This window comes from Primulina eburnea, chromosome 11 (assembly GCF_022965805.1).
Source record: "Primulina eburnea isolate SZY01 chromosome 11, ASM2296580v1, whole genome shotgun sequence".
Taxonomy (NCBI): domain Eukaryota; kingdom Viridiplantae; phylum Streptophyta; class Magnoliopsida; order Lamiales; family Gesneriaceae; genus Primulina; species Primulina eburnea.
The window spans coordinates 34,679,914-34,752,002 of record NC_133111.1 but is presented as its reverse complement, the minus strand read 5'-3'; the positions used below and the strand labels follow the sequence as shown (position 1 = coordinate 34,752,002).

At 38.0% G+C, this 72,089-nt stretch overlaps 3 protein-coding genes and 1 long non-coding RNA gene across 6 annotated transcripts; 2 read left to right on the top strand and 2 right to left on the bottom strand.

The window, feature by feature from the left end:
• Positions 1–4,091: 4,091 nt before the first annotated feature.
• LOC140805248 (centromere protein C-like) lies at positions 4,092–11,077 on the top strand. 2 transcript variants are annotated; one of them, XM_073161498.1, is made up of 13 exons: positions 4,092–4,365; positions 4,742–4,953; positions 5,052–5,137; positions 5,224–5,326; positions 5,448–5,626; positions 5,773–6,489; positions 7,202–7,287; positions 7,932–8,013; positions 8,094–8,201; positions 9,593–9,678; positions 10,051–10,138; positions 10,219–10,326; positions 10,817–11,077. In XM_073161498.1, exons 1-13 carry the CDS (start codon positions 4,210–4,212, stop codon positions 10,942–10,944), a joined length of 2,139 nt encoding a protein of 712 aa, XP_073017599.1. In that variant the 5' UTR covers positions 4,092–4,209; the 3' UTR covers positions 10,945–11,077. The 2 variants fall into 2 exon arrangements, with proteins under 2 accessions (XP_073017599.1, XP_073017598.1); XM_073161497.1 differs by having other exon boundaries at positions 7,202–7,299.
• Positions 11,078–40,948: 29,871 nt separating this feature from the next.
• LOC140805246 (uncharacterized) lies at positions 40,949–43,470 on the bottom strand. The gene is made up of 4 exons (XM_073161493.1): positions 43,034–43,470; positions 42,357–42,552; positions 41,647–41,740; positions 40,949–41,519 (listed from the first exon to the last, which is right to left on the bottom strand). Exons 1-4 carry the CDS (start codon positions 43,297–43,299, stop codon positions 41,200–41,202), a joined length of 876 nt encoding a protein of 291 aa, XP_073017594.1. The 5' UTR covers positions 43,300–43,470; the 3' UTR covers positions 40,949–41,199.
• Positions 43,471–46,867: 3,397 nt separating this feature from the next.
• LOC140805249 (centromere protein C-like) lies at positions 46,868–67,221 on the top strand. 2 transcript variants are annotated; one of them, XM_073161499.1, is made up of 8 exons: positions 46,868–47,152; positions 47,657–47,868; positions 47,967–48,052; positions 48,139–48,241; positions 48,362–48,540; positions 48,689–49,413; positions 50,128–50,190; positions 63,911–63,978. In XM_073161499.1, exons 1-6 carry the CDS (start codon positions 46,997–46,999, stop codon positions 49,363–49,365), a joined length of 1,413 nt encoding a protein of 470 aa, XP_073017600.1. In that variant the 5' UTR covers positions 46,868–46,996; the 3' UTR covers positions 49,366–49,413; positions 50,128–50,190; positions 63,911–63,978. The 2 variants fall into 2 exon arrangements, with proteins under 2 accessions (XP_073017600.1, XP_073017601.1); XM_073161500.1 differs by lacking the exons at positions 46,868–47,152; positions 47,657–47,868; positions 47,967–48,052; positions 48,139–48,241; positions 48,362–48,540 and adding exons at positions 64,067–64,180; positions 65,424–65,509; positions 65,850–65,937; positions 66,017–66,136; positions 66,959–67,221 and having other exon boundaries at positions 49,277–49,413; positions 63,911–63,992.
• On the bottom strand, positions 51,462–52,613 carry LOC140805250 (uncharacterized). The gene is made up of 3 exons (XR_012112298.1): positions 52,420–52,613; positions 52,214–52,283; positions 51,462–51,685 (listed from the first exon to the last, which is right to left on the bottom strand). It is a non-coding gene; the product is annotated as an uncharacterized lncRNA (long non-coding RNA).
• Positions 67,222–72,089: the final 4,868 nt, after the last annotated feature.

Genomic DNA, 72,089 nt, shown 5'->3' with positions numbered 1-72,089 from the left:
TCAAAACCGAGGCCTTCCCTTACTAGAATTCTTGTGTGTGCGTGTGTTGTTGCTTCTAGGAGAGTTCTTGTGTGTGTTGTGTGTGGTGTGCGTGAGTTTAAGAGTTTTGGGGTAGGGTTTATTGCTTTTATTTTGATTAAAAACTCAAGTGCAAGCATAGACCCATTAACTATGGTAAAGTAGGCCCATTATTCCCATTAGTAAATATTTAAAATATTTTGTTTAGGAAAATTTGTGAAATTAATAGCCGAGTTCTCAAAAAATCCCTATTTTTATTGAAAATTGATTGTCTTTTTAAAATATAATTCGGCGGATAAAAACACCTCAAACACCCAAAATTCGACATTTTCATTTAAATACACCACATATTAAACAATTTAAAATAAATATTTAATAAAAATATTTTTCCTTATATGGTCCTCGATCTCCGTTTCTCGATCACGTCTCGATTAACTTTTAAAACATATGCGCATCTTGATTAATTCATGCCACTAAAACCATTTAATTAGTAATTTTTCATTTTCCCTAGATTTGCATGTGGTTGAATTACATTATCGTATTTTGGATCTTACAATAGACCAGTCAATGATAAAAGTGCGGAATTAGACTGAAATATAGATTGAATACTTATGGTAAATATAGTGTAAAACTAAAATGATAATTGAACTGAACACACAGATTTTTATAGATGTTCAGATACTTCAAATGCTCATATGTCATATCTTCTATCTAAGATATGATTTTACTAGAAGACTTTGATATTACAACAAATTGTAATAATCTACTTCAACTGGTCTTACACACTGCCAAACTGAAATTCTTAGATTAACAACTCGTTTTCAATTAGTAACTGAAACGATCTAAGTTGATAGCCTAAATGCTACTGATAAATACAATAGGTGTAGAGCTTAAATGTGCGATCTGTAAACTTGAGAATATACTCGTAAAATGTATCACAAATGATTGAAAGTTGTAGTTTTGATTGCTTTGTGTGTTTCGCTTGGTTTTCAGTCACCAACCTTCTTCAGCTGATTCGATCATCTATATATAGTTTTCGATTTCAACAGTCGTATTGAATGCATTTAATGAACATTTACTGACAAATATCCGTTGAATCGTCGTGTAGTTACTTTATCTGACGGTGGTACGATGTATTCAGACTGTTTTGTTCTGATACAATTGTTCTGCTTTGGTATGACCTATCAGTCTGTCTGCTGATTTTCAACTGATGACGTGGCCAATTGATTAGAAGTCAACTGATCAGCCGATCAATTTAGCTGAGCATGATCAGTTGTAACTAATGTCCTATCAATTATGAATACTTCAATTTGAAAAGGTTTTTTCAGTTCAGTTCAACCGAAGTCTTCAGTTACGTTTATTTGACTGTTCGATCAGTTATATTCTTTAGTTCTTGTTTCGAATAAACTTATCAAACTCTGAAATTTATAATATTCTAACATAATGTAAGTTTGTAAAATATAACCACCTAATTCGATAATTATTTCAAAATTTTGTTTCTTGCAGGCTACAAACTATCACGGTCAACTTGTGGGACAATCAAGCATTGAATGAAGGAAATATTCAAAACTCAATAGTGGCCTTCTGCAATCTTAAAATGTATATATATCATGATATTATCGTAATATATATATATATATATATATATATATATATATATATATATATATATATATATTTTGTTACGTTCGTGAAAAATCTGGGTCTTCTCTACTTAACAATCCAAAATTTCCTCACTTGCAGTCAAAATTTACATTTGATGCTACAAAATCCAAAATGCAGCGAATCAGCAAAAAAAATAAACTTACGGTACATACAAAATCATCGTTCTTTGTTGGCTCTAGAAAGTTATTTTCTGCTGTTAATCAAAATATTTTTTGGCATATGTTGGAAAATATTGCGGGGAAAACATAGTTTGAATACACTGTAGGCGAAAAAAACAATTACGGAATGCGAGGAAATAAAACTAGAGCAATTGTTGGATAAGAATAATTCTTTGAAGCATGTACAAACAATATTAAAATCCGGTATTTGGTTTCGAAAATCAATTTAAATAAGATAATGCTAACACACATATAAATATATTAAATATGCTCACGCAAACGATTCATGACATCCATATAAATATTAAAAGTTTAATTTTTTTTACATGACAATTATAAATAAATTAAATATGTTCACGTAAACGAATTTTTGACATCCACAAAAACATTAAAAGTTTTTTTTTTTTACAAGACATTATTATTACTTTAAAGCAACTATATGTGAGAATGAAAGTAAATCAAAACCATAGTACGAAACATGTAAACAATTATCTCAAAGCAATCATTAAAACAACGGATGAAATCAAGTGAGCAATTGCGCAAAGCAACTTGTTCAAATAATACAAAGGTAAAATCATATTATCAATTGTTGTATTTATGTTAAAATATATACTTATACTCAAGTGAATATCTATAGATATCGGTTAACAACACATCAATAAAACTTACACTATTTAAAGATGTGACTTCGAATTTTATTGTTTACTCGGTGAAGGAATAGATAGCATTGTTCGATAAAATATTCATAATATTAATCTCAAGCTTCCAAATTTACTGATCATTAAATTGTTAGATGAAAATAAATGATAAAATGAATACGATGAAAACAATCTTTCTCATTGCTCTTGACAACCCAATCAAAGATTGGAGATGTCAATGGGGCGGGTATGGAGCACGGTAGACCCGTGAGACCCGTGAGAGTGATGAGACCTGAATTTTTTTAAAATAAAAAAGTAATATTTTTTCTCACATGACTGAATTATGAAACTGACAAGCATCTAAATACAACATTGTGAAAAATTAATTCATGTCTTCGACCACACTTAATAATAACAAAACAAAATATTTTCATGAAATAAAAAATTACATAAAAATAAAGAGTTACTAGCTCTCCAAAAAATCTTTACATCCCCAAAAATAAGTCATAACATAATTTAAACAATCGATATAAAATCAGCGAGTATGCAATATTTCAGACATATTCTTCGGGATCATTTTTCTCTTCATCGAGAATGGTGGGACAAGTTAGTAAACTACTTGAAGAATTAACTACAAAATAAAATAGAGAAAGTACATTGAAAAAATAAAACTGTAATTCCAAATTGTAAAAAAATGTAATTTAAAGAGAGAAAGTATAGTAAAAAAAAATTAAAATGAAAGTACAATAACAAAATAAAACTATGATTTATTTACCTTTCACCTCACCCCACGGCCACAACCATCTTCGCGAGCACATCAATGTCTCCAAAGTCGTTGGATTAAGTCTACTAAAATGAGGACCATCTATTCTTCCACTATTGCTAAAAGCAGATTCAAATACAACAGTTGACATATGAATAGCTAAGATCGTCACGGTTGAGACGAGCTAATAAAAAAATGAAAATTAATAAAATAAAATCCTAGAATATTTATATCCACATAAATGGGGTGTGTATGGGCGAGTATTATAGGACCCATGACCCGCCCATATCCGGACAGTCTGAAAAATAGGACCCAAGACCGCTGCATGACCTATTTAGTATGCCCAAACCCACCCCATACACACGAGTCCATTGCGAATCTGAGTAAAACCCGGACTCATTAACATCTCCATCAAAGATCATACATTTCTTTTCAAGCTCAGTTGCTAGGATCCAAAAATGCAAAAAAAAAAAAAAAAAAAAAATTCACCGAAAACTACAAATAAGCAAGATGCTGTGTACGTACCAAAACAAACCATATATGAAATCATTTACTCAAAGTAAAAGATGAATATTGAATCAAATGAAATTAAGATTCAAGAGTTAAATCGATTATGGTGAAAAAACAAAAGCATTGCTTAGTTAATTTTTTTTTTGCGATTTGTAATATTATATGAATGATTATTTCCAAAATCCTGATTTTTTCGTTGGTTTTGTTTTATACATTTCTCACGTGCAAAACACATATATTTTCTTAGTACCAATAAAAAATACATAAAACTAAATATATTTTAAAATTCTTGATATATCTTTTTTTTAATTGTTATTTTTGACGAACACTTACATTATCCTATCAATTCATAGAGCAACAAATTTTATGTTAATTTAAACATCAAATACACGGTCTATTTGAAATTCGAAACAGCATCAAGCCATCTTCTTCTTCCCGCTCAGATAATCCAGCGTTAATGGCCGGCGGGCCTCCGATCTCCGGTTTGGTTGACCCGCTGAGTGAACTCAACGGACCGTTGCTTTTCCCCCGCGCGATTAGGGCATCACTCGGCGATTCAGTGCCTATCGTCTTAGAGGACTTGGATTCTATCAATGAGTTTATGAAATCTCGGGTACTGTTAATTTTTTGTATGATTTAGTTTATGCATTCTTTTGACTAGCTTTATTGGGAGAGAAAAATGTCAATGTTATTCGGTTATTTGAAGTCAGCAAAAAATGCTTGCTTAATTTTTTTTGTTCGGTGTGAGAAGTTTATGCTTTTGAATATGATACAAGCTTACGCAGATTGATTGTTTTGACTAATTTTCTGTGTAAACTGCTTTGCATTTTCTGTCTGTATTGATAAGATGTGAAATGCAGAAACCATTTACTTGCATTTTGTGACTTCCACCTTGCTTAAAGTTGGTTTAGTCAGCTCATGATTTTTTCAAGTGTTTTATTCGCAAAAAGGTAATAAAATATTGGTGCCCTGCTCTATATTTATATTAGGGCTTAAGGAGTCCTGAAAAGCTCATGATTGAGGCGAAGAGCATTGTGGACGGCAGAACAGCGAATTTGGGCTCCAATATAGTGAGCTTTACTAAAAACGTAAACCTAAGTGATGCTGTTTTTAAAAAGGGTAAGGACATACCTCGAGAGAGAAGGCAAGGTCTCGGCCTTGCTCGAAAACGAGCACCATTTACTTTGAGGACAAGTCTCAGGTGAAGATTGCAATTTATAAGTTTTAATAACATAAGTTCTAAGAGTCTCATTTGATTGGTATGTGATTAACTAAATGGTAATTTCTCTACATTAACAGTCAGCCTGTGAGCCTGGAACCATCTTTGGACATTGATAAGCTCCAAGACCCAGATGAATTTTTTGATGCATACGAGAGGCTTGAAAGTAATTTTTAAAATGCTATTTCTATAATTATTGCCATGTGTCAAGCATTTGTTTGGAAATCATGACATCATTATAAATCATTTCAGAGGCGAAAAAAGAAATACAAAAACAGTTGGGTAACAGTATGGACAATGTAAATGAGTTCAAGCCATCAACGAAGCCACGCCTTCGTCGACAAGGAATCTTGGGGTATGCGTGATTTTGGTGCTCATCTTGATTGGGATGTGTTTCATAATTGATTGAATATCTTAAGGAGATTTTTGACTTCAATGTTTACAATTGCATGATCTGGAAAATGATTCCGCGACAGGAAGTCATATCACTACAGACATCGCTACCCATCAGTGTCTTTTGAAAATGATATGTTAATGTCCTCCGAAGAAGTAGTCGAGCAGCATGTGTCAAGTGTACCTAGAGACGAACCAGCAGAAAAGTTAATCACCCTCGATTCTAAACCAAATATCGATTCGGAGGAAATTGAATCAGTTGGTGAGCAGATTTTATTGTAAACTCTTTCTTAATGTGAAAACTTGATTGTTTTCAGTTGCCACTGAAATGTTGCATCATTTAGTGATTTTGTGTATCCCACATGCTTATTATTCACATATGATTGCATGCTCAATTTGGTTTAACAGCATCAATGAAGAAGAAAGAGATTAAAGAGAACAGTTTGCTGGATGATTTGTTGTCATGTGATCTTGAAGATTTAGACGGGGGTGGGGCCTTGAATCTCTTGCAGGAGCGATTGAATATCAAACCTCTGGATCTAGAGAGCCTTTCGATACCTGAACTTCCTGATTTTCAAAGGACCGATAAATTTTCTTCCAGAGAAAGTGTGCAGAAGCCTCACAAGACTTCATTCGTCATAGACAACGTGCTGAAAAATATCAGTGGGAAACAATCAATAGATCATGAACACACAGCAGCAGATCTAGTCAATCAAGTAGCTTCACCTACTCCTCCGAGAAGTCCATTTGCATCTCTGTCTTTTCTGAAGAGAATGTTACAATCTAATCCCCTGAGAGATGCATTTTCTCCTATAAATCTGAATCTTTCTGCACGCCGAACAGCTCATCCCGTCGAGTCTATCAGCGTTCTAGGTGAGCAGGTCAATGCTATGACTGTTTCAAGGATTTCCAGTGAGTTGGAGTCACATGTAGGGGTTGAAGTTACAGAACCCCCAGATTCTAATATGGATCCACGGAAAGTGCTAGGATGCTCCGATAATCTTCCACACCACTTCATAGACGAGAATTCAATCATGGAAAGTGAAAAAGCTGGAAGTGGACCAGTTGAAGTACCAGAGTACAACAACGTTGAGGAAACCATTAACGTAGAGCAATTGAATGATAGTAAGAATTCCTTCAGCATTGTTATTTTCCCTTATTTCATTATCTCTTTGTGGATACAAGTTAACTAAGTGGAGATGTCAATGTGCATAGTACATGATGTTGTCAGTTGAACTAGGCATATGCAAATTATTCTGAATCAGACCAGTCTTCAAATGAACTGCTTGCAATTCAATGAATTCTTTCAAACTCGACGCTGAAGTGTTCTAGCACTCAGCCGTTCATTTTTGTGGGCTTTCTTGGTGCTTATTTTCTAGTTTTTCTGTATACTGAAGATTTTTTTTTTATGACTTATTTTTACCGAACATTTCCATGTATTTAAGCACAAGATGGCGAAAAAGCCTCTCTAGAACACAGTGAGGCAACAATGACTTTGAATATTCAAATAACCTTCTCCAGGCTTGTGTTTATTGAGAAAACCTGGTTTAACGTATCCCTTTTGATTTCTTTTCCCTTTTTTCATGTTGAAATTTCTGCATTTAGTTGCAGATTTTAAAAGAAGAATGAAGGGACTGGTTAATAATGATGAAACATTTTGTTTGCGAAACTGTGACATGTGGCGTAATATATGTTGGCTGCACAAACCTTAAATGGAGGGGAAATACTCTTTTTATAGTTATGAGTAGAGATAATTTATATTTAGAAAACTATTAACCTTTCTGGGAAAAAGTTATTTTTAGCTTTTTTTTTTTTTTAATCTTCTGTTTTCTGACAGCCCAATCAAATCCTTCTGTACTGGAAGATGAAGGCACAGATGCTTCAGCCAAGAAACACTACTTTGATATAGAACAACAGCCCAAGGTCATCCACTCGGTTTGTTATTTTATTCTTACTACTTGTTTGTGCTTTTAGGTAGATTCAACTGAATTGTTAATACAAATATTTTTATTTCTTCAAATCTTTTTAATTTTTATTTTATTTTTGTTTTAATGCTTGTTCCAACTTTCTCTCATATGAATAAATACTGCATCGATGCTGTGATATGTGTGGATCAAAGGTGGAATTTCTATTCTTTATTAATCATATGAACCGTATCTGCTGAGGGGGTATACTTTTTCTTAATTTTACGAGAAGCATAATACCAAGTTTTTTCTATGCATTGATTACTGAAGGTTGATGTTTGAACTAAAAATTCTATATTTATTTTGTTCAATATCATGGAGCATATCCACTTTGAAGTCTAAATGACATCCACTTTGAAGTTTAATAAACTATGTGAGGACATTATCGAAGTGACTAATTCGTGATAGAGTTCTCATTCTTTCCTTTTTCATTTTGCTATGTCATATAGAGCATTTGCATGTCAGGGTTCTCTTATGTGTTGGGTTCATATTGGATGTATCATGCTATAGTTTCAGGATTTTTTTGCTTATGAACTCTTGACATGATTAAACATCTTTTTGAAACTCTACTACTTGGTGTTATATGTGCTATTAAAATTACAGGTACGTCAAACGAAATTTCTAAAGAGAAAAAGTGAAGCAGATGATGAACTTATTCGAAAGAAAGTGAGAAAAAGTCTGGCAGGTGTTTATACATTCAGATATTAGAAAACATACTTGTAAGCTCGTTATTGTTTGCTTCTTATATTGTATATGTTGATGCAGAGTCTGGTACACCACTTGAAACTGAAATACAGAGTAAAAAAAGAACTAAGGTGAGACCATTGGAGTATGGGAAAGGTGAAAAAAACCTATCTGGACATTTGAATGATGGTGAGTATCAAGTGCTTTTTCAGATGCCTACTTATACACACAATATGCTTTGTTTTGACTCGTGACTTTAGTTCGGTCGCATGATCACACACATTCGTTTAAATAAAATTTGTCAAAATCACATCTAGTTTAAACTTAAATAACTATAAATATTGACAGTTTGTTAACTTTGCACAATATAAATTTTCTTTTCTATTAAGAAATGTAATGTAGTTAGTAGTAGACATGCTTGAATATTTAGGTTTATATTTTTTCGAATATTGAACAAGGTATCACAGTTAATAATTTGAGGTGGTGAATAAAATAATTAATAATATAAGACTAATTAGGCAGTGTGAATGGTAAGAGGGGCGAAGAATGCAATAAAGAATTTGATGGTTTAAGTGGAATCTATTACTGTTAGAGAATCAAAGTGGAAACAACCCATCGTTGCTATTTTACTAAATAATCCCATAATTGCAGGAAAAGATGGCACCAAATGTCTCATAACCATTCTAACAGTGTATGCTTTTGGAATACCGTCGAGCAACAGGGGCTTTGAAACATTCATAAATTTGAGTCTTTGACTTTTGCGCACTCCAAAGTTAATGGTTCATTTTATTCATCCATTCGTGACGGTGATCTATGGCTGTTTGTTGTATGAATATATGGTTTTGAACTTCGTTTTAGATCTAAAGTTATGTTATATGGCAAGTGATGTGTTTATGGCTGTTCATCACGTATTGTTAGAAATATCTAAAGGGGCATAAAAGAGTTTATGACATTAGCATCTTTAATGCACTCTATTGCCTGTATCACCAATTCATTTTTCTACTTTATTATGCTCTCTTTTGAAGCTTTAGGAGCCTCTTCATTTTGCATGCGTAATCTTTAATTTGACCTCCTATAGGTTTGTGTCTGCTGAAGACAGCCTATGCTAAGAGTGTTTGTTTTTTCTATTTCCATTTCTAATGTCAAATTCTGCGTCTATTTGGATGTTAAATAAAATGAAGAGCCTTGCTAAAAATGATGGCAACAGACACTGAACTAATTATCTATCTATCTATCTATCTAAACTGTTTAAGGTGTGGGTATTTTTTGAGTGCTTTGTGCCAGAAATGGAAGACAGTAGTTTGTTTTTAAAAAGTTTATTGTAATGGACTGAATAATTATTTATTATTATGAGGAGGTATAAAAACATGTATTTGGTACAAATCTTTCCTAAAAGACTCCTAAAAATCAGAAACAATCAAAGATCAAATCTTCCTAATTTACATCAATATTTTACAAATCATATCCCACTAATCTCTGATTTTACGTGATTTTCCTACTGTTTTTATGCATAGAACTTCACTTTTTTTTGGCGGTGGACAAAGGTTATATTATCTTCTTTATATTTCCTTTTCTGGCAGATCAATCAAATCTTTCTGCATGTGAAGATGATGCAACCCGTGCTCCATCTAGGGACCAACAATTTGATGCTGAAGAACAGCTCAAGGTCATCCATGTTTGTCATATTTCTAATTGTTTCTGGTTTGTGCTTTTATACTGATTCAAAAGACCATCTGTTTGTAGTACTGAATTCAGTTTGCATATTTGCATCTACATCGTTTACAAGTTAGCCGCCTCAAAACATATAAACGTTATTATTTTTCATCTTTTTTTTTATTTCTCTTTTTATTTGTTTTATAATCCGTTATATATTTTGTTACAGTGGCAGTGGCAGTGGCAACACTCTATTATAGGCCTTTTTGTATTAGAACTTTAATTATCATTGCATAATGCTAGTTGTTATTTTTGGTACCAACCATTGACACTAAAGACCTTTAAACTCTATTTACTTGGTTTTATATGTATATTAAAATTCTAGGTACACCAAACCAAGTTACGGAGGCGAAAAGGAGAAACTGATGATGAACGACCTAGAAAGTTACATCCACTGAGAAAAAGTCTTGCAGGTGTTTAAGGTTTCATCTATTGGAGTATGCTTGTGTGGTCATTATTTTTGCCTCTAATATTGTTTATGCTGATGCTACAGAGTCCGGTACATCATTTGAAAATGGAGTTCGAAGAAGCAAAAGATATAAGATGAGACCTCTGGAGTACTGGAAAGGAGAAAGATTTTTATATGGATGGATGAATGGGAGTGAGCACTACATACACTTTAAAATGCTTACGCATGCAAATAATTATTCCTTATTTGTATTTGTAACCATCAATTTTCACAAAAATAGTATAGTGAAAATTCGCTTTGGATATAAATTTTTTTCAATCACTGCCATTGATTTTGGTTTAATTTATACTGGAATCTTGCCTTTTTATTTCATCAAGGGACCGAGGAGCTTGAGAATGAATCTAGTATTCAGTAGAGTACCAAAATGCTTCACGAAATTGTTAGTAGGCGTGGTCTGAAGCAGAGAAACCTCTCATTATCTTCCCACTTTAATTGGATAAATATGTTCTTCTACACATATAGCGTATACAGATGCATGCTTTGAGCCCATGTTTATGTAAATTGTTTGTTTCAAAACCATTGCCAGGAACTGACATAATCTTTGAACTTTGTTATCAAAATACGGTGCTGTTCTGACCTATCAGGTGACATTTTCTGATGCGACTTATTTCCCCTGTCACAGGCAAGAAGTTATTAGGAGTGAAGTATATTTCTCCAGGAAAAAACGACAGAAACTTGAAGGTGAAGCCACTTATCTTGTCTAATTCTTCAGAGTATGAGGACCTTCTTGAGTTAGCTGCCCGACATTGAATCTACTTACCATCTAAGTTGGTTTCATGCTTCACATCTTGTCTCCCAGGATGTCTTGTCTTACTTTTTTATGAAAAAAATATGAATCAAAAGAATCGATTACCTAAATTTATGAAATTGCAGTTTGTTAGCGTGCCCTTTTCTTGGAGAAAATGCACAATGTCAACCATAATGTTACCAGCTTTAAGATTGAACAAGTACTTGGGCTATATATACTTGGATTCTTAATCAAGTTTATTGCGAATGTTGAATTTAAAGTGGTTCTCATCCGGGGTGCATATCAGTTCGATTTGAATGGTTTCGGTTTCTTGGTTATAAAAGGCATCTTATCTATTATTTCACTAGAGAAGTGTATGAGCGTAGCAAGTGAAAACGATTTTATTTAGATTCAAATTATTAATATAATAAAAAAAAATGAAAATTATATTTTTCATAAATTCATATTAATCATATATATGGAGTTTGCTGTTTTCATATATTTATTTTTCATTATGTCATTTTTTTGTTATTTGTCTTCTATTAAGTTAGTTAATACAAACATTTTCGTTATATTTTATATCAATTGTGTACTTTTTTTTTGTCGTAAATAAAATGTTGATACATTTTTTGTATCTCTTGAACTTGTAGTAGATTATATATGAAAATAACGATTTTCTGTATAATATAGCTGATCGAGTTTTTTTAGCACAATAATTTATAATAATTGAATATCTATAAACAAAATGTTATTGTAAGTGTATATATCAAGTTTTAATAATAAGTACAGATATCGCACAAAAGTTGATGTATTACAAATTTACCTCAAGAACAATTTTTTAGTTAACTTTTATAAAAAAAAAATTGAATAAATTAATAAACTAAATTGAAATTATAATAAAAAGATGAAATAAACACAATATAAATAATTTAATATAAAATAATAAATATACAACGGTTAGAATCTCGATTAATGTACATATCCTTTAAACTTTTATAATGACTGAATTTCAATTCTTAAGCAATACTTTTGAAGGAATTAGTTATTTTATTAATACTATATCGAATTATATTGAACTAATTCCACAACACGCAACAACCAAGTGTCGTTTTATTATTTAATAATTTCAATTGCAGCAATGTACAATAGAATTCTCAAGCTTTCGTTTTCAGTATATTATTATCAACATGTACTCAATCTCATATGTTGTTAGGATCGGCTAGTTGTTTAGAAAGGATGAATGAACACCTAGTAAACTTTTTAGCATTGATTGGTTTGGGCTACAAAAACAATCAGTTTATCTCAACTCGGTTGAGATGCAAGTCAGTAAGATAAAATATATGTACGAAAAAAGACTTGTGTTCAAAGTTGAACCAAATAGATATTAACACGAGAATCGGCAGAGTCATTTATTCCAATGTCAAAAATATTCATGATGTTCACTAGCTTTTCGACGATGAAAATAATGTTACATAGCAAATTCAAGCTGATTTTGATGGAAAAATGGAGAAGAAATGCAAAATCCTTTGGAGAATGCTCAATACGCAGAGAACGAGTAAGAATCAACAATCAATTGACATTCTAGTTTATGAGACATAAAATGAACAAAGATATGAACAAGTTAGAAGAAAACTAGCATGGATAACATGTTATGACGTAATTTGTATTAACCAAATTGAAGATCTATTTGTTCATTTTACTTTGTTTTCATATTTTGACACAATAGCTTATAAAGATGCCGTCAAAGAATCAAAATAATGAAAGGCAATGGATGTTGAAATCACATCCATCAAGAAAAACAAACCTTGGGAACTGACCGAACTTCCAAAAGGTCAAAAAACAATAGTGTGAAGTTTATTTACAAGAGTAAATTGAAGGAAAAGGAAAATTCGACAAATTCAAGGCATGATTGGTAGCAAAATGTTACAAACAAGATTTTGGAGTCGACTATAAAAAATGTTTGCTCAAATTGCAAGGCATGATACGATCAGATTAGAAATTGCATATAATATATATGTGTGTGTGTGTGTGTGTCGATCAACCTTCTGGTTATATTAAACTTTAAATTGAGCATAAACTGTATAAATTGAAGAAAGTTTTGTATGAACTAAAACAAATCCCTCGAGCATGGTATCGTTGAATTGATACATTTTTTTAAGGAGGGTTTCAAAAATTTCCATACGAGTATATACATTGTACAAAATTTGAAGATAAAAGACAAATTTTCTTGTTTGGTTATATGTTGATGATTTTATATTCAGGGATAATGATAGTGTATGTTTGAAAATTTTAAAGAGTCCTTGGTGGTTGAGTTTGATGTGTCGGATGTTGGTTAGATGCTTTATTTTCTTGGTATTAAAGTAGTTCAATCTACTTATGGGATTTTTAATTTTCAAAGGAAATATGTTGAAAAAGTTTTGTGCAAGATGCAACAAAGCAGGATATCATGTATTCTTTCAGTGTCATAAGCCGATACGTGGAGAATCATAAAAATTCATCTTTTAGCTGCCAAGAGGATTTTACGATAATGCAACTAACATCAGGCCTTGGTATCTACTATACGAAAGGAGACATCAGGTTTTGATGGCTTTTGTGATAATGATTATGCCAGACGATCGGGATTATAAGAAAAAGGAATTTCAGGATATGCTTTCTCTTATATTTAGCGGCCCGTTCCATGGAGTTCGAGACGCACTCACTTATTGTTTTATCACTATTGAGGCTGAATAGTTGCAGCAACTTCGTGTGTATGTCAGAATATTTGCTGGAAATTTTTTTGAAGACTTAAATTCAAGAATCATGATTCATTGCAATTTATTGTGATAATATTTCAGCCATTAAAACTCAAAGTAGATGATTATTTTTTTTTTTTTTTTTTTTTTTTTTTTTTTTTTTTTTTTTTTTCACCCAATCCCTCAAACAACTTGCATTTCATAAACTAATGGAGCTATTTGGTATTAGCACACTACACAACAAGTTTTAGGGAGGGTGTTCATATTAACGACATTGACTATCGTTTAATGAAGAGATTGTTGAACTTGTTAAAGATTTGTCCAAGTCTTTAGTTATCTGTCTTGTAAAATGAAATCTGTTTGCTATGGTTTATTAGTAGCAAACTATTACAGAAAATAATTATCTTTGCATATTTTTTATTTAATTATTTTAGTGGTAAAATATTGTTGTTTTTATGGTCCTTTTTGTTGATGTATTTTCTTATAAAAGGCTCATTGCTCAACAAAGAAGATATATAGCAGAAAAAAATTCTCTCTTTGTTTGATTTATATTTTATTCCTTCACTTTCTTACTTATTCTATCAGTGCAAAGTTTGAACAACTAATCACAGATTTATATGTTCATTTAATTTGAAGTTTAAAAAATAAAGTTTGAACCATTTTTTGTTATAAAACACAAATGTTTATTTAACTTGAAGTTTAAAAAATTAAGGTTGAACCATTTTTTTTATAAAGCTTAAGCGATTTTTCAAACACGAAAAGCAAACGCGATATAAAAACAGAGTCACACTCTCAATTCGATGAAATAAAGAATGTTGGATTGTCCCGATCTTTTGAAACAAGAAACAGTTTGTGATATTCACCTGTAAGCTACGAAAAATTAGCAACAAATATTCACGAATATAACAACTGGTCTCAAACGAATCTTAAAATGGACTTGTCTTTGATCATCTGTGTAAGGCACGAGAAATTTATCCCGTTAATCTGAAATGAGTTAGTGATTAATTGATGTGATTATAAACGAAATGAACCAGACCGGGAAAGATGAGAAAAGACGCGAAATATGTGCGAAGGAGACTCCATCCACGCACATGCGCGATCTGGTGCGCACACATGAGCGGGTTTGGCAGAAGACCCCGCGCATATGCGCGAGGTGCGAGAGCCGAAAGTCTCGCGCATATGCGCGAAGAGTAGGCTCGCATATGCGCGAGTAGTGCGGAAGCCTATGATGTGGACAGAGCATTGGGCGCACATGAGTGATATGTATACGCGCACATGCGCGAGAGGTCCAGAGAGGTTGGCGCACATGCGCCACTTAGATTCGCGCATATGCGTGAGGGTACCCGGGACTTGGCAAATTTGAGCAATGGCCTCGCGCATATGCGCTGAGTAAGAGCGCGCATATGCGCGAGTCTCCGTGAAGCTACGCGCCGAGACAGAATGTCTCGCGCATATGCGCGGAAGGTGGTCGCGCATATGCGCGAGACGTGCAGTAGGCACACGGAGCCACATGGCTTATTGCATGTGCGTGTATGTATATATATATATATATACAGCTGGACCAGAGCTTGTTCAAGTAAGCGTCGACAAAGTCACCATAATCAGAGAAAGACTCAAGGCAGCTCAAGATAGACAAAAGAGTTTGGCAGATTTGAGGAGAAGACCGTTGGAATTAGAGATCGGTGAAAAGGCATATATCAAAGTCTCTTCTATGAAGGGAGTGGTTCGGTTCAGTAAATCTGAAAAGTTAAATCCAAGGTATGTAGGACCATTCGAGATATTGGAAAAAATGGGAACTCTAGCCTATCGACTGGCTTTGCCACCAGATATGTCCAGAATTCATAACGTTTTCCACATCTCACAACTGAGAAAATATGTCCCAGACCCGAGTCATGTTCTCAAAGTTGCACCGCTGATGATTGAAGGACATCCGAATGAAGAACTTAAAGATCAAGTGTTGAGACACCGGATAATCCCATATGTCAAAGTACAGTGGTCAAGTCATACTAAATGGGAAGCAACCTGGGAACTAGAAGAGAAGATGCACACACAATACCTTCATCTATTCAAAAGATCGAGCTGATCCAAGTTTCGATAAGAAACTCTCAATAAGGAGGGTGGGATGTGAGAACTCGGAATTTCCGAAGCAAATCATGTAAAAAATAAAAACTCGAAACTAAGCTCAAAAATTTCATTCTAACTATAAAACTCAAAATATGAACTTAAATTTTCAGCTAACTGGACTCAGGAAGTAGCTCCGAAGCTAGGAGATTAGCTCAACGGGAAGCTATGCTATAGGAAATCACATCAACCAAAAAATCATCATCGGAGAAGTAAACCCTCAGCTCAAGGACTCAATCTTTCAGCTCAATGAAGCTCAACCATAATTGTCCTAAAAGGACTAAAAGGGAGCTAAAGGAGGAGCTAAGGGTTTGGACAAATTAATTATGCAAAAATTGACCCTTTAGAAATTCTATGTGACCTTTGGTGCTTGAGATAACTTTGACCAACATTGATGAAAATTCTTGGCCATCAAAGGACCGGCCATGAGGAAGAAGAAGGACCACCATTCACCTATAAATAGGACATACAAGGCTAAAGGAATGCACAACCAAAAGCACTAAAAATTTCGGTCCCCTCCCTCAAAATAAATTCTCGACCGCCGCTAGGAAAGAAGGAGGAAGAAGGTTTGTGCCGGAGTCTAGTGCTGGAAAATATTGCCAACACTGTAGGAAAACTCTGCCAAAAATTTGGTCATCACCTGGCTCGAATCCAGCAAGTTCGTTCGACCAAGTTCTGCACATTCGAATCGTAATTTCAAGGACGCTGTAAGTGGGTTTTTGGTACGTAGTTTATTGTATTTTAAACCTTGCATAAAAATAACATGACATGCTTATTTGTGTGTTATGATTTTCGAAATTTGGTGATTACATAATTTAAAATTTCGATCGATGACAGTTAAGTTTATTCTGAAATTAGATATTCATTGGCTCTACCGATTTCTATCAAAAATTTTAAAAGTTCTGTCCGATAGATCTGAGTTTGTGTTACACTGTTACAATTCTAGTTAGATATGGAACAATAATTGTAATTTTGTTCTGACCCCCATCGGTGGGTGTAAAACTGTGTTCTGTCTGGCCCCATCGGTGGATATAAAACTGTGTTCTGGCCTCATCCCTTAGAGGACTAACATATTGGAGACAATTTGACCATAAAAATGAGATGAGTAACAGTGTTGTCTTTGTTCTGATTCATTCTGATTATCTTCTGATTTGCTCTGAATTGTCTGATAATCTTTGTCTCATATCTGATTCGGTTCCGTTATGATAAGTCAAAAGTAATAAGTTTTGAAAGTTTGTTAAAGAAATGCTTTAAAGATTAAGTTTTATATTTATCATTGGAAATCGATCGACCCCCACTTGCAGAGTGTTTTCCAAAACACTCACCCCTTAAAAATTTCAGATAAGAATGAAGAGAAACTGAATGAGGAGGAACAAGAAGCTTTCTGGGGATGGTGATCGATTGACAAGATCAAGAATCAAGATTTTTACCTTCCTTTTGTTTAAATTTCTGCAAACTCTGATGTAATTTTTGTTCTATTGTCATTGTAAAGACAATATTTTATTTATGAAAAATACCGATTTATTTGGTTTTTCGATACGAGGCTTATTGTTTTCAAGTAATTGTTAAACAATGTCGGATGTCACTGACGCCTTGGTTTTGGTGCTTGACATGTAGTTTCGAAAGACTTAGGAGAAAATGCATTGTAGTTGGGGATTCACCATTTTCCTACGGGTAAAGATATCATATGTGATCTGATGAGTTAATAGTACAAAGAATATCTGACCAGAGTAAGACATGTGGATTTTGGAAAAATGTTTCCTCAGTTGCGCATATCATGTCACTGTTATTACTCAAAGATACATCACATCATTATCGAATTCATATATATCTCTCAATATACAAATGGTTGCAAGTTCTATCAAAATATATATATGTGTTCAAAGGACCATAATGTACGCTAATAATGACATAAGGTCCTTGAAGGCACTATCAGTAATACATAGAGGATCATATGGTGATGCTACTAGACTCTCTTATCATGATCCAATAGACGTAATCAGAAATGAGTTCTAACATTCTTGATCAAATTGTTGATGAAAATATTGAGGCTAATTAAGTTAAACCGGAATAAGAATAAATGTTATTTTGAATCACATGGAGATGTGAACTCACAAATAGTTGTGTCGCTGGACCATTTAGAGTCACAAAAGTATCGGATTTTGTGTTCCAGTTGAGAAAGTCAAAGTTTAAGAAGTTGAATTTGGCGACTGTAGTTTGATAGAGATCAAATAGAATGCTTATAAAAGAGTTTATAAGTTGGTTCTATAAGATGGAATAAATGGAAGTTATCTTAATTGGTAATTGAGGAATGTGAGTGGAATTGCATGTTGTGGTGAAGAAGTTCACAAAACCGAGAGCTGACAAATATGGACAGTGAAAATTTTGATTTTCGAAATTTTTCAATTTTCATTATATGAACAACACTTGTATCATTGATACATCGATACTATCATATCGTTGATCGAGATTATAATGAGTTCAAAATTACATATTTAGTGAAGTTGAAATTTACTGATTAAATAATAGTACTAATACTGGTGACTACTAATATGTAAAAATTCTCATAAAATATTCTAGAGAAGTCTAGAATTAATTAACTAATAAGTTAATTAGATAAATTAAATAATGATTATTTAATTTAATTAATATTTTTATGCGTATATAAAAGGTGCATGTGTAAATATATTAATGTTTATAAATATACATTTTATATGGTGATATAAAGATATGTATATATATTATTAATATTACATCATATATTATCAAAAGTTGATCAATATATTATATAATAATAATATGAAAATTTTATTTAATTAAAATAACGAATAATCAACCTCCATAAATATTTATTCATGGAGTGTCAACCAAAAATTTCATCCTCTATCCTCCACATCAAAGTCACGGTCACAAAGCAAATCTTGGCAAAAAAGTTTTTGATTTAAAAATAAATAAGATTCGCTTGATTATTGATTAAGAATCAATAAGTACACAAAAATCATGATTGAGAATCAACATGTTTGGCCACTTCTTGAGAAAAGCAAGTCATGGTCGTGACTCGTCTTCCACCGTCCTACCGCCGCACCGACTCCTGATTTTGGAAATTCAAACGTTCAAATTGTTTGTGATTACTATTGCAATAAAAACAAGGAACACAGTCTCTGATCATGGATCCAATTGACGATCAAAAGGCGAAAATACGTTCGAAAGAGAAATACAAAAAGTGTAATCTCCACTAATCTCATATTGGTTTGGAATCCAATGCAATTTTCTCAATGGTAATGATTCTAAACACCCTATGGATGTTTAATTCGGGCGTCGAAACTAAAAATTTTAAACTTCTTTTGTGCCTTGAGTGCGAGAAATCGATACAACAACAAAAAATTCAATGCATTGATATAGTTAAATGATGAATATCTATCATGCGCACTTACCTTCAAGTGTGACATTCTTGATTGATGATTTAATACATTTGAAGTGAGCATGGTGGCCACAGGATCAGCAACTATAAAAGATATTAGAACTTATTCTCTCTCCAAAGATTTCACAAAATGTTGACCTAATCCAAAGTCCAAACTGGCCTTAGCTTACAACATCATAAACATGAAATAGAATGAGAATGAGATGCATTCATTGTGACTGGTGGGAGTAGAGCACAATCTCGAGAAATCCAGCAACCACATGACTTGTGGTCATACCTCTGCCACTGCTTGTGGCTGACAAGAAGACTCCCCTTTATTCTTCCGACAGGCATCACAAACCCCACATATTTCCATACGTCTAGGTGCCAATGGGTGTCTATGCCTTCTACGTTTGGTTACTATTTCCAATGGCTCACCGCGATATGCCACGCGTTGTCGTATTCAACTGTGTGTAATTCTTGCATATTTGAGCATCTTAAGCATTTTTTATGCTCATTATTCAGGTCGTTAGGACGACTGAGAACAAACCATACGAGATACTGAAAATGATTAGTATCAGCCAGCTTCACAAATAATTTATCGGGTAATTGGTCAGCACAATGTTGGTTCATGGCAAAATGGCAACCCTTCTCGATGCGGTTGCAGCTGTGGTACGAGTTGATGAAAATAAGCACCTCACATATATATACTTCAGAATTCAGGTTTCACATCGTGCAATATTTGAAAATCAATCAATGTTCAATAATGTGCCTCGTTGTAGTGTTCATCGTGTGTGTAAGGGACTGTATTGTTTTGGATATTTTGATAGAATATTGAGATCAAGTAGAGTATTCAATGGATACGAGCATGAATAAATATTTAATGTTAATAAAAATATAATTTATAAAAATCAAATTGTCTCTCTCTCTCCGCTAAGAGAGTGATCGACATATAGCGTTTGTATTAGAGTTTTTAAAAAATTTAGACATAAATTTAGTATAATCAATTTATGCACCATGAATGCATGCAATTTTTATTAGTACACTGTATGAATTATTTAGAGATGTAATAATTATTATCTCTGCTAAGAGAACGACTGACACATACTCTTGAGTTGTTATATTATTTAAAATATTTGGTGATACCCCCATTAGGATCCGGGTCATAGTCAGGATCGGTTTCAGGAGCATCCGAGTAGAACTCCCCTTCCCGGGCAGAGTGGTGTTGTCCGCAATTCTTTACTATTAACCCGGGCCCTCATAGAGTTGGCCGGGTGCTTCTCACCTGGCTGAGTTAAGTTCCCGGTTACTTTACCACTCGGACAACCTCGAGAATAGCGCTACCTCGATAAGTGAACCACACTCGAGTGTGATCATTACAGGCAATCCAATCTGTCAGAACAACTTGAGTTTGGAGTGTCCGAGAAGTCATCAGAAGCTAGTATGGTAAACCGACTTAGTAGATGACACGGAAACCGAGGTAACTACCCATTCCTCCCCTATAAATAGCAGGTATTAATGTCATTTAATGATCCGAAAAAAAAAGAGAAAAGAAAAACCTTTGAACTTTAAGCACTCTACGTATTTTTCCTCAAATATTGCTCGAAGTTCATCATCTTACAATCTGCTGACTTTATCATCGGAGTGGCTACGTCGGAAACTCCTCCGGCGCCCATTCACGAGTTCTTTTTATTGTTTGCAGGTGTTGTTCAAGCCATTGTCTTTGTTCAAAATTCCCAAACATTATAAATTGTTGATCTGATCTGTTGGAGCTCCTTACCCGGCTCACCCATTTCAACAGGATCATATCATTGGCGCCGTCTGTGGGAAATATATTGAGCTCGAGACGTTGATATGGCTCGCACTAGGAGAACAGACCAAAATAACTCCCGGGCCCAGGGGGACGGGGGACAATCTTCAAGACAAGTGGGTGTTAATAACACCGAGCAGAATCTCGTAACTATGACCCGTGAAGAGTTGAAAAAAATGATGGCCGACGCAATAGCTCAAGCTATGGGGAACAAAGAAGTTTCTCGACACAACATGTCGCCCGAGCAAGAGCAAGAGCAGGAGCAGGAGCAAGAGCAGGAGCAGGAGCAGGAGCAGGAACGGAGGGAGGAGGAGGAAGTGAGTGGAGGTAACATGGATTATAGTGTCGGGTCAAAAGCTCCGACTACGGCAGAGGAGTTGAGAGAGTTAAAGCAAAAGATGAGGATCCTAGAGGGACAGTTGGAGAGCCGTAGCGCCGCCCGGGTCGTTGCCAAAGGGTGCGCGTTTGCTGATATTATTGTCCGGGAGCCTCTTCCCGGGAATTTCAAGTCTGCCAAAATAAAAGATTACGATGGCGATTCGGACCCGGAGGAGCATCTCGCCAGGTTCGAAAACATGGCCATGCTGCACTGCTACACTGACCGAATCAAGTGCAAGGTATTCTTAACAACTCTGGTGGACTCCGCCCAGAGATGGTTTGAGGGTTTGCCCCCTCAAAGTGTGCATTCTTTCAGAGATTTCCAAAAAGTATTCCTATACCATTTCAGTAGCAGCAAGAAATACAAAAAGACTGCTTTAAGTCTTTTTGAGGTGAAGCAGAGCCCGGAGGAGAGTTTGAGGGCTTATATCAAAAGGTTCAACAGGATAGCCCTAGACGTCCCATCTTGTGCCGGCGAGACTAAGACTACAGCCTTCACTCAGGGTTTGAGGGAGGGAGAATTCTTCAAATCACTAACGAAAAAGGTACCCGGGGATTTTGAGGACCTGTTATCCCGGGCAGAAAAGTACATAAATATGGAGGAATCCCAGAAGCAGAAGAGGGAAGCCGTGAGGAAAGAAAGAGGAGACCGGACATCTAAGCCCGAGGAGAGGGGGCAAAAGAGGAGCAATCCAGGGCATTTCTCCCATCATGTGCCTTTGAAGATTGCCCGAGAGAGGGAGGTGCAGGAGTGTAGTAGAGATTTGGCCCCGGACCATCAGCTGTCCCGGCCAGAGAAAAAGAGATTTTGTGCTCTTCACAAGTTGGGCTACCATAACACCGAGGATTGCAAAGTTCTGAAGGGAAATTATGTTGCGCCTTCTCTCCCAAAGCCCATTATCAATACCCAGATGCCTAGGTTGCCGCCATGGACATCCCGGCAGCCCGGATCTAGTTCCCGGGGAGGAGGTGTCAGAAGCAATCCTAGGATCGAGCCCGGAAGGAGAAGGGGGCCTGAGCCTGAGCAAAGAAAGAAGTTACCCCCGGTTGTAGGGACGATTAAAATGATATCCGGAGGCTCTACTGATGGAGACTCTAACCGGGCGAGGAAGTCAAGGAGTAGGAGAGAATGTTTGGAGGTGGAAGGATCGAGGAAGAGTGAGGCAGTCATCAGTTTCGGCCCGGAGGACCTAAGAGGGGTGAATCTACCCCACAATGATGCCCTGGTGATCCAAGCCCGAGTGGCGAATTATGATATTCTGCGGGTCTTCGTGGACTCAGGCAGTTCTGTGAATGTAATTTTTAAAGATGCTTTTGAGCAGATGGATTTACAGGGCTATCACCTGGAAACAGTAGAAACCGCTCTTTTTGGCTTCGCCGGGCACGTGGTTTATCCGGAGGGGGAAATTATTTTACCTCTGACTTTGGGTTCTCATGATCTCAAAAGAACAGTGATGACTTCTTTCACTATGGTGGACTCCCCATCATCTTATAACATCATCCTTGGGAGGCCAGCCATGAATGAGTTGAGGGCTGTAGCGTCTACATACCACCAGAAAATAAAATTTCCTGTGGGAGCAAGGGTAGGAGAAGTCCGGGGAGATCAACCCTCTTCTCGAAAGTGTTATGTAGAAGCGGTCCGGGCAGATCAGAGCAGATCTAAGAAGGAGGGGAAGAGGGCTAAGATAGGTGAGACAGGAGGAAGGATAGTGGAGGAAGGGGAGATACACTTTGTGGCAGAAGAAGAGCAGGAGGCTGTGGAAATTGGGCCAGGCCAGCAAATCCGGGTGGCTCGGGATCTCAGCATGACCACCCGGGTGAGTTTAATTAAATGTTTAAAAACTAACATCCATGTGTTTGCCTGGTCCCAGCAGGAGCTTACGGGGATTTCTCTCTTTATATCGGAGCATCATTTAAACATCCTCCCAGGGTCTCACCCCATAAAGTAGAAAAAGTGGCACTTTGGTCCTGAAAAGGATAAAGTCATATCAGAGCAAGTAAAGGAGCTCCTGAAGGCGGGGCATATTCGGGAAATTCAATTCCCTACGTGGCTTTCCAATGTGGTTTTAGTACCTAAATCCACTGGCAAATGGCGCATGTGTGTAGACTTCCGCGATCTGAACAAAGCGTGCCCTAAAGATCATTATCCGCTGCCCCGGATTGACCAGCTAGTAGATTCCACCTCGGGCTATGAGCTGCTGAGCTTTATGGATGCGTACCAGGGGTATCATCAAATTCCCTTGGCCAAAAAAGATCAAGATAAAGCCAGCTTCGTCATCTCGGGAGGTACATTTTGTTATATTGTAATGCCTTTCGGGTTGAAGAATGCAGGGGCCACTTATCAGCGTCTTATGGACAAAGTATTCGAGAAGCAGCTGGGGCGGAACGTGGAGGTCTATGTGGATGATATCTTAAGCAAGACCCGGGAGGTCACTACTTTTATTGATGATCTGGAGGAAACTTTTGCCACCCTCATGCAATATGGGATCAAGCTTAACCCGGCCAAATGTATTTTTGGCGTAAATAGTGGCAAATTCTTGGGATTCATGGTTACAGAGCGGGGAATTGAGGTAAATCCGGAGAAGGTGAAGTCTGTCTTATGTATGCCCTCTCCCCAGTCTGTAAAAGAGGTATAAAAGCTGACGGGAAGGATTGATTCCCTTTCTCGATTTATATCCCGATCAGCACACAGAAGTTATCCTTTCTTTCAAGTCCTGAGAAAGGCCCAGCAATTCGGATGGAACGATAAATGTAAACAAGCCTTCCAGGACTTGAAAGCCCATCTTGCAGAGCTCCCGGTATTAGTAAAGCCCGAGCCCGGGGAGAAATTATTCTTGTATTTATCCTCTACAGAGCATGCTGTCAGTTCAGTGTTGATCAAAAAAGAAGGCTCTGATCAGAAGCCTGTCTATTATGTCAGCCACGCTCTAAGAGGGCCCGAGCTCCGGTATACAGAGGTAGAGAAGATTGCATTGGCTTTGATCGTGACCGCCCGGAAGCTAAGACCTTACTTCTTATCGAATCAAATAGTGGTTCTTACCAACAGTCCTCTTGGTAGAATCATGACTCATGCTGAGGTATCCGGGCGAATGATTAAGTGGACGGTGGAATTGGAGGAGTACGATATCGAATACAAACCACGAGTGGCTATCAAGGCACAAGCTTTATCAGACTTTTTATCTGAGATGATCCAGCCCAGCGGAGAGGAAGTGTGGAGAGTCTTTGTAGATGGGGCGTCTAGCCTTGCGGGGTGCGGAGTAGGAGTCGTGATGATATCTCCCCCGGGAGAAAAAATCAAATTGGCAATAAGGATTGATTCCCGAGTAACTAATAATGAGGCCAAGTACGAGGCTGTGCTAGCTGGAATTCGAGCTGCTCGGGAAGTCGGGGCTTCCCGAATAATTATATATTCTGATTCACAACTCGTAACTCAGCAGATAAAGGGTGTATATGAAGCTAAAGATGATAGGATGCTGAAATATCTACAGCTTATCAAAGCGCGAGCAGGAGGCTTTTCGGATTGGAGTATCAAGCAAATCCCCCGAGAAGAAAACGGCGAGGCAGATATTCTGGCAAAAATGGCAGCATCTGTAAGTGAAGTAAGCACACGGGAGGTATTGCATGTCTCCCGCTTGATCCTCTCGACGGACGAAGAAGGAACACCCGATCCAGAAAGCTCCTGGATGACGCCTTTAATCAGATTTATTGAAAAGGGTGCACTACCCGAGGACAGAGGTCAAGCTCAGAAGATTAAGAGACAAGCTCCCAGGTTTGTTCTCTTAAACGCAATCTTGTATAAAAGATCATTCCAGGGGCCTCTTTTAAAATGCTTGCCTGAGAAGGAGGTAGATTATGTACTCCGGGAAATTCATGAAGGATGTTGCGCGGAGCACCTCGGAGGAATGTCTCTAGCTCGAAAAACCATGCTTGCAGGATTTTGGTGGCCAACCCTTGGTCAGGATGCAGCTCGGGTGGTTCAAACCTGCGAAGGATGTCAACATCATATAAACTTCAAGCATAGCCCAGCTACTCTTATGAAGCCTATTTGGGCGTCTTGTCCTTTCGATCAGTGGGGCATGGACATTGTAGGTCCTTTCCCGATTGCCCGAGCACAGAAGAAATTCTTATTAGTAGCAGTCGATTACTTTTCCAAGTGGGTAGAAGCTGAGCCTTTGGCAAGAATTACCGAAACGGAGGTATTGAAATTCCTGTGGAAGAATATTGTATGCCGATTTGGAGTGCCCCGGAGATTAATCTCAAATAATGGCAGACAATTTCAAGGCAAAGGAATTGTTTCATGGTGCCAAGAAATGAAGATCACTCAATCCTTCACCTCTGTGGCTTATCCTCAAGCAAATGGCCAAACAGAAGTTGTCAATAGGATTATTGTACAGGCATTGAAGACGAGACTTCAGGGTAAAGGGAAGGATTGGGTTGAAGAATACCTAGTGTTCTTTAGGCCTACAGAACTACTCCGCGGATACCTACTCAGGAAACCCCTTTCAGCCTTGTATACGGCTCTGAAGCAGTTCTTCCAGTTGAGATTGGAAAGACTTCTCCCCGGGTAGAATCTTACCCCCGCAATAATGATGAAAGCCGGGCCAGGGAATTGGATTTAGTTGAGGAAAAGAGGGACCGAGCGTTTATCCGCATAGAGGCCTACAGAGGTCGGGTCATGAGAGCTTACAATAAGAGGGTTCGAGTCCGAGATTTCCAAATCGGAGATTTAGTCATGAAAAAGGTCAATCCAGCAGGAGAGGTGGGAAAATTAGAAGCAAAATGGGAAGGGCCATACAAAATCATCCGAAGAGTCCGCCCAGGATCTTTTTATCTAGAGGATGCACAAGGACGCTCTCTCAAAATACCCTGGAATGCATTTAATTTAAAGCAATACTATACATAACGGATGTAATCGATTCGCTGAGGATATCAATGAAAGATTTGCTTTTCCCAAAAGTGTTGTATTATTATCTCCCACAAAGAAAACAATCAAAAGCCCAGGGCACTACACCCTGGCTCGGGGCAACACACCTCGACCATTCCCAAGTCCCGGGACATGCTCCCCGGCCCAAGGCTCCGTACCTTGGTTCTCAAAAGCCCAGGGCACTACACCCTGGCTCGGGGCAACACACCTCGACCATTCCCAAGTCCCGGGACATGCTCCCCGGCCCAAGGCTCCGTACCTTGGTTCTCAAAAGCCCAGGGCACTACACCCTGGATCGGGGCAACACACCTCGACCATTCCCAAGTCCCGGGACATGCTCCCCGGCCCAAGGCTCCGTACCTTGGTTCTCAAAAGCCCAGGGCACTACACCCTGGCTCGGGGCAACACACCTCGACCATTCCCAAGTCCAGGGACATGCTCCCCGGCCCAAGGCTCCGTACCTTGGTTCTAAAAAGCCCAAGGAGTTACACCCGGGCTCAAGACTCCGTATTTAGCAAGGTTCGCATTCTTTAATTTCCTATCGAATATAAAATATTTGGTCCGCTATAGATTAAGATATTGCGCAAGGAAAAATGATTTTTATAGCCAGAGCCCGGGGGCAAGAATTACACAAGGAGGTATGGAAATCTAAAGAAACAATCCTAAACTAAAAATACTGCAGCAGACTCCTCCCCGGTCTTTTCAGGAGCCTTTTCGGTCTCCTTGTCGGCATCATCATCCTTGGGAAGGGAGTCAATGGCTCGATCTATGTCCGGAAAGCCCTCCTTGTCTGCCGGAATCAAGCCCTCTTCCTCAAATTGCTCCCGGCATTTCGCAAAGCCAACTTTGAAGTAGTTGTACGATCTATCTTCAACGGCCGCTTGGAAATCCGAGGATTGGAGGAAGACAGTCTTCCATTCCTCATGAGTGAGTTGGAAAAGCTTGAGCTTATCTTCGGCAGCCACAACCCGGTGTTGTTGAAGAGTGGCTTCTTCTTCAAGAAATTGAGCCCGGGATTCCAGAAAGGCAGTTTGCCTTTGAGAGGCTTCTTCTCGAGCCAAACTCTCATCCCGAGCACGTTGAGTTGAAGCCAATTGTTGATTGGCTCTTTCCAAAGAAGCAAGGAGCCCGGCAACTTTCTCCTCGTGCAGCTTCTCGGCCTGGGCGATCTCCCCTCGGAGTTGGTCATGAACTTCTTGAGATGCCCGAGCCTGTCTGTTCGTCCTGGTGGCCACTGCCGCCACTTCCTCGAAGGCCGAGACCATCATTTGAGCCGCCTGGACAAAGACAAAAGTCAGGAAAAATAGGTCGGTAGCAATATTAAACCGTAAGACGAAGAGCTTACAGAGAAAAGCCGGTTTGATCCTTCCAGAAACCTGTTAGGGGCAGGGATGCTCTTCCAGAATATTGCTTCAGTAGGGCTGAGTATTTGCTTGAAGCGCTTAGCACCACTGGCAGTAGCACCCTCGAAAAAAATATTGTTGGAAGGGAGCTCGGAGGCTGAGGCCCCAGTAGGTTGTGGTGGAGGCCGGGGTTGTGCAGGTGGGGAAGTACAGGGATCACCCTCAGATGGGCCTTCCAAAACAACCAGCACGGGCTCCGCCGCGGTTTTTCTGTTTCTTTGACTGAGAGGGGCGAGATCTTCAGCATCCTCTACAGTCTCAGCCATTGCCCGAGAAGTATCTTCCCGGAGAAGATCTTCCCCAGTAACTTCCACTCTTTGAGACGCCTCCTCTGCAGCACGCTTCTTTTCTGCTTCGACGGTTGCACGGCGCGCCGCAAGATCCTGTTCCCGGGCAGTTTTCTCAGCTGCCCGTCTTTTAGCAAAAGCCGCTTGCATCTCGGAATTATCTGGACAAAGAAGAAATAGTGTTAAGTAAATCAAGGAGAGAACAAGGAAGGAGGCGGCATGAAAGAGGGGCGAATTACCGGGTTGAGAGCCCGAGCCCGCAACCTCATCAATAACGCGATCTTCGGGATCCTCAGCCCGGGGACTCAACCCATACGTGATCAAATTATCATCAGAAATTAGTGTGGAAGATGAGTATTTGCGCCCCTCCACCAAATCTTGGCTCACAATGAAGGGTTCTTCAAATTTATAAGTGCCGGGAAGGGAAGGTTGTGTAGGCAGAGAGGAGAGAAAACCGGTCAAGCAGGGAAGATCTCCCGGAAGTCGAATAAAAAAGTATCTTGCTTTCCACCCTTTTTGAGAAGAGGGTATATCATCAAGGAAGCGAGTATTGTGCCGGGCAGACAGGGAAAAGGCATTATCCCCGAACCGGCAAGAAAAATAATAGTGAAGGATGAGGGGGTTAATAAGAAAATTGTTCATATTAAAGAGGACATAAGTGACAGCCATTATTCTAAAAGAATTAGGGTGGAATTGGTTAACTGGTACGCCAAAAAATTTGGCAACTGCAATGAAAAAAGGGTGAATCGGAAACCTAAGACCATTCTTAATTTGGTCCCGGAAGAAAGTAGTGTACCCTGGAGGGGGGTTTTTTGCCCTATCAGAGGACCCGGGTATTAGGATAGAAAGATTGGAAGGAATATTACCCAAGGTCCTAAGTTCCTCATCCGCCCCTGTGCGCAGGGTGCTACTCAAAGAGGAGAACCAGGGAATTCCCGGGGCCTCGGCAGGAGGAGGGCCCGCGACCCGAGCTTTACCCTTACCTTTCTTTTGGGCAAGAGCTCGGGAGTGACTAGGAATGGAGGGTTTAGAAGAAAAGGGTCTGATTGGAGAGGATACTGGTTTCTTAGCGGGTTGGGTGATAGAGCGACGGGGTGGGGGAGATTGAGAAGCATCGGAGCGTAACGCAGCAGATTCGTCGCTAGGCGAGCCTCGCGCGTTGGCTCCCGACGTGGAAGAGGTAGAATTAGACATTTTGAAGGAAGAGTACTTACGAGTAAATAAGGGAGACAGTGGGGAGGTCGCCGAAGGAAAATGATCGTACACGCCGGAGAAGGAGAGAAAACCAAGCGCAAGAGTTCCGCTGAAATTTGAATTCAATAGTGATTTTGGCAAAAGAGTATACCACTATTTATAAAGGGAGGGGCTTGATCTCTACCGTTGTAATGCCCGAGATTTAATCATTATAATCAGACGTTGATTAATTGACATGATTAAGGGTATAAGAACTCAAACGAACCGTTATGCCGAGATCGAGCGTCGTTGCATGATTAACCAAGGAAGTGGACAGAACCCTCTGCGCTCGAGCGGTAGAAAAGCACCGCCCGAGCGCCAATGCATCGCAAATTTTGGTTCGGGCAGCAAGTGTGGCGCCCGGGCGGTAGTTCTCGACCGCCCGAGCGCCAATGGGGAAACTCGGAGACAGAACTCCTCGCGCCCGGGCGGCAGATGTTTACCGCCCGAGCGCCGAGCTCGCGCCCGGGCGGAATTTTCTTACCGCCCGAGCGCCAACCGGAATTTAGAAAAGGGTGACACGTTTCTTTTCATGCAACGTGTGATATATATATAAATATATATCTTTCAATCCTTCAGAATAAAGAGAGAAACGAGGGAAACTTTGGAAGAAATTCTTCACGCCAAGAATGGGGAAATCTACGAGAAATCCGTCCGTCCGATTTTAAATCCGACTTCGGTACTGTGTTTCTATCAACGCAGGCTACAACTGGACGTAAGTTTTGTTACGTTTAGACAAGATTTGAATTTATGATATTGTCAGATTTGAATATGATTCAGATATAGTGTTTCTGCTACCGTAGACATTATAGAATTGAAGTCAGATTAAATAACAGACCGTTTCGGTAATTGTTATGATTTTTGAAAGATATTGGCTGAGATTGCTATCATAATTATGCTGTTATTCATTTTAAAGTGTACAGATATTGAGGTTATAGATTGTACTGAGATTTATTAGGAATTCTGATATTATAATTGGGATGTTAAGACTGACGGGGTTACAAGACTGTATTGTTATACCGTCTAAACATCAGTGGGTACAGATTGATCAGATTCAGTATTAGTTTCTGTTATCTTGTGATATGGTTGATATGAATCAGATTGTAGATTATTCAGATATTGACCAGACAGATTGTGAATTGGATTACACATTGATACAGTGTATTGGTTATTGTCATTTCAGATCAGATATGGACAGATCAGATATGGACAAATTCGACTTCGAGACGTCTTCTTCATCAGATCAGGAAGACAAAGGTATAATTCATGTGATATTCGGGAAGCATAACTCAAATTAGATTAATTTGAGTTTCCCAATAAAATCACATACTAGATTATTGTTTATACTGTTACCTGATTATGCTTTGATTATAGAATTGTATTCAAGCAGGTAAGATAATTGAGATATTCAGTTATGGATATGATTATGCGGTGTTTACAGATTCTTATGCATTGCATCTAAGATAGGAGAGTCTTTGACAGGCATTGTCAAATAGCTAGACGTTTCGGTGTATCTCAGCATAGGAGTAGGTATTACTCTTATTGCCGCCGTTGATACAGCTCAGACCGAAGTCTAGGAATGAGACGTACATTACCCCGATTGGAGGGTAGGTAGTGACGTCTTATTCACCCCGGGATCCCTAGAGTTATAGTTGAGTCGAGTCTAGACATGATTTGATTAGAACTGCATGCTCATATGGATGTGGCTCCTAGATCATGGGACCCATCGTTATTGCTTCCAGTTGTGCTAGCATGTCTTTATGATTTAGATTGGTTATATGCATGTTTAGCTGATTTGAAGTGCATGCTTATTGTGATTAGATTTCATAGCTTATGAAATCTAATGTTTTGATTTTATTCGTGACAGCATGTTTCATGAATTATTTTATGTATATACATGTTTACCATGTTTTATACTGGGATTTATTCTCACCGGAGTTATCCGGCTGTTGTCTTGTTTTGTATGTGTGCATGACAACAGGTGGGGCTGGATCAGGGTCAAGATGATGATGAGAGAAGACGAGTGTAGCGTGGTGATTCCGGACTTATAGTAGACTTGGTTTTATTACTGGACTTTAGTAGTTGAACCTTAAATTAGCTTGTTGTACTTTAATACTGAAATGTATTTTATACAGACATGTATAGTATTTAGATTCCATTACCTTCCGCAGTTATATCTTAAAACGAAAAATTTTTAGACCCTGTTTTATCTTAATTGATAATTAAATCCCAAAGATGATTAGCGTCCGGGTCCCCACAACAGGTGGTATCAGAGCGAGGATCCTTTAGAGATAGATCTTTAGATTGAGATAGTTAGAACTGATAGATCTTTTAGATTGACTTAGTTTGAAATAGAAGAGAATGAGCGGGGTAGATGAATTTTCTTTCCTTGCATGTGTGTGCTAGCATGAGATTGATTTTAATGTTGACTGACATTGTGTGCTAGCATGAGACTATGTATTACTGCTTAAAGATACATGTTTACCTGATTATATGATTTAAATTGGTATTATGTATTCTTGAGTATGAATCAGATCGGATTCATGATCAGCAGTAAGATGATCATGATCAGAAAAAGATTGGCACAGATTTGCAGTATGGGGTTACTAATGTTTGTGGTAATCAGATGTACCTCCCCGAAGGATTTTGGAAACAGGCAGTACTTCGTATGAGCAGCCATATATACCAGAACCGCAGATAGATGTGTCAGCGACTCCGATGGAAACCAAGTTGGCAGAATTTCAGTTATTTCAGCAGCCGATTCTGAGTGGTACAGAGACGCCTGAAACGTGTCAGCACTGGGTTGAGGACATAGAGATATTGTTTGATCTACTGGATTGTACAGATGACCAAAGAGTTAAATTGGTATTTCACCAATTACAAGAGGCTGCCAGAAGTTGGTGGATTACAATCAAAAGAGTATTAGCACTACGTGGTACTGTGATCACGTGGGAAGTCTTCAAGACTGAATTCTATCAAAGATTTTTCTCCGCCTCGTACCGAGAAGACAAGAAAGCAGAATTTAAGAATTTAAGTCAAGGTCAATTGAATATTGATGATTATGCTGCTAAATTTTCTACTCTGTTGCGTTTTGCTCCTCATATGGCTAGAGATGACGAAGCTGTAGTGAGTCAATTCGTTAGAGGATTAAATTCGGAGATAGTTGCATTCATGAATCTACAGCGACCCTATCACTTTGCTGATGTCTTGAGTAAAGCAAAGAGAGCAGAAGAGAGTCTGATTCGACAATTAACGAGGTTGTGTGTGAAGCAACCCCAGATACCACAATCCCCTTCGAGATTTGAACGTGGCAGCACGAGTGGAAAGCAAGATTTGCTGAAAGCTCGGAAGAAACAGTTCAAGAAGTTAGGCAGTGGTTCCTCCAGTTCCAGTGGTTCCAGTCCGAGTTATACTGGAGTTTATTGCGCTAGGTGTGGAGGGAGACATCCCACCGAACAATGCCAGGGAGTGACTGGTAGATGCAATATCTGCGGACAGCATGGGCATTTTGCTAGAGTGTGTCCTCAGAAGGGTTCCCAAAGATTCTGGGGAGCAGGACCATCGGGTGGCAATGCGTGAAAAACAGACCCAGTAGTTACAACAGGTACCATTCTTTATGATTATATTGCATACGTATTGATATATACTAATGCATTCGTTATGAGTATCTGTGAATGAGTAGTATGGAGATATGCTGTATCTGTTGGGTCTGTGTATACTGTAGTATTGATTCCTTGGCTGTTGAGGAATATGTTGATATCAGAAATTTCTGTGACATATTATATACTACAGTTAGATGAGGATGGGACTGGAGTAGATTATGATGTACTTGTAACTATCTGATTTGGATTGCATTATTGACATGAATATGCTGAACAAGTACAGAAATATCGTAGAATGTGTTCCAGAAATGGTAAGATTAAGACCAGATCTAGTTGATAAATGAGGATTTTCGATCCAGAAGTCCTCAGAAAATTGTAGGGTTTAGGACTCGATTATTACAGAAAGGAACAGATGGCATCCTTATGTATTCAGTAGATCCACTGAAATCGAGCCTAAAATTTGATATTAATATCATAGTTAACTGGTGTTTTCTTAGATAAGATGTCAGATGGGTTCTCTATCAGAAAGAATTGAAAGAATTGACAGATTAAAGTATGGGCTAAAGAATCCAGTTGATTGTGTATTTCTCTTGAAGACATTTTAGTTCTGTTTCTAGATTGACAGATTATGTGTTCAGGGGTATTTTGAAGAATTATGCTTGTTATATCTATGATTCCGGGATATATCCACAGCATCTGATTGTTTATATTGAATATTTGAAGACTGGGTTAAATATTCTGAGAACTGTGATTATTGTATACAGCAATGGGTCAGGTAGGGATCCGAATGCAGTTATTGATACAGGTTTATATTCAGATTATGCGGTATCAGGAATATCAAAATTAGCAGAATGTCAAAGATGTCAGAATTTTACTAGCTGGTTTGAGCAGATTGTCTTCTTCTGATTTTCTTATTCTCGTATTGCTGTATATCTGCTGAGTATTGTTATTGTTCTAAATCAGTATTTGAGACATTTTATATTGGTTGGGAGTATATTCTATTTGCAGATGAGATATAGCAGTTGATCTGGGCAGTATGAAGATTTGGTCAGCCAGCCAGAATTTATTATGTTATGAGTTTTTTTAAACTCACTAGATCTGTATAAGTTCTTTCTATTCAGAATTCGATGTGATATTACCGTTATTGTGAATCAGTGTAATACAGTTTATTGTAAACAGTTGAAATCAGAGCAGAGTATCGTTTACAGTAACAGATATATGACTTTGTGTTTGTATCAGACAGACTACTTCTATTGTGTGATGTCAGAATGTTTCAGAATTATTTATAGCTTTTGATATGGGTAGTCAGAGCCAAATGCCAGGTAGGTATTTCTTCATTATTTTATATTATTAACTGATTGGTTATACCGGATAGTTCGAATCTGAAGTCACAAGTAGTGTCAGAAATGCACCGTAGGGGATTCAGTTTTCATTCAGATATTTCAGAATGTATGATACTCGAACAAATAGTGTTGGTATAGACAGATTTGATCAGTTATAACCGAATTTGTACCGAAAGGTTGGTAAAAAAAAATGGTACTGATATGTCTGGATCGCTAACAAAAGAAGCCAGAAAGCTAGGAATCAGAAGATGATTACCGACTTAGTATAATCCTGAATAGAAATGGAAGTACATTTCTAGGACTGATGTAATGGAATTACCGCCATTTTCTTCAGATTGGGATATGGTCTGATCGTGATTGATAGATTGTTCAATCTATATCTAGTAGTTTGTAAAGATGATGTACACACAGAACTAAGTGACAGAGATCCCTGTCAAAGAAATAGTCAGATTGACTAGAAGGATGATTTCGAATAAAGTATATCAGACTATGATTACGATTAAGTGTGTACTTGTGGTAGATTATATCATAAGCTCTCTCTGGCAGATTGTTCACAAATTGACAGGTAATCGGAGTGTCTTGTTCAGATATTGAAAGTTATTGGTATAACTCTAGTGCTGAATGTTAGCATTAGTTATCAAGATAATTCAGAATGGATAGATGTAGGAAACCAATGTCGGATGATGACGATTGGTATTTGAAACCGAAGATGGAATAGGTCCTTGATTGGAATAAAAAGATGGAATAGCAACTATAGGTGGTATTGCTTTGTTATGGATTGCAATTGGCTTATATGGGTGTTGTATAGCCAGTAATATGGGATTGAGTTGGCTAGTGAAATGAGTTTGGATGTTAAACTCTATTATACATTTCTTCTCTTATATTTGAAATTGATTGCTTATGAGTTCGAGGACGAACTCAGATCTAAGAGGGGGAGAAATGTAATGCCCGAGATTTAATCATTATAATCAGACGTTGATTAATTGACATGATTAAGGATATAAGAACTCAAACGAACCGTTATGCCGAGATCGAGCGTCGTTGCATGATTAACCAAGGAAGTGGACAGAACCCTCGGCGCTCGAGCGGTAGAAAAGCACCGCCCGAGCACCAATGCATCGCAAATTTTGGTTCGGGCAGCAAGTGTGGCGCCCGGGCGGTAGTTCTCGACCGCCCGAGCGCCAATGGGGAAACTCGGAGACAGAACTCCTCGCGCCCGGGCGGCAGATGTTTACCGCCCGAGTGCCGAGCTCGCGCCCGGGCGGAATTTTCTTACCGCCCGAGCGCCAACCGGAATTTAGAAAAGGGTGACACGTTTCTTTTCATGCAACGTGTGATATATATATAGATATATATCTTTCAATCCTTCAGAATAAAGAGAGAAACGAGGGAAACTTTGGAAGAAATTCTTCACGCCAAGAATGGGGAAATCTACGAGAAATCCGTCCGTCCGATTTTAAATCCGACTTCGGTACTGTGTTTCTATCAACGCAGACTACAACTGGACGTAAGTTTTGTTACGTTTAGACAAGATTTGAATTTATGATATTGTCAGATTTGAATATGATTCAGATATAGTGTTTCTGCTACCGTAGACATTATAGAATTGAAGTCAGATTAAATAACAGACCGTTTCGGTAATTGTTATGATTTTTGAAAGATATTGGCTGAGATTGCTATCATAATTATGCTGTTATTCATTTTAAAGTGTACAGATATTGAGGTTATAGATTGTACTGAGATTTATTAGGAATTCTGATATTATAATTGGGATGTTAAGACTGACGGGGTTACAAGACTGTATTGTTATACCGTCTAAACATCAGTGGGTACATATTGATCAGATTCAGTATTAGTTTCTGTTATCTTGTGATATGGTTGATATGAATCAGATTGTAGATTATTCAGATATTGACCAGACAGATTGTGAATTGGATTACACATTGATACAGTGTATTGGTTATTGTCATTTCAGATCAGATATGGACAGATCAGATATGGACAAATTCGACTTCGAGACGTCTTCTTCATCAGATCAGGAAGACAAAGGTATAATTCATGTGATATTCGGGAAGCATAACTCAAATTAGATTAATTTGAGTTTCCCAATAAAATCACATACTAGATTATTGTTTATACTGTTACCTGATTATGCTTTGATTATAGAATTGTATTCAAGCAGGTAAGATAATTGAGATATTCAGTTATGGATATGATTATGCGGTGTTTACAGATTCTTATGCATTGCATCTAAGATAGGAGAGTCTTTGACAGGCATTGTCAAATAGCTAGACGTTTCGGTGTATCTCAGCATAGGAGTAGGTATTACTCTTATTGCCGCCGTTGATACAGCTCAGACCGAAGTCTAGGAATGAGACGTACATTACCCCGATTGGAGGGTAGGTAGTGACGTCTTATTCACCCCGGGATCCCTAGAGTTATAGTTGAGTCGAGTCTAGACATGATTTGATTAGGACTGCATGCTCATATGGATGTGGCTCCTAGATCATGGGACCCATCGTTATTGCTTCCAGTTGTGCTAGCATGTCTTTATGATTTAGATTGGTTATATGCATGTTTAGCTGATTTGAAGTGCATGCTTATTGTGATTAGATTTCATAGCTTATGAAATCTAATGTTTTGATTTTATTCGTGACAGCATGTTTCATGAATTATTTTATGTATATACATGTTTACCATGTTTTATACTGGGATTTATTCTCACCGGAGTTATCCGGCTGTTGTCTTGTTTTGTATGTGTGCATGACAACAGGTGGGGCTGGATCAGGGTCAAGATGATGATGAGAGAAGACGAGTGTAGCGTGGTGATTCCGGACTTACAATAGACTTGGTTTTATTACTGGACTTTAGTAGTTGAACCTTAAATTAGCTTGTTGTACTTTAATACTGAAATGTATTTTATACAGACATGTATAGTATTTAGATTCCATTACCTTCCGCAGTTATATCTTAAAACGAAAAATTTTTAGACCCTGTTTTATCTTAATTGATAATTAAATCCCAAAGATGATTAGCGTCCGGGTCCTCACAACCGTTGATTTGCATCTAAACGGATGGTTGAGATGACCCTCGGGAATCGGATAGTACGTGAAGGGACACGCGCAGTCATTAAAGTGTCAGGCCTACTGTTCCTCGGAATACGAAACATTACTGACCGTTGGAATAGAGTAACACGTGTCATTATGATGCTGTGTGGATAAGCCGGGAGGTTTTGAAGACCTCGGCGGGTTTGTCTCGTAGCTCGGGAAGCCTAGAGACCCGGGATGGTGATTTCTAAGTCCGGGTAGTTCGAGACCTCGGTATGTTATTACAAATTCAAAAAATTGACCAGCCCGGGTGTATGTTCTGAGTGCAAGAGATACCAGATCCTGGGACCATATTTTCACCAGGTATGTCACAAGGGTAGTTTCAGTTTTAAAGATTGGGTTATTACAATTTATGGTACGTCTGTTGTTTCAGTCCGCATAAATTTGTACAAGATTTGTTTGCAGAGGAGTAGTGAAACAATAAAAATCAATAAAATTTCCATTACATAAATAGCGGCGAAAAGTTATAGGATCCATTATATTAGATACAGAATCCTGCCACTCCGTTATCCAATTAGTTAACTCGTGAATGCGGAGGTTGATGAAGGATTCATCCTTCATTATCTTGTTCAAAGCATGCCACTCTTTCCACAGCATCATATGTAGCAGAACTTCGTCATCAACCAGATTTGTCACCCGATCTACTACGAACTCTCGGGTATACTTCCTCGCTCTTGCTCTTTGTGCTCGAGTAGTGGCGAGACGATTGCGGTAGGTATAGTCCAGGTCATAAACCTTGTCCCGCACGGCCATGACCTTCGCCCATATGCGTTGTTCAATTCTTCTCTTCAACTCCTCCACATGAGGACGCATTTCCGGAGTAACCAGGACATGTGTACTGCTGCAGGCACTGGAACCACTTGAACTCGACATTTGGATTGAGGTTCATTTTGCATCTGTACCCTCTTATTTATAGGCAAGCGTCCTTAAAAGCGGAGGAAGTCCAAGAGTCTCAGCCAGTCGAAGCGTCTCCTTTATTATTCGAAGGCAAGAGTTGATCGAAACCATCGAATCTAGACAGGTGGACGATCAGGATGCCCCTCGTAAATTGCGCGGGGCAGACGAAAGGGTCTGAACGGTTATCAAAACGTCAAATCTGATGTACCTCGGAATACGGAACGTTTTCGTTTGGCAGTAGTTTAATAAATCGCATATCATTATGACACCACGTCAGCAGCCCGGAGGATTCTTGGTCTCGGCTTTTTCCTTTTCTCGGACTACAAATTCGGGACTCGGGCATATTGATTGACAGGCCGGGATTTCAAAAGCTCAAGCATTTTGTTTTAAGTCTGAGAAGTATTAGTCATGTTAATCTTCGTTATTTACTTATTGTTAATTTGGTTTTGACGTTCTACCCGATACATGCAGTAACAAAACGAAAAGGATATTTTAATAATTAAAAGAAATGAGCAGAAAGTAAACGAAGATGTTCCTTTTCAACAACCACCCTCCATTTATGCAACCAACCACTGAGATTTCCGGTAGCGGTCTTGCCAAAGCTATCTGACCTGGCTATATCCTCCAGGATCTTCAGCTCCCTTTGCAGCATTAATGCGTAGACACCATGGTGAGTAAAGATGTCCACGTACTCCGCAACACCGAGGCGTCGGCGATATTTCCTCATAAGAGCCACATTCTCAGGAGTAGGAACCCCCTCTACATACTGAGAGGATTCCAGCTCGTATAATTTTTCCCAGAAATGAAGTATTTTGTGGAAGACCTCGTCCTCCATAGCCGTTTTCCTTTTCTCTATTGCAGATGTCATAAGCTCCTCAGCCATATCGGGAACTTTCGAATTGCTTGAACCTGCCATTGCACTGATGAGACGGAAGAATAAGCAAGGTCGTTATTTATAGGGGAGAGCGTTAATCTCCGCCCTCGATTCAAATCTAATCGGACGATCACATGGCGCCTAGGAAATCGTGCGTACAAGTGAAGAGACGTGTGCGGTTATCGAGGGCACAGACTCATCATTACCTTGAAAAGCGAGCAATTTTCAGTGGCATCCTCGTTAATGCATACGTAATGATATGTTCGATCGATTCTCTCGAGAATAGTAAAATTATCAGATATCGAGGAGTCGGGGGTATGGAATACAAGACGCTTAGAAAGTTCCCTCGCTTGGTATTTATTCACAATTGCAATCCGGGAGAGAGCAGGAAAGATCGAATCGGGACAGCGAGTCAAGCTCTAGCCCGACTATTTTAGGGATGGGTGGTGATACCCCCATTAGGATCCGGGTCATAGTCAGGATCGGTTTCAGGAGCATCCGGGTAGAACTCCCCTTCCCGGGCAGAGTGGTGTTGTCCGCAATTCTTTACTATTAACCCGGGCCCTCATAGAGTTGACCGGGCGCTTCTCACCTGGCCGAGTTAAGTTCCCGGTTACTTTACCACTCAGGCAACCTCGAGAATAGCGCTACCTCGATAAGTGAACCACACTCGAGTGTGATCATTACAGGCAATCCAATCTGTCAGAACAACTTGAGTTTGGAGTATCCGAGAAGTCATCAGAAGCTAGTATGGTAAACCGACTTAGTAGATGACACGGAAACCGAGGTAACTACCCATTCCTCCCCTATAAATAGCAGGTATTAATGTCATTTAATGATCCGAAAAAAAAAGAGAAAAGAAAAACCTTTGAACTTTAAGCACTCTACGTATTTTTCCTCAAATATTGCTCGAAGTTCATCATCTTACAATCTGCTGACTTTATCATCGGAGTGGCTACGTCGGAAACTCCTCCGGCGCCCATTCACGAGTTCTTTTTATTGTTTGCAGGTGTTGTTCAAGCCATTGTCTTTGTTCAAAATTCCCAAACATTATAAATTGTTGATCTGATCTGTTGGAGCTCCTTACCCGGCTCACCCATTTCAACAGGATCATATCAATATTAGAGCACTCGATACTTTTTTCTCCTTTAACGAATTATATATACTCATTACTTTCTTGATATGCACCGGAGGAACATTACTTTTATGCTGAATTTAATCATTTCGTTTGAACCTTTATTATTTGTACTCGTTATTCTTTTCAACAAAGAATAATGTTTTATAACTTATGTATCAGGTATGCTTGTCTTTTACTTTGCTCTTTTTCTTTTCTTGCAAATTTACCCTGATCTTTTTTTGTTTTGAAAGAATTTACCCCTACTATTGGTGTCATCACCATATTAACGAGTAGGGTGCAATAAACTTGAATTATTCAAAGCTTTGTCTTGGAAAAAACACTTTTTTATTGCTCAAACTCCACCAAGTAAATTGTTTTTTTAGCTCCAACCCAACCCGAACAATTTTCGATATCTTAAACTTAAGTTTGGTAAGCTCGAACGTCTTGATAATTGCTAATGGAGGTGATCAAATCGAGTCAAAATCAAACTCAAATTTTTTCGGGAAGAAAAGACACTTTAATTGTTATTACCTATTAAACTATGTAATCTATAAAACTAAAATATCATAATTCCCATCAACAAGTTTCCGTTTGATACTGATGGAAAATGGCTGCGTGTTCGTGTTAACGCCACATTATCAAAAAGACCTATTGATTTTCTTGCGTTTAAAGTTGACCATTTTCGCAAGAGAATAATTGATATTAAACAATTACTAATGAGACCTATTTCGTCAGGCCTCACTTGTGCAAGTACAAAGGTCTAAGGTGTGACACGGCCACGAGCCTAGAGTCATACATATGAAAACAAAACGCGAAAGAAGAGTATTTATTTCTCACAACGACTATGAAGATGTCAAAACAAACATCAAAATGCAATAAACCACAACCCACAAGTTCTAGTTCAAACAAGTAGGGATAGACTACAGTTATGATTTCACTTCATACACACACCACTAAAACACAAGACAGAGGCAGTACAAAAACAAGACGTCATTTTTGGTTGATTCGACAGATTAACGTAGTGGCAGTAAACATATTAGCGAATGACGATTAAATTCGCTTCAAAAAAATTAGCATAATTACCATGATTGCCAGTCCCAACAAGGATGTTTCTATAACATGTTCAGCACTTGCTCCGGGAGCTCCGTGATCACCATTTGCAGAGGACTTGGCCCCTTCGCGTCCAAATAAATTTTTGAACAAATCAGACACATTTTTAATCATATAAACCATATCCTTGATTATCTTTAAAAGATCCTCAAAACTGATGCGCGGCTTAGATTCTGCATCGTTTGATGGGTATTCTATGCTTTCTGCATCTAACTCATCAAGTCTCTCAGCACCAGTAACCGAACGCGATGAGGCCCAACCTTTTACCAAGTTTAAATACATCATGTTAGATATCATGTGTAGTCTTTTGGTAACATATATTTCATATATATACAGAGTTGTTCTGAGGGTGTCTTGACACTTGAAAACATGATAAAAACTGCTTACGCGTCCTTTCCGAATGCAGAAACTCTTGAAGCTGTTGGTTCTGTCGTACCGCTTGCACCACATTTGGATCGGAGGCAATTGAAGCGACAACATTCTACCAAAACATCGTATCGAAATGTCATTATGACAAAAGTCACAAAAATTCTATGATTTTTTATTCTCGTGGTGGATAAATAGATAGAATCATTCTTAATAGGATTACAGACTGTACAAAACATCATTTTTTGACACAAATAGAAGTAACCAAGTTACATATGATCGGCGAAAGAGGTCTGAAAGTCCTACAATTTGATTAGATAATTTTTCATCAGAAACCATCTAGTCACACCAACTTCTTATTTAGTTTTATGTAACAGGTGAAAAAAGTAATATGAAGATCTTCCTTCCTAATTACATAAGAAGAGTAGAGAAAATTGAACACTAGCAGATATAGATGCAATACTCTTATCATACTTCGATTCGTGGGAGGAATTTATGATGAGTTATCAAGGTACACGTAATGGATGTGATATAATTGTTAGCAGAACCTAAAGATTATACTGTTTGTTGTTCGCACGGGCTTGTGGATTTGGAGCATGCCGTTGGCCCGCAGTGTCAATAGCTTGAATGTTAACTGAAAAATCTGAGTCCACCCCATGAAGGAGAAATCGACTCAAGATATATGGTGAAATCATTTTCCTAACGAGAAGTGGGAAGTAAATTAAACGAACCTGAGCCACAGAGCTCTCACGCAAGAGCCTAAAAGCCGTGTAAACTGTCTTTGGTACCGCGGGTTCTGTTGTAATCTCACCGATAACAGAAGCTTTAGTTTGTTCGACTTGTGAGTTTGAAAGAGATGAGTTCAACTCGTGTTTCGCGGTGACTGAATTCCCGTGTCCATCATAATCACAAGAACACGGATATATCCTGCAAATCAAAGACGTTTGCAAAAAATCAACAGAAAACTAGAAGAATATCTGCTGTTTTGTAAGAGACAAAACTAGGGTAGTTCAACAACATAGCTTCACAAATAAGTGCAGATCCGGAATTAATCAATTCATAACAAATTGCACAAGAATTTTCAATTTTTTTATATTTATATATTTACAAGGGAGATTGTCCAAGCATTTTCCCAGGTATACCCGGTAAACACTGGGCAATTCACAGCTGAGGCAATAATTTGAGATGATCGATCTCATAAATCAATCGGCATCAAAAGCTTAACCCACAAAATACGTTCATCTCTCTTCTCAAGTAATTGTGAATAACAAGATTAGCAACAATCCCACAAGTCAGAATAGAAATGAACACAACATCCAATCCAATCCAATCCAAATATATGAAAAGAACAATAAAAAACAGTTCCTTGAGAAAATATTTCAAATTCTTAGAGATGAAAAGAAAGTACTTCTCAAGGCCGAGGATGAGTTCAGAAGTGGCCTCTTTGGCCTCCTCAAGAGTCGGCTCCCCGTGGAAAACAACTCTCGGCATCGGCTCACGGTCACCGGCAGCCTCCTCCCCGGACGTCATCGCTGACACGGAAGAGCAAGCAGAAAAGGGCCTGCGCGCGGATGATGATACCGCCAGGTGCTCCGGCGCCTTGCCTCGGATACCACCCGGGATCAGCAGGACTCCGGTAAGCTTCGCCGCCGCCTTCACCACTTCACCAGCCATAATCACTTCAACGAAAATGAAGAATAACTCGAATGGATTGTTGTTTACGGGTTGAAGGAGTCAATCTCTGATCGAAGCCAAAGATCTGCTGATTATTATATAGAGTGGAGCATTGTGGAAGGAAATTTAGAGGGGCCAAATATGGGACAGATGGAGACTAAACTTCAGGTCAATGCAGACGGTAACTAAACTTTTATTTTAATGCAATTGGTCTTTTTTTTTCAAGGAGACTGAGAGTCTTGTCAAGTCAACACCATCATAAATACTTAGCTACTTGTATTAGCTCTCTTAAGGTCTTCTGAAGATATGCAAATGACATTTGCTCAACAAAATCAAAATACATATCAGTTTTAAGTACTTCGCCATGACCAGAGGTGAGGTGATGATTCATAAATATTTGAGGTTGTCTCTATCCTGTGTCAAACAGTAATAGCTTCAGTTAAAATCGAATCGAATTTTCTAAAATCGAATTAGCATTGCGAAGATCAGCTAAACTCCTCCTTCGCCCAAGATCAGCAAAACAACGTGGCTCATGGGTCCGCCAGAATTAACATCATCAGTACAAGTGATTTCGTGATTATGGATGCCATTTCTTTGTGTTTGAAAATGGTTGTAAAAATGATTTGTTGAATTGATAATGCAATTTATGTTATGTTAAAATATGTACATATAAAAAGTTTATAAAAAAATAATTTTAAGACAAGTTTACAATATAATTGCTTTTCTTAACGCAATCAACGTGTTTGTTTGCGTGTGATTTGGTAGCTCATTAAACAATTTATCACTTACATTATCCCATTAGGCATCGATTCACCCAGACAACTTTTTTTTTACTTTTCTCTGCTAAAACTTTTCGAAGACGAACATGTCATATATATTTTTGGTTTATCTGTGCATAATTTGGAGGTTATACATTACTCCCAGTGGCATAACCACATTTAAACATGGGTGACCCAATTTTTAAAAATTTATTTATATATTAATTTTGGATTAATATGATATAAGTCTATGTATCTAAATTAAATTTTTTTTTTTTTTAAAGAATCCAAGTTTAAAATCTTGGTCCGAGTTCATTAATAATCATGGTTTAGCTATTGAATTTAATATCCAGTGTGCAGTGAAAAATTACGCCTATGAATTCAATCTTCATAAAAAACACTAATTTTTTTAAGAGTCGTGCGGAACGATCTCACATATTTTTATTCGTGAGATATATTAACTATGTTCATGTTTACAATAAAAAATAATATTTTTTTCATGGGTAACCAAAATAGAAGATTTGTCTCACAAAATTGACCTACGAGGATCTGTTACAAATTTTTGTATGTTTTTTTAGCTGTTAAGATACTGTGTTTTAGGAGACCATTGTTTTATTAATAATTATAAATAACATCAAATGGTTCAATAAACACATGCACGGTCAATTGCATAGGTTACGGACTCAAGTCAAATTATTATAATTAGCAAGCTTCCAAAAAAGAAAAAAACAAACCCCGAACCGAATAAAAAACGGAATTTTCGGATATAAATATTAAAATCGAAGCTTATTTGGTTTGATTTCAGATTTCTTTAAATTAATAATTTTATTTAAATTATATATTTTTTATATGATATTTAGTAAATGAAGAATCATTTTGAATAATTTTTACATGATTGTTGTTGATTAATTCATTTAGACTTTATATTAAATGTTTACAATATATTTATATTATTAATTTAATAACAAAACCAAAATAACTGAACTATTTTGGTAGAAAACCGAACCAAATGAAAATAATATGGATATCGATATTATATATTTTTAAACCGAAAATCGAAATAAAAATCGAAACCGAACCAACCAATGAATACCCTTAATTATCATATTATGATAATTAATAATAATGAGAGTTATCATTGCTATTTTTATTTAAATTAAATATTATTATTATTCTTATTTATTTTTCATTGAAAAAAGAATAAAGTTTTACTCTGTACTAGTATCCCATATTGAAAAATGAAAGTAACTTCTTGCTTTATTAATTTTTGTTTTAAAAAGTGCTAACTTATTATTATTATTATTTTTCCTATCAATTTCAGGAAAATTCCTCATTCCATTTTTACTAGAGGTGTCAAAATTAGGGATGGCAATTTTCTCCGAATCCGTTGGAGGATTCGATACCCGATCCGAATAGAAGAAGATATGGAAAGATTTTTAGATCCGATTAAATAATTGGGTAATCGAGTATGGAGATTTTCGGATTCGGGTATGGAGGTGGGTTTGATATAATCCGACCCACGTCCGACCCGAATACCTGTTTAAATTAATATATAAATATATATATATAGTAATTATATTTATTTATATTAAAGATTCATTTTCTCAAATCCCAGTAAATCCATACTTTTTGTTTTCTCTTTATATATATATATATATATATATATATATATATATATATATATATATATATATATATATATTATCACCTTCTTCATCGATAAGTTTATTCCATTTTGACTTAAAAATTGAAAAATAATTTATTTTTGTTAAATTGCGTACTTTTGTTCAACTAATATAAAGTATTTTTAATATTTTGTTATTTTTTCTATAAAGTTTACTTTGCAAATTTTTATCAATAATAATTTTTCTTATTGTTCATTTAAATAATTTTTTAAATATTCATAACTTCATTGAAACAATTTAAATTTGAAAAAATTCAATTGCATATGATAATAGGGTATTTGGGTAGGATATGAGTATCCGACAATCCGATGGGTATGGGAATATTGATGAAATTCAATACCCGATGGATATGGGGATGAATTTAATAAATGGGTATGGGGATGGATATATCAAATCCGACCCATACCCTACCTATTGTCATCCCTAGTCAAAATCAGACACGATCCACCGACACGACATGGTTCAACCCGAAAAACATCAGGTTCGGGTTTGGGGTTTTCGGGTTCGGGCCAGATCGGGTTGGACCCGATAGCTGACCTGAAAAAAATGATCGGGCTGAGTTGGGTTTGGTTGACCCGAAAATTTTAATATGTTTGAAAAAATATTTATTGCATATTTACATCATACATTTTCATAATTTTATATTTATTTTGAACAATTTTTATTTTTTAAATAATTGTTTATTTAATTTAGTAAATATATATTTTTTCTACAATTAGATTTTCAAATTTAAATTTTCAAATTTAAATCATATATATGAGGGAGATTTTATTATTATGTGTTTAAATTAAAATATTAGTATTATTTTTTTTGAATGTTATTTAATTTTCTTTAAAAAAATTATAAAAATTTCAAAATAAGGTTATACGAGTTGATTCGAGTTCATATTCGGATTGGCTCGGGTTCGGGTTGAGCAATTTTTGAATAATATTATTGCTCAACCCGACCCAACTCACTCAACCCATCCGAATTGGCACTCTTAATTTTTACAAGTTTTCAAATTTAGATAAGTTTTTACATTTTAATCATCAATTTTTTTAAACTCAGTGGCTCTATTTATTCAAAAAATTAAATTACCAAATAAATCAAGCCAAATTTTCGGATTCGTCATCCATGTGAGGGAAAGCGTGATTTGACTTTCCCTTTCTAAAGCGCGACTCTGCCAGTGTCATCTCCTCCTTCCCGCTCACGTGAACCGATATACAGAAAAAACAAAAAAAATTGCAACGTCCCTAACACCACCACCCAGCGTTAATGGCCGGCGGGCCGCTGACCTCCGATTTGGTAGACCCTCTGAGTGAACTTTACGGACCTTTGGTCTTCCCCCGAGCGATTAGGGCATCACTAGGCGATTCAGGGCCTATCGACTCCGAGGACTTAGATTCTATCAACGATTTTATGAAATCTCGGGTACTGTTAATGTTTTGCATTGTTTAGTTTATGCATTCTATTGACTAGTTGAATTGGGAGAGAAAATGTTTATATTATTCGATTATTTGAAGTCGTCAGCTAAAAGGCTTGCTTAATTTTTTTGTTCGGTGTGCGAATTTTATGCTTTTGAATGCTGATATTAGCATACGAAGATTAATTGTTTGACTATTTTTCTGTGTAAACTACTTTGCATTTACAATTTGTATTGATAAGATGAGATATGCAGAATCCGTTTACTTGCATTTTGATATTTCCTTCCCTCTGGGTTCAGTTCCATCGTATTACTAACTATTGTGGTGCGAACGACTGTGGCTTGGAGGAGAAATGTGCAGAAAGGATGAAAACATGACTACTTTGAATTTGCCGTAAATTTTGTGACTTCCACCTTGCTTGAAGTTGGTTTAGTTAGCTCATGATTTTTTTTGAGTGTTTTATTCGCAAATAGGGAATAAATATCGGTGCCTTGCTCTATATGTATATTAGGGCTTAAGGAGTCCGGAAAAGCTCATGATTGAGGCGAAGAGAATTGTGGACAGCAGAACAGCGATTTTGGACTCCAATCTGGCGAGCTTTGCTAAAAACGTAAACGTAAGTGATGCTGTTTCTAAAATGGGTAAGGACATGCCTCGAGATAGAAGGCAAGGTCTCAGCCTTGCTCGAAAACGAGCACCGTTTACTTTGAAGACAAGTCTCAGGTAAAGACTACAGTTTATGAGTTTTAATAACATAAGTTCTAAGAGACTCATTTGATTCATATGTGATTGACTAAATGGTAATTTTTCTACATTAACAGTCAGCCTGTAAGCCTGGAACCATCTTTGGACATTGATAAGCTCCAAGACCCAGATGAATTTTTTGATGCATACGAGAGGCTCGAAAGTAATTTTTTAAATGCTATTTCTCTAATAATTCCCATGTGCCGTGCATTTGTTTGGAAATCATGATATCATTATAAATCATTTCAGAGGCGAAAAAAGAAATACAAAAACAGTTGGGTAACAGTATGGACAATGTAAACGAGTTCAAACCATCAACAAAGCCACGCCTTCGTCGACAAGGAATCTTGGGGTATGCGTAGATTTTGTTACTCATCTTGATTGAGATGTTTTTATCATTGATTGAATATCTTAAGGAAACTTTTGACTTCAAAGTTTACAACTGCATGACTGGCAAATGATTCCGTGACAGGAAGTCATATCACTACAGGCACCGCTACCCATCAGTGTCTTTTGAAAATGATATGTTAATGTCCTCCCAAGAAGTAGTTGAGCAGCATGTGCCAAGTGTACCTAGAGACGAACCAGCAGAAAAGTTAATCACCCTCAATTCTAATCTAAATATTGATTCAGATGAAATTGAATCAGTTGGTGAGAAGATTTTATTGTAAACTCTTTCTTAATGTGAAAGAACATGATTGTGTTTCAGATGCCTCTGAAATCTTGCATCATTTAGTGATTATGTGTATAGTGCATTCTTTTTATTCACATATTATTGCATGCTTAATTTGGTTAACAGCATCAATGAGGAAGAAAGAGACTGAAGCGAACAGTTTGTTGGATGATTTGTTGTCATGTGATCTTAGAGATTTAGACGGGGGTGGGGCCTTGAATCTCTTGCAGGAGCGATTGAATATTAAACCTCTGGATCTAGACAGCCTTTCTATACCTGAACTTCATGATTTTCAAAGGATTAATAAATTTTCTGTCAGAGAAAGTGTGCAGAAGCCTCAAAAGACTTCTTTCGTCGTAGACAACGTGCTGAAAAATATCCGTGGGAAACAATCAATAAATCATGAGCATACAGCAACAGATCTAGTCAATCAAGTAGCTTTACCTACTCCTCCGAGAAGTTCCTGGGCATCTCTCTCTTTCCTGAAGAAGAGAATATTACAATCTAATCCCCTGAGAGATGCATTTTCTCCTCTAAATCTGGATCTTTCTGCTAGCCAAACAGCACATCATGTCGAGCCTACGGACATTCTAGATGAGCAGGTCGGTGCGACTACTGCTTCAAGGATATCCAGTGAGTTGGAGTTACATGTAGGGGTTGAGGTTACAGAACCCACAGATTCTAATATAGATCCACAGAAAGTGCTAGGTTGCTCTGATAATCTTCCACACCAGTTCAAAGACAAGAATTCAAGCATGGAAAGTGAAAAGGCTGGTAGTGTAGTGGACCAGTTGAAGCACTAGAGTACAACAACGTTGAGGAAACCATTAATGTAGAGCAATTGAATGACAGTAAGAATTCCTTCAGCATTATATTTTTCCCTATTTCATTATCTCTTTGTCGATACAAGTTAGCCAAGTGGAAATGTCAATGTGCATAGTACATGATGTTGGGTCACTTGAAGTAGGCATATACAAATTATTCTTAATAAGATCAGTCTTGAAACGAACTGCTTGGAATCAGTGTATACTTTCAAAACTCAACGCATAAGTGTTTTAACGCTCAACCGTTCTATTTTTGTGGACTTTCTTGGTGCTTATTTTCTAGTTTTTGTGTATATTGAAGATATTTTTGTTGAATTAATTTTACCGAACATTTCCATAAATTTAACCACAGTGGCGAAAAAGCCTTTCTAGAACATAATGAAGCAATGACGACATTGAAGATTAAAATAACCTTCTCTAGGCATGTATTTATTGAGAAAACCTAGTTTGGCGTATCCATTTTTGCTTTCTTTTCCCTTTTTTCTTGTCGAACATTCTGCATTTACTTGCAGGTTTTAAAATTAGAATGAAGGGGCTAGTTGATAATAATGAAATATATACAAAGTTGTTTACGAAACGGTTTCATTTGGCGTAATATCTGTTGGCTGCAAGCCTTAAATGGAGGAAAGTACTCTTTTTATAGTTATGAGTAGAGATAATATATATTTATAGAACTATTGACCTTTCTGGGAAAATGTTATTTTTAGCTTTTTTTATCTTTTTTTTTTCTTTCTGTACTAGAAAATGAAGGTAAAGATGCTTCAGCCATGGAGACACTTCTTTGATATAGAACAACTGCCCAAGGTCATCCACTTGGTTTATTATTTTATTCTTATTACTTGCTTGTGCTTTTTGATAGATTCAACTGAATTGTTATTACAAATATTTCTATTTCTTCAAGTCTTTTTTTGGTTCTATTGTCTGTTCCAACTTTCTCTCGGTTGAATACTATATACTGCATTGATGCTGTTATATGTGTGGATCAAAGGTGGAATTATATTCTTTATTGATCATATGAACTGTATCTGCTGGCGATTATCCTATTTCCTACTTTTCAAATACCAATATTCAACTGACAAGAAATCATTAGTATTAATATTAATAAAGTCTTTATAAAATAAATATCTATAATTGAAAAAGTTCCCTATTTAGAAATATTATCTTCTTTGAAGGAAATTCTTATACGTTTTCTTAATTCTACAACAATGTAATACCAAGTTTTTTTAAGCATTGATTACTGAAGGTTGATATCTGAACTAAAAGTTCTATATCTATTTTGTTCCATATCCACTTTGAAGTCTAAATGACATCCACTTTGTTGTTTTTAGCTAAGCGAATTTGTGATAGAGTTCACATTCTTTCCTTTTTCATATTGGACGTATGTTATATCCAGAGAATCACGCACAACAATTCCAGAAATAATAGAACAATAGAAAAATATTATATTGAATGAAGAAATGGAAATGCAGAGTTCATGAACTCGGTACAAGTTCTCTCCCTAGCCACTGCTAGTATTCACTCAACAAGAATATAACTGAATGCCTCTCTCTTCTCTTCTAACTGCTATGTAAATCCCTCCCCCCCTCTCTCACAACACGTGTTCCCCCTTTGTTCCTTCTTGTATACACATTTACTATTTTGGGTTTCTCATTGTTTATTTTACTTGGGCCTTTTGTTGTATCTGGGCCCAATGGACCTAAGTCTTCCTCAATTGAAGCTGGGCTCGTGACAATACCGGCTTTCTCAAAATTCGCCTTGTCCTCAAGGCGAAAATCAGGAAATTGCGTCTGGAAATCTTCAAAGTTTTCCCATGTCGCTTCATCTGCAGATCTTCCTTTCCATCCCACGAGAATCTGTTTACAGGGTTGTCCGGCTATCACTTTAGTTCTTCCTGCTAGAAGTCTGTCAGGCTCAAAGGTAGAGTGGAGATCAATGTCTATCTCCTCCGGTAGTTTGACCTCAATATCAGAGCTGCCGACTGCTCTTTTCAAGCATGACACATGAAAAATAGGATGCACCCTTGATCCTTCTGGCAGCTGCAAGCGGTAAGCCACTGACCCCACTTTCTTCTTGACCTTAAATGTCAGGGCCCGTGCACTTAATTAATATTTAATTACCACAAATAAAATCCAATACAACATAAAAACAACACCATACAGCTACACAGGGCATCTCCCTGGCAAATGTACCAAACTAGAATAATATATATATAAATATCTGGGAACTCTGACACAACCGACTGACTACTGGGTACCACTCGCTGACGCTCCACCAGACGCGTCAAAACCCCTGGAATGACCTGCTATGGCATCAAAAACAACCACAACATCAAAAGAAAACAGGGGTCGGACCCCAGTACGACAAACCAGTAAAATCACGACGTAAATAAAAGACATGTAATAATATCAAGTAAATGCAATGCTATGAGATGCATGAATGGTAACAACGGAACAATGGATACCAAAAGGAGTCCAAACGAATAGCATCATCAACAGTAACAGTGGCCACCCGTGCCAGGAATGCAGCATCAAATCGCCGCTCGTCCATGCACGTAGCATCGGGAATGCGAGTAGCTAAGTCGCTCGTCCCTAGCTGTCATCTGGGAATGTGGCTAATCCTAACCCACTCGTCCCTCTGATGACTCAAAATCTCAACAGAATCAACATAAATAGCCATCAAAGGAGTCAAGGACTCAATATGTTATGCCAACATAATTAATGCATGAATGCATCAAAATAAACATTCAATGCACATAATAGCAAACAACATTCACCGAATATTCTTACACGCCAATAAAAGCGTCATAATGATATAGGTTTGAGCGTACCTCAATTACAACTTACAATACCCCGGTAAATCTTAAAGGCTATCGAATGAAACTCGTCCAACAACCAAACCTACATTATAAATTCGCTATACACTTCAATACAATGCATACCAAACGACTAAAACAAATTAAACCGGCTCGGTTAACATTCGAAATCCGGGCAGCCTATTAAACCCATACAAATTCTGAAATTTCAAGCTTAATACCTCAATAAACGAAGCTTAAACACACAACGATGATCTTGCGAAAATGGCTCGCCAGAAAAGTCGTCGGAAACACTGTTCACGCCGGAAACCTTGCTAAAACCGAAACGAAGCTCACGCACAGTTGCTGGAAAAACAGGGCCGATCGAACTCGATAACTTCCGATACAAGGCAAGAAGGAAGCTAATATACCTGAGGAAGAAGATGGCTAGGTGCTGCACTAAAATTCCGGCTGCTAGAGACGCTACGCGTAGACGGCAGAAAACAGCAAGAAGGCGAGGAGCAAGGCTGGGGGAAGAGCTTCTGGATTGAGCGATCTTATTTCTGATTTCTCAAATGGGTTTGGGTAATTTATTTAAATGGAAATGGGCTGGGCCAAAGTTATTGGGCCTCACATTCTCCCCCACTAAATAAAAGATTTCGTCCTCGAAATCTAACAAACACAACACTGATATCCACAACATTACATCTGATAATACATAGGAAATTTAGAATACATCGCGTAATTCATTGCATTCTCAAACAAATGAGGCCATTCTTGTCGCATCTTTGCTTCTAATTCCCATGTAGATTCTTCTCTTCCATGTCTACTCCTACTGTACCAAAACTAGTGGAATCGTCTTGCTCCTGAGCTGTCTTTCCTTGCGGTCCACAATTTGCACAGGATGTTCAACATAGCTAAGAGAATTATCTAACTCCACATCCTCGACATTCAAGATATGAGACGGATCTGGCTCATACTTCCGCAACATAGATACATGGAACACATTATGTATCAAAGACAAACCCTGCGGCAAATCCAAACGATAAGCCAATATGCCATTACCGATCGTATACGGACCAATAAAACGCGGAGCTAACTTCCCTTTATGTCCAAATCTCATGGTACCTCGGAAAGGTGACACTTTCAAGAAAACATAATCGCCCACTTGGAACTCTAAAGGTCTACGCCTTTTATTAGCATAACTGGCTTGACGATCCTGGGCTGCTTTCATTCTTTTTCTAATCATTTCAACTTTATCTTTCATTTCTTGAATAAATTCTGGTTTTGACATCTGTCTTTCTCCTACATCTTCCCAACATATCGGTGATCTGCACTTTCTTCCATACAAAGCTTCAAATGGTGCCATACCGATCGTTGCTTGGAAACTATTATTGTAAGAGAATTCAACCAAAGACAATGATTCTTGCCAACCACCTTTGAAATCCATCACTACTGCTCGTAACATATCCTATAGAGTCTGGATGGTCCTTCTGACTGACCATCTGTCTGCGGGTGATAGGCAGTGCTCATAGCCAACTTTGAACCCAAAGCTGATTGCAAACTTCCCCAAAACTTCGAAGCAAATCTTAGATCACGATCAGATACTATGGTTACTGGCACACCATGCAATCTCACTATATGATCAATGTACAATTTCGCCATTTTCATATAAGTACAAGTACGATCATACGGAATAAAATGAGCTGATTTAGACAATCTATCAACAATCACCCAAATCGCATCACAACCACGATTAGAACGAGGCAAATGAGTCCAAGAGAAAGGAAAGCTTGTAGAGGGTCAACCATTCAAGAGGCAAGTTGTTTAGAACTTGATTGGAGCCAATAATCAATTTTGAGATTGATACGTTAAACATTTAGCCACAAAATGAGAAATATCTTTCTTCATACCTTCCCACCAATAATGAGCTCTCAAGGTATGATACATTTTTCGAATTCCTGGGTGAATACTGTGTCGACTACAATGTGCTTCCCTTAGTATGGCTTCTTTCAGATCTATCAAATTAGGAACCACAAGTCTACCATTAAAGCGCTGACTATCATCTGAAGCAACACTAAACTTTTCTGTCTGACCTGTTCGAGACAGTTCTTTCAATCTATGAATATGCGGATCGGTCTTCTGTGCTGCTTTGATTCTGGATAAAATCTGTGGCTCGACTTGAATAGATGACACTATAAAGTAGTCTCCACTGATCTGATAAGTCCATCCTGAAGTTCCCAAGTGCTCGTGAACTTTAGAGATAGTCAAAGATGTCAGCATAGCATTCTGAACTTTCCTGCTGAGAGCATCTGCAACAAGATTCATTCGACCTGGTTGATACTGAATCTCACAGTCAAAGTCTTTAAGTAACTCCATCCATCGACGCTGTCTCATGTTCAAGTCAGGCTGTGAGAAAAGATATTTAAGACTCTTGTGATCCGAATAAATCACAAACTGCTCACCGTACAGATAATGACGCCATAACTTCAATGCAAACACAATGGCAGCCAACTCTAAGTCATGCACTGGATATCGTGTCTCATGCGGCTTCAACTGACGAGAAGCATATGCAATCACTCGCCCATTTTGCATTAAAACACAACCAAGTCCATTTAGAGATGCATCTGAACAAACAACATATCCACCTGAGCCTGATGGTAAAGCTAGCACTGGAGCTGATGTCAACTTTTCCTTCAAAGTCTGAAAACTCGACTCACATTCATCAGTCCACACAAAACGTCGATCTTTTTGCGTTAATTGAGTCATAGGCCTTGCTATAATAGAAAATCCTTCAATGAAACGGCTGTAATATCCTGCCAATCCCAAGAAGCTGCGAATATCGGAAATATTCGTCGGTGTTGGCCAATTGATAACAGCTTCCACTTTACTAGGATCTACTGATACTCCTTGAGCTGATATAACATGACCCAAAAATACAACTCTGTCCAGCCAGAATTCACATTTAGAAAATTTTGCATACAATTGCGCTGCTCTGAGTGTCTGGAGGACCAACCTTAAATGTTCTCGATGCTCCTTCCTCGTTTTCGAATAAATCAGAATGTCATCTATGAAGACAATAACAAATCTGTCTATAAATTCCCGAAAAACACGATTCATCAAATCCATAAAAACTGCAGGAGCATTGGTCAATCCAAAAGGCATAACTAGAAATTCATAATGCCCATAACGCGTTCGAAATGCTGTCATCGGCACATCTTCCTCTCGAACTCGGAGCTGATGGTAGCCAGAACGAAGATCAATCTTTGAATAAACTGACGTACCTTGCAACTGATCAAACAAGTCATCGATACGCGGCAGAGGATATTTATTCTTCACAGTAGCTTTGTTCAACTGCCTGTAATCAATGCACATTCTCATCGTTCCGTCTTTCTTCTTTACAAACAATACCGGAGCTCCCCAAGGAGACATACTTGGTCTAATATAGCCTTTTTCCAGTAAGTCCTGTAATTGCTCTTTGAGTTCTTTCAATTCCGCTGGAGCCAAACGGTATGGTGCTCTCGAAATAGGATTTGTCCCGAACACCAACTCAATGCTAAAATCAATTTCCCTCTGGGGTGGAAATCCAGGAATTTCATCGGGAAATACATCAGGGAATTCCTTGACAACAGGAATATCTGAAACTTCCAATCTTTTTCCCTGAGTCGCGTCGACTGCATAGATCATGAATCCTTCATGCCCTGTTGACAAAAGTCTGAACATTTCCATTGCTGACACTAATGGAATACGTGATTGCGAATCACTACCGTAAAAATTCCATTTACTGCCATAATACGGTCTGAATCTGATAACTCCATGGAAACAATCAACGGTAGCTCGATAATTAGACAAAGTATCCATTCCCAGAATACAGTCAAAGTCAGACATATCTAGCTTGATGAGATTGGTAATCATAATATTGTCATCGAATCTAATCACACAATTTAGAATTATCTCATGGGACATCAAACATACACCGGCAGGAGTAGAAACTGACACAGTATCTATCAACGGAGTAGTAGCAATCTCATGCTCATCAACAAATACAACAGATACAAAAGAATGAGATGCTCCTGTGTCTATAAGTATGCGAGCAGGATGATTAAAAATAAGGCAGATACCTGCGATAACTCCGCCCGGTGCGTCTTGAACTTGATCCTGGGTTAGAGCATGAAATCGAGCCTGCTGTGGCCCTGGGAAACGTTGCTGAATCGGACCTCTAGGCCGAGGATAGCTAGATTGCTGAAAAGACTGAGTCGGAACAAAAGGCCTAGTTGCTTGTCCTCTAAAACCTTGACCAAACTGAGGTTGCTGAAATTGTTGTCTTGCTGCATTCGGACATACTCTAGCATATTGTCCAACTTGCCCACAAATATTACAAGATCCCTAAACTCCCGTACACTGAGTACTGAAATGCTTACCATCACAACGATCACAAAATACTCCAACTGGTGACCCAACTGAACTTCCACGCTGACTGCCAGAACTAGAAGAACTGCTACGAGTTTGTTTCTTGAATTGTTTTCCTTTGGCCTTAAAATTGTGCTGCTTTGGTTGCTGATAAGGCTGCGAAGGCTGATACGGCAGTAAAGATGGGTATAGTGGTGCCCCCACTGGCATCGGCACATTGCCTCCGAAACTCTGAGGAAAACCTGGATGAACTGACTGTGGTTCTGCCAAAAGTAGACTTGCCTCCACATTCTTGGCTTTCTCAACAGCATCGGCGTAATTAACAGGCGCTCCAGCTACTACCAAAGTGCAAATGGTTCGATTCAATCCTTGCATAAAATGCGATAGCTTGTTCCGATCACTACTAGCAACATGAGGAACATAGGCAAGAAGCGCTGAGAATTGAGAGGCATACTCCACAACAGTCATATTACCTTGAGTCAATCTATTGAACTCAGCTTCCTTGGCCGAATAGTATGAAGGCGGTGAATGCTCTCGAGCAAACTGAGCGCAAAACACATCCCAAGTAACTCTTTCACCCGATTCCTTCAAAGCTTCCTCAGTAGTTTCCCACCACAACTGAGCTCGGTCCTTTAATTGACAAATGGCCAACTTAAGCTGCAAATCAGGGGTGTACTCCAACATATTAAACAAGCGCTTCATACTTTTTAACCACGCTATAGCTTTCTCACCATCTTCATTCCCAAAGAATCGAGGAGGACGCATAATCTGAAATCGAGATATCACAAGTTCCATTTCACCCATTCCTCTCGTCAACTGATCCACTTCACGGTCAACATTAACATTTCGTGCTTCACCCCGAGGACGACGACCTCGTCTTCCCCAGTCAGTCTCGTTCAGTCCTCTAACGTTAGGAGCTTCAGACTCCTGAACAACTTCCTTTCCTTTTCTACTCTTCCGACCAGGTGCCATCTACAAGACACATGTATTTAATCCACAGGCAGAAACAAATAATCGGTTGAGTATAAAAGCATAAACTTAAACAAATACACTCTAGTCATGCTGATACAATTAATTCAAAACATAAAAGCAAGCAAGAGCAAATAATCAAGCACTTGCAAAATCATTTTATTTGTGTCTAAACTCGAGTGTCCTAGACTCTAATTCGAGCGTATCCCAGTTACGCTCTGATACTAAACTGTCAGGGCCCGTGCACTTAATTAATATTTAATTACCACAAATAAAATCCAATACAACATAAAAACAACACCATACAGCTACGCAGGGCATCTCCCTGGCAAATGTACCAAACCAGAATAATATATATATAAATATCTGGGAACTCTGACACAACCGACTGACTACTGGGTACCACTCGCTGACGCTCCACCAGACGCGTCAAAACCCCTGGAATGACCTGCTATGGCATCAAAAACAACCACAACATCAAAAGAAAACAGGGGTCGGACCCCAGTACGACAAACCAGTAAAATCACGACGTAAATAAAAGACGTGTAATAATATCAAGTAAATGCAATGCTATGAGATGCATGAATGGTAACAACGGAACAATGGATACCAAAAGGAGTCCAAACGAATAACATCATCAACAGTAACAGTGGCCACCCGTGCCAGGAATGCAGCATCAAATCGCCGCTCGTCCATGCACGTAGCATCGGGAATGCGAGTAGCTAAGTCGCTCGTCCCTAGCTGTCATCTGGGAATGTGGCTAATCCTAACCCACTCGTCCCTCTGATGACTCAAAATCTCAACAGAATCAACATAAATAGCCGTCAAAGGAGTCAAGGCTCAATATGTTATGCCAACATAATTAATGCATAAATGCATCAAAATAAACATTCAATGCACATAATAACAAACAACATTCACCGAATATTCTTACACGCCAATAAAAGCGTCATAATGATATAGGTTTGAGCGTACCTCAATTACAACTTACAATACCCCGGTAAATCTTAAAGGCTATCGAATGAGACTCGTCCAACAACCAAACCTACAATATAAATTCGCTATACACTTCAATACAATGCATACCAAACGACTAAAACAAATTAAACCGGCTCGGTTAACATTCGAAATCCGGGCAGCCTATTAAACCCATACAAATTCTGAAATTTCAAGCTTAATACCTCAATAAACGAAGCTTAAACACACAGCGATGATCTTGCGAAAATGGCTCGCCAGAAAAGTCGTCGGAAACACTGTTCACGCCGGAAACCTTGCTAAAACCGAAACGAAGCTCACGCACAGTTGCTGGAAAACAGGGCCGATCGAACTCGATAACTTCCGATACAAGGCAAGAAGGAAGCTAATATACCTGAGGAAGAAGATGGCTAGGTGCTGCACTAAAATTCCGGCTGCTAGAGACGCTACGCGAAGACGGCAGAAAACAGCAAGAAGGCGACGAGCAAGGCTGGGGGAAGAGCTTCTGGATTGAGCGATCTTATTTCTGATTTCTCAAATGGGTTTGGGTAATTTATTTAAATGGAAATGGGCTGGGCCAAAGTTATTGGGCCTCACATTAACGGCCCATAGAATCTGTTGGATAGCTTCTGTACAACTCGGGAGCAAACTGAATTCTGCCTATGCAGGACGCAACTTCAAATATACCATGTCCCCTTCCTGAAAGTGCACTTCTCTTCTTTTCTTGTTAGCATACTTTGTCATGTGTTGCTGGGCTCTTTCAAGGTTATACCTGAGCTGCCTTTAAAGCTCATCTCGATCTCCCAAAGCTTGTGCTACTGCGGCTACCCTGTGTTTCCCCCGGAATAAACCTCACAATACTTGGTGGTTTGTGGCCAGTATACCACTTCAAACGGAGTCATCCTTGCAGACGTTTGATAGGAAGTATTGTACCAGTACTCAGCCCAATGCAGCCACTGAGCCCACCCTTTTGGTTGCTCTGAACAGAAGCATCGTAAGTAGGTTTCAACGCACTTATTCAACGCTTCCATCTGCCCATCAGTCTCTGGGTGATACGCGCTGCTCATTTTCAGTACAGTCCCCTGGAGTCTGAAAAGTTCTGACCAAAAAAGACTCATAAACACAGCGTCCCTGTCACTCACAATCGTCTTAGGAACCCCGCGTAACTTCACAATCTGTTTGACAAACACCTCCGCCACTGTACTTGCTTTGTAGGGATGTTTCAAAAGCAAAAAATGCCCATACTTGGACAGCCTATCAATGACCACTAGTATCACATCATACCCTTGTGACTTTGGAAGCCCTGTAATAAAATCCATTGCCAAGTCTTCCCAAATTACTTCTGGTAGAGCCAGCAGGCTGTAGTAATCCCGTAGGTTTGGTGGCCTCGTATTTCTGTTGTTGACAGGTTGTACACTTCGCCACAAACTCACTTATATCGTTCTTCATTCCCTTCCAATAGAAATTGTTGGCCACTCTTTTATACGTGCGCAACGCCCCAGCATGACCACCCATTGGGGTGTTATGGAACTCACTTAGCAACATGGGAACCCATTTCGAGAACTGCGGAACCACTAACCTGTCTTTGTGCAACAGACACCCGTTGACTAATGTGTAATGATTGCTGTCCTCATCCCCCGCTTGAATGTTTTCAATGACCTTTCTCAACGCTTGATCCTCCCCAACTGCTTTATTCAGCTCATCTATCTCAATCCATTCTGCCCTTGTTATGGCCATCAAATCACCTCTGTCCTCCCTTCGTGATAGAGCATCAGCTGCCCCATTATCTATCCCCGCTTTATGTTTAATTTCAAACTCATAACCAAGTAGCTTGGCCAACCAATATTGTTGGTCAGGTGTGGTAATGCGCTGCTGCAAGAGGCCTCTTAGAGGCTTATGATCCGTGATCACTGTGAATTTGCGCCCCAGAAGATAATGGCGCCAATGTTGTACTGCGGAGACCAAGGCCATTAATTCTCGTTCATAGGTGGACTTGGTTAAGGCCTTACCTGCCAGGGCTTTGCTGTAGTAGGCAATGGGTTTGCCTGCTTGAGCCAACACCGCCCCTAGCCCCGTCCCTGATGCATCACATTCTACTGTAAATTCCATGCTAAAATCGGGCATGTTCAGGACAGGTGCTGTGCTAAGCGCCTCCTGAAGCTTGACAAAAGCCCTTTCTGCCGTGGCATTCCAGGAAAAATTATCCTTCTTCAACTGATCAGTGAGTGGCTTAGCAATCTTCCCATAATCCCTAATGAATCTTCTGTAATATCCGGTCAATCCCAGAAATCCCCTCAAGCCTCGGGTATTCTTGGGTCTCGGCCAGTGAGCAACACTGTCTATTTTTTCGGGGTCCACCATTACTCCATGGCCAGAGATAATGTGTCCCAAGTATCCTACTTGCTTCAACCCGAATTGGCACTTCTTTTTATTTAAAACCAGATGGTTGCGCAGCAATACCTCGAGCACGGTCTGAACCTGCCTCAAGTGTTCTTCCCACTCCTTGCTGTAAATCAATATATCATCAAAAAAAACCAGAACAAATTTCCTGAGATAGAGTCGAAATACCTCATTCATCGTGGCTTGGAAGGTGGCCGGGGCGTTCTTTAACCCAAAGGGCATTACCACAAATTCAAAATGCCCGTCGTGAGTTCGAAACGCTGTCTTAGGGATGTCCTCCGGCCTTACCCGAATCTGATGATACCCGATCTGAGATCTAACTTCGAGAAGTACTTCGCACCGTGCAACTCATCAAACAACTCCTCAACTACTGGGATAGGGTATTTATCAGATATGGTGATCTCGTTCAAAGCCCTATAGTCCACACAGAACCGCCAACTGCCGTCTTTCTTCTTGACCAAAATCACAGGGCTAGAATACGGGCTGCCACTAGGTTGTATGACACCCGATTTGAGCATCTCCCGCACCATTCGTTCTATCTCATCTTTCTGGTGATGGGCGTATCGATAGGGCCGCACTGACACAGGGCCGCACCTCTCCTTGATGTTAATGACATGATCTTGTAGTCGGCGGGGAGGTAATTCTGTGGGTTCTTGGAACACCTCTCCATATTCAGAGAGGATGGTGCCAATTCCCCCATGGGTTCCCTCTTGCTCGGTATTCAGCTGGTGCAGTTCATTGTCTTTCCACTTCAATAGCACCGCCCCACTGAATTCAACCCCTCTCAACTTAGCAATCGATTTAAAGGACACCACGGCTCTACAGAGTGTCGGGTCTCCTTTCAACACCACCAGCTGCCCCTGCCACGTAAAGCGCATTTCCATATTGGCCCAATTCAGCATGACATCTCCTAACGTTCGAAGCCAGTCAACTCCCAGAATGAGGTCAAGTTCACCCAATTCAAATACATATCCCTCAATTAGAATCTTGCAGAGCCCCAAGTCTACTTCCACTCCCTTACACAATCCCTGACACGCAACTCGGCCCCCATCTCCCAGACATACACAAAACCTCACTTCCTCATCCGCCATAATTCCCAAATCGGTGATCAACTGTCTCGAGATGAAGTTGTGGCTCGCACCACTGTTAACCATCACTACCACTCCCCTTGCCGATATCTTTGCTTTCATTTTTAATGTTTGTGGCTGATTAATTCCGCTCACCGAATACAATGGTAGTTCCAGAGTATTGTACTCAGTGATTGGAACGCTCGGCCATGCTTCTACCTCTCCCTCCATACCGCAACTCTCCCTTCCCGCTGCCTCCTGCTCTTCCTCTCCTTCTCCCCCATCCTCCTCAGCGAGAACAGTCACTCTCAAGCTCTTGTCCGCACACTTGTGTAATGGGTGATATGGCTCCCCACACTTGAAGCACAACCCCTTCTCTCTCCTGTGCAAATATTCTTGGTGCGATATAATTCTGCCTTCACGATTTCTCGGTGCCGGGGATTTTATGGTACCCCCACCGTTCCCACTTGATGTTGATCGCGACCCCCCTCCATAATTTGTCGGAGCGAAAGGCCTGTGCTGATACCCTTCTTTTGGACCCGTCGTTCTCGCGACAACACGCGATTGCGGATTACCAGTAGGGAAGTCCTTTTCAGTGGATTGGGCCGGGGTAGTCCAATTCACATTAAAGGGCCCTTTCTGTTCCAAACCCTGGCCAAGCCCAAATCGGCTTCTACCACGATCCATCACCCTCCCAAACAACTCAACTTCCAACCCTCTTGCCAGAAGCATCGCACGATCCACCGTCCTTGGATTGTGAACAATCATTCTCCTCCGAATTTCTTCCCGCAGCCCACTCATAAAGTAACCCAGACATTGGTCTTCCTGAACGTCTCCAATCTGGGCAACCAACACCTCAAAGCGCTCAATATAGGCCATCGATCGGTTGTTGTCCCTATTTCAATGAAGCCATCAGCTCAAATGGATTAGCCTCATACCCTCCGTACCTCTTGATTAATTCTTCAGCAAACCGATCCCAGCTCATGTTGGGGATTCTCATCTTCATCCAGCGGAACCAATGAACTGTGGCTCCCTGCATACAAATGTAAGCCAATTTGAGCCTACATTCAATCGGGGTGTCATGCACATCGAAATATTGCTCTACTTTCCCTAGCCAACCCATCGGATCTTCTCCTTCAAACGTAGGTAATTCAATCCTCCTCAAGGCTATCCTCATTTCTTCGGTGATCACTTCACGTCCTTCTCTTTCTAAGGCACCTGCACTCTCCTCCTTCTTTGGTGTGCCAAACGGACCGTGCGTAGCGTCCCCTCCTTGTTTTTTTATCAACTGCTCCATCAACATTCCCAGCTCACTGAGGCTGCCGAGAGTTTGATCGAGCTTCTCTAACCGTCCGTGCACTTGTACCATGCTCTCCTGCAACGCATTGACAGATCGTTCCATGGTTTCCAATTTGGCATCACTTCTGGTGCTGGCCATCGTCTTAGTTCGTCCCTCGTATCCGGCAGGTCGGACCAATGTTTTATCCAGAGAATCACGCACAACATTTCCAGAAATAATAGAACAATAGAAAATTATATTGAATGAAGAAATGGAAATGCAGAGTTCATGAACTCGGTACAAGTTCTCTCCCTAGCCACTGCTAGTATTCACTCAACAAGAATATAACTGAATGCCTCTCTCCTCTCTTCTAACTGCTATGTAAATCCCTCCCCCCCTCTCTCACAACACGTGTTCCCCCTTTGTTCCTTCTTGTATACACATTTACTATTTTGGGTTTCTCATTGTTTATTTTACTTGGGCCTTTTGTTGTATCTGGGCCCAATGGACCTAAGTCTTCCTCAATTGAAGCTAGGCTCGTGACAATGTATCATGCTATAGTTTCAGGATTTTATTTGCTCATAAACTCTTGACTGATTAAACATCTTTTTATTCGTGCTATTAAAATTACAGGTACGTCAAAAGAAGTTTCTAAGGAGAAAAAGAGAAGCTGATGATGAACTTATTAGAAAGGAACCGAGAAAAAGTCTGGCAGGTGTTTATACATTCAGATATTAGAAAACATACTTGTATGCTTGTTATTGTTTGCTTCTTATGATGTATATGTAGATGCAGAGTCTGGTACACCACTTGGAACTGAAGCACAGAGAAAAAAAAGAATTAAGGTGAGATCCTTGGAGTATGGGAAAGGTGAAAAAAGTGTATCTGGACATTTGAAAGATGGTGAGTATCAAATGCTTTTTCAGATGCCTACTTATCCACACAATATGTCTTGTTTTGAATCATGGCCTTAGTTCAGTTGCATGATCACATGCATTCGTTTAAATAAAATTTTGTCAAAATCCGTTTAATTTAAACTTAAACGAATGTAAATATTGACTGTTTGTTAACTTTGCAAAAAAAATAAATGATCTTTTCTATTAAGAAATATAATATAGTAGTAGAGATGCTTGAATATTTATGTTTATATTTTGTTGAATATCGATTATCGAATAAGTATTATAATTAATGATTTGTGGTGATGAATAATATAGTTAACAATATAAGAAGAAGTAGGTAGTGTGCATGGTAGGAGGGGCGAACAATGCAATCAATAATTTGGTGGTTTAAGTCATGTTTCCTATCAAAAAAGAAAAAATAATTTGATGGTTTAAGTGGAATCTACTATTGTTAAAGAGTTAAAGTGGACATAACCCATCGTTGAATCTATTTTACTAAATTATCCCATAAATTACAGAACTAGATGGCACCAAATGTTGTATAACCAATCTAACACTATATGCTTTTTGGAATTCCGTGGAGAACAGGGGCTTTGAAAAATTTGTAAATCTGAGTCCGACTCTTGCCCACTCCAATGTTAATAGTTGTCCATTTTATTCATCCATTCGTGCCGGTGATCTATGGCTGTTTTCCGTATATATGTTTTGAACTTCGTTTTAGATCCAAAGTTACATTCATGTAGCAAGTGATATATTTATAGCTGTTCATCACATATTATTAGAAAGATCGAAACAGGCATAAAAGAGTTTAAGACATTAGCATCTTTAGTGTATTCTATCTCCCGATTAACAAATTCTTTTTCCTACTTCATCATGATCTCTTTTGAGGCTTAAGGAGCCTCTTCATTTTGCTTACTTAATTTTTACTTGGACCTCCTATACGGTTGTGTCTACTGAGGCAGCCTATGCCAAGATTGTTAGTTTTATCTGTTTCCTTTCCTAATGTCAAATTCCTCATCTTATTGGATGTTATGAAATAAAATAAAGGGCCTTGCTAAAAATGATGGCAACATACACTGAACTGTCTATCTAAATTCTTTAAGGTGGGGGTATTTTTTGAGTGCTGCGTGCAAGAAATGGCAGAAAGTATTCTTTGTGTACTTTGTTTTTGTATGTAGAACTTTTCACTTTATATTTTTTGGTGGACCAAGGTTATATTATTTGCTTTATATTTCCCTTTTTGGCAGATCAATCAAATCTTTCTGCATGTGAAGATGAAGCTACCCATGCTCCAGCTAGTGACGGACAACTCAATGCAGAAGAACAGCTTGAGGTCATCCATGTTTGTTATATTTCTGATTGTTTCTGGTTTGTGCTTTCATACTGATTCAAAAGACCACCTGTTTGTAGTACTGAATTTAATTTGTATATGTACATCTACATTATTTACAAATTAGCAGCTTCAAAACATGTAAACATTATTGTTTTTTATTCTTGTTTTAGTTGTTTTATAATCTGTTATATATTTTGTTACAGTGGCAATGGTAACACTCTATTATAGCTATTTTTTTATTTGAACTTCAATTATCATTGCATAATGACAGTTGTTATTTCTGGTAAGTGGTACCAACTGTTGATACTTTAAAGACCTCAAAAAAAAATAAAAATTCTAGGTACACCAAACCAAGCTGCGGAGGCGGAAAAGAGAAACTGCTGATGAATGTCTTAGAAAGTTGCATCCACTGAGAAAAAGTCTTGCAGGTGTTTAAGGTTTCATCTATTGGAAGCATACTTGTCTGGTCATTATCTTTTGCCTCTAATTATGTTTATACCGATGCAGGCGATGCTACAGAATCTGGTACGTCATTTGAAAATGGAGTTCGAAGAAGCAAAAGATTTAAGATGAGACCTCTGGAGTTCTGGAAAGGAGAAAGATTCTTATATGGACGGGTGAATGGGAGTGAGTACTACATATGCTTTAAAATGCTTATGCATGCAAATAATTACTCCTTATTTGTACTTGTAAACCAGCGATTTTCACAAAGATAGTTATAGTGAAAATTCCCTTTTGGATATTATATTTTTTTCAATCTCTGCCATTGACTTTGGTTTAATTTAGACTGGGATCTTGCCTTTTTATTTCATCAAGGGACAGAGGAACTTGAGAAAATCTAGTATTCATTGGAGTCCAAAAATGCTTCACGAAATTTTTAGTAGCACATGGTCTGAAGCAAAGAAACCTCTCATTATCTTCCCACTTTAATTGGATAAATATGTTTTTTGACACCTATAGTGAATACAAATGCATCCTTTGAGCCCATGTTTGTAGCAAGTTGCTATGCATTCTTATTTTTACTTGTAACCATCAATTTTTGCAAAGATAGTTATAGTGAAAATTCCCTTTTGGATATTATTTTTTTTTTTCTATCTCTATCATTGACTTTGATTTAATTTAGACTGGGATTATTTCATCAAGGGACCGAGGAACTTGAGTATGAATCTCGTATTCGTTAGAGAACCAAAATGCTTCACGAAATTTTTAGTAGCAAGTCGCCTGAAGCAAAGAAACCTCTCATTATCTTCCCACTTTAATTGTATAAATATGTTATTTGATACCTATAGCGAATACAAATGCATCCTTTGAGCCCATGTTTATGGTAAGTTTCTTCTTTTAAAGCCATTGTCTGCAACTGACATGATCTTTGAACTTTGTTATCCTAATATGGGGTTGTTCTGACCTCTTAGGTGACATTTTCTGATGCGACTTATTTTCCTGTCATAGGCAAGAAGTTATTAGGAGTGAAGTATATTTCTCCAGGAAAAAACGACGGAAACTTGAAGGTGAAGCCGCTTATCTTGTCTAATTCTCCAGAATATGAGGATCTTCTTGAGTTAGCTGCTCGACATTGAATCTGCTTACCATCTAAGTTGGTTCTACGCTTCACATCTTGTTTCCCAGGATTTTCTGTCTTACTTTTTGTATGAAAATATGAATAAAAAGAATCGGTTACCTAAATTTATGAAATTTCAGTTTGTTAGCGTACTCTTTTTTTGTATGAAAACTGATAAACTTGAATTCTTGATCAAGTTTATTGCGAATGTTGAATTTAAGTGGTTCTCATCCGGTGTATATCAGTTCGATTCGGATGGTTTCAGTTTCGTGGGAGTAAAAAGCATCTGATCTATTTATTTTATTTATCGGGACTGAATAAACTGTAGCTCCGTTTTGATGATTTAAACTGCTTGTCAAATCGCATATTTCCATTTTTCTTCGAAATTAAAACCAGTTTTTTTAATATCATTGGCTTTCGAAATTTCCAATTTTTGTAGTTTGATTACTTATATGATATTTTCCTTATAAATATATTGCTGATTTCAATATTATAGGTTATGAAAATGAAAAAAAAGCAGCACCACATTCGAAAACTAAACAAAAATGACGATCTGTGAAACAAACATTTCTCCACTTGATCTGTGAAACCAAGCTTCAAAAAATGAAATCGGGTTTGTAATAATCGGGCAAGAGATTCTGTAAAAGTTCGTCGTAGGAAATAAGTCGGAACAATGATGAGTTTCGATTAATCCAGCTTTTATTATTATTTTATTTCAAAATTATGCTTGTTCAAAGTTGGTTTACTCACTTTATTGAATTCAGAATTTCACAGCTAAATACATATTTCAGATGAAAAAAATTCTAATTGCTCAACGGATATCATATTTTATATTAAAACTTTGTACTAAAAAAGAAAACAATCCATATCCATATCCATGGGTACGTTTGATACGTGAGACATGATAAAAAAAATGATGTATTATCAAAGTGGGGCGCTTGTTCCGTTCTCTCTCCAAAACCAGAACAATGCAAGAAGTTAGCTCCAATCACTGCAGTTAAGTAGTATCACGACTTGGTAGAGATAAGACTTGACAACCTTGAGACACATATGACCAACATGAGTGCTACCTTGAAAATTCTTGAATCACAAATTGGTAAGATAACTAGTCAGTTCACACCTCAATCATCTGGAGCAGTGTCAACGCTATCTTTGTACAACTTGAAAATATAAGATACAACATGTGAAAATATAAAAGATAGAGGAGCAAGAGGAGAAGGTTGAATCTACACAAAACCCACCAAACTATGTCGACTGGACTCCAAGCAACGGAAGTGAAAGTAAGAAAGGTAAGGAAGATGATTTATATATTTTTGTTGATATTTATAATTTTCTTTTTCCCTAAAGATTTAGGCAATTAAGCTTTGATTTTCAATTTATAACGTTTCTTGAAAAGTTCAAGAAATTGCATATTAATATCCAGTTTACAGATGTCTTTGCTCAAATGGCATACCATGATATCCCTTAAGTTTGATGATATATCAATTAAATATCATAAGAGAATAGCGGAAAATGTTTACTCAAAGTAGATATATTCATACTCCGTTTGGATTTTGTGGTTCTTGACATGGATGGTAATAGTGATTCATCTTTAATATTATGACATCCATTTTTAGCGACTAGTAGATCTTTGATTGATGTTCAAAGGGGAGAATTAATAGTTAGGTTGAATGAGAAACAAATAGTGTTTAATACGTTCAATCATGACTCCCTTTCACATTCCCTTCAAACTAAGATAATTACAAGTTCGTTATGATGTATTTTTTTATCTTTTTATTATTTTAACCTTCAATGATGATTTTTATATGTTCAAAATTTTAAATTAAGTAGTAGAGATTAGAGGATTCACTCTTGGTATTTAAATAAAGTTAGAATAAATTAACATAATTGAAATCCACTAGATAAAATGATTCCACAAGTGTAGATTCGAGATTGCAGAAGATGATTCATTGAGACCAAATGATCGATGAGTTATACCAAGTGATAAGGATTTGAGACGAGAAATTTTGAGAGATGCTCATTTTATCCATTTTAGCGTCACCCAGGTGGCAAAAAAATTCATAAAGACATGAAGGAAAAGTTTTGGTCGAAGGAGATGAAGAAGGGTATTGCAGATTATGTATTGAAATTTTTATTATGTCAACAAATTAAATTTGAATATAAAAGACATTGAGGAATACTGAAGTTTCTATAAATTACATAATGGAAATGTGATCGTATCACTGTGGATTTTTAACTAACTTGCCAAAATCCCCTAAGAATTGTTATGCAATTTGGGCACTGTAGATAGATTGACGAAATTTGTACATTTTAATTTCATACCAAAGGTGTTATAAATTCAGACAGATGGCACAATTACACATCAAAGATAATTTGAAGTATCACAGTGTTCCAATCTCAATAATGTCAGACAGGGACCCAAGATTCACTTCAAGATTTTTGGAAAGCTTTCAAGATGCTTTAGGACAAAACAGTGTATGAGCACTACTTATCATCCTCCAACAAATGGGCAATATGAAAGAAACCTCCAGACACTCGAGAATATGTTAAGAATCATTGTGATGGATTTTATCATGCGATGACAAGAAGCACTATTGTTGGTGGAGTTTGCATATAATAATACATACCGTGACAACATTGGTATGAATCTTTTTGAGGCACTTTATTATAAGAAAGTTCCCATTTATTTTGCGATGAAGTTGGCGAACGAAGTCTTACATGGCCAGACGAAATCCAGCAAATGATTGAAAACTTCAATTAATAAAGAAAATATTGATAACAGCTATTGTCGATCGAAGCCGAAAGCCATTATAATTTTAAGTGGTAGATAAAAAGTATTTTTGAAGATATCTCCTTTCCGAGGGACTATGAGATTTGGTATGCATGGGAAGCAATCATCCTGATATGTTGTTCCTTATCGTTGAGAATTTTGTAAGTTTGCTGTATCGATTGGAATTGCCGCCACAACTATCCATGATTCACGATGTATTTCATGTTTCGTTACTCAGAAAGTACGAGCCAAATAAAATTTACGTGTTAAAAGTTAATGAAATAGATTTATACGATGCTCTACAATACGAGGAAAAAACTTTAAAGATTTTAGACAAAAAGAGAAGAAATTGAGGAATAAAGATATTCTGCTGCTTAAAGTTCACTGGCTCAAACATGGTGCCTAAGAAACGACTTGGGAACTACATGACAAGATGAGAAAATCCAGAGCAGATTTATTTGAGTAAGACAAGTAGCTAATGCCAAAACGTTATATTTATAAATTCATGCATTACAATCATTTATTTGTCAAGATGCATTATTTGAGCATGTGTGACATACATACTAAATTTCAAGAATGAAAGTTTTTAAGAAGAGAGGAAATGTTACCCGCCAAAATTTTGACCAAGTAAATTTAGGGACATATATGTAAATATATAGATGTATATATATCTACACTACATTATGATTGCCTCAACCTATGGTAATGCTAAAATTAGGAATGATAAATTTCGTTGGCATTGCATTTGGTTAGCTGTAACATGAACTTTTAAATAATAATAATAATAATGATTTATTACTTAATAATTTAAATATTGTTGTTATTGATATTTTATTGGTTCTTTTTCTATCAGAATTCAATATTCTATTGTGTTTGGTGATGTTCTAGTTGATATGTGTATCATGTGAGCCAATTTTTGATTTCTACTCGTCAAAGTGCTGCATGTGTGGATGTATGAGAGACAACTCTTGTCTCTTTATGATCAAAGTGCTGCATGAAGAGGTCTCATTATGTATATTGTTATGTTATGTAAGTCATGTGAGCAATCTCTTGGTTCTTGCTAGTCAAAGTATTGTATGTGAGTGAATATGTGAGCCACATCTTGTTTCCTATAGTCAAAGTGTTGCATGATAGAGATTTTGATCTGGATTATGTAATTTTGTTCTTCTTGAATTATGAAATCCTATCTTCATGTGTACTTATTATTTTTTAATGTGAAATATTTTGTCGTTATCATTGAGATCTATTTAGTGGCTAAAATGCAGGAATGTACTGAATATTTTGGTTTCAGGTAAAAATCTGAATGCAGAAGGTGTATATGTAATATAGAAGAGACCTTTGAGGACGATGATAGGTAATGTCCAAAGCCAATCCATTTAAACCGTATGCATGCAAATAATTTAAATTACATATTTATTTTACTTATTTGATTTTAAATACTTAATTGATATATTTTACATGCTTAAATGTTTAAAGTGCATGATTTCATGAAATTGAAGAATTTTGTTCGAATATTCGATATTAGGCTGGGGAAAGGAGACCAGAGACGACCAAGACAAAATAAATATTTTCAATGTTTATTAATATGATTAAAAATGATTAATTTTTCCTAAAAATGATAAAGTTCAAATTATTTTTCGAGACGAGCTCGATTTATCCGGAAAGCCGGTTTTGGGCAAACGAGGGACTTTAAAATATCAAATGCAATATTTTTGAAAACTAATTTTTATAAAATTTATTTTTAAATTAAATAGGTGTTATTTGGCCCAATTTACGTAGGATGAGTAGGCTCAATTGCTCTTAAACTTGAAAGCCCAAAACCCAAGCCCATTATCATACAAATTAAAATTTATAAAAATAAAAAGTTAGGTCTTCTAGCACCCTAGCAGCCAAAAACACTTCACACACATCACACACTTATTTTCGAAAATTGAAGAGGAGAAAACAAGGAGTCTTCGTTGCCCGTTCGTTCTTCCTCGCTACCCACGCCGACGATCGTATTTTCGAGCTTTCTAAAACGCAAAGGCACATTTCTACACTCCCTCGACGCATCATTCAATCTATAATATGCATGTTTGGTTTATTTTTGCATGAAAAATATTGGAGTTCAAGTTGCTTAACGTTTTGACGATAATTTTCAAAGTTTTGAAAGTTTTTACGTATATATGAATGTGTTATGATTTCCAACAAGTACTCTTATAACGTCCGAAAAACCAACCCACGTAAACCACATGCATGCAAAATTATTATAA

Coding starts and splice junctions, on each gene's coding strand:
- LOC140805248 (XM_073161497.1), top strand. CDS start 4,210: ATGGCCGGCGGGCCTCCGATCTCCGGTTTGGTTGACCCGCTGAGTGAA. Junction 4,954..5,051: donor ACTTTGAGGACAAGTCTCAG/GTGAAGATTGCA, acceptor CTACATTAACAG/TCAGCCTGTGAGCCTGGAAC. Junction 5,627..5,772: donor GGAGGAAATTGAATCAGTTG/GTGAGCAGATTT, acceptor TTGGTTTAACAG/CATCAATGAAGAAGAAAGAG.
- LOC140805246 (XM_073161493.1), bottom strand. CDS start 43,299: ATGGCTGGTGAAGTGGTGAAGGCGGCGGCGAAGCTTACCGGAGTCCTG. Junction 41,741..42,356: donor GTGAGAGCTCTGTGGCTCAG/GTTCGTTTAATT, acceptor ATGTTTTGGTAG/AATGTTGTCGCTTCAATTGC. Junction 41,520..41,646: donor TCTGCATTCGGAAAGGACGC/GTAAGCAGTTTT, acceptor ACTTGGTAAAAG/GTTGGGCCTCATCGCGTTCG.
- LOC140805249 (XM_073161499.1), top strand. CDS start 46,997: ATGGCCGGCGGGCCGCTGACCTCCGATTTGGTAGACCCTCTGAGTGAA. Junction 48,053..48,138: donor TGCATACGAGAGGCTCGAAA/GTAATTTTTTAA, acceptor AAATCATTTCAG/AGGCGAAAAAAGAAATACAA. Junction 48,541..48,688: donor AGATGAAATTGAATCAGTTG/GTGAGAAGATTT, acceptor TTTGGTTAACAG/CATCAATGAGGAAGAAAGAG.